The sequence below is a fragment of the Eublepharis macularius genome, chromosome 5 (genome assembly GCF_028583425.1).
Source record: "Eublepharis macularius isolate TG4126 chromosome 5, MPM_Emac_v1.0, whole genome shotgun sequence".
Lineage (NCBI taxonomy): Eukaryota > Metazoa > Chordata > Lepidosauria > Squamata > Eublepharidae > Eublepharis > Eublepharis macularius.
This window is the reverse complement of record NC_072794.1, coordinates 174,382,359-174,450,049: the sequence shown is the minus strand read 5'-3', so window position 1 is coordinate 174,450,049 and position 67,691 is coordinate 174,382,359. Positions and strand designations below refer to the sequence as shown.

At 55.5% G+C, this 67,691-nt stretch overlaps 3 protein-coding genes and 1 long non-coding RNA gene across 7 annotated transcripts in view; 2 read left to right on the top strand and 2 right to left on the bottom strand.

Moving 5' to 3' along the window:
• Positions 1 to 1,607, bottom strand: part of MMP9 (matrix metallopeptidase 9) — a 10,240-nt gene extending 8,633 nt beyond the window's left edge. Inside the window, exon 1 of the mRNA XM_054979429.1 lies at positions 1,363 to 1,607. Within this exon, the coding sequence (XP_054835404.1) occupies positions 1,363 to 1,512 (150 nt within the window). The 5' untranslated portion in view covers positions 1,513 to 1,607. The remainder of the gene's footprint in view (positions 1 to 1,362) is intronic.
• A 28,378-nt stretch (positions 1,608 to 29,985) lies between these two features.
• On the bottom strand, positions 29,986 to 31,654 carry LOC129329791 (uncharacterized). 2 transcript variants are annotated; one of them, XR_008597023.1, is made up of 3 exons: positions 31,136 to 31,654; positions 30,764 to 31,035; positions 29,986 to 30,177 (listed from the first exon to the last, which is right to left on the bottom strand). It is a non-coding gene; the product is annotated as an uncharacterized LOC129329791 (long non-coding RNA). The 2 variants fall into 2 exon arrangements; XR_008597024.1 differs by lacking the exon at positions 30,764 to 31,035.
• A 44-nt stretch (positions 31,655 to 31,698) lies between these two features.
• Positions 31,699 to 55,501, top strand: ZNF335 (zinc finger protein 335). 3 transcript variants are annotated; one of them, XM_054979426.1, is made up of 28 exons: positions 31,699 to 32,037; positions 36,142 to 36,356; positions 36,597 to 36,870; positions 37,048 to 37,125; positions 37,311 to 37,574; positions 38,218 to 38,358; positions 38,975 to 39,133; positions 44,277 to 44,526; positions 44,615 to 44,792; positions 44,873 to 44,985; positions 45,706 to 45,724; positions 45,915 to 46,031; positions 46,128 to 46,204; positions 46,291 to 46,451; positions 46,646 to 46,878; positions 46,971 to 47,064; positions 48,007 to 48,104; positions 49,002 to 49,252; positions 51,134 to 51,239; positions 51,319 to 51,645; positions 51,832 to 51,974; positions 52,095 to 52,240; positions 52,467 to 52,570; positions 53,993 to 54,076; positions 54,177 to 54,260; positions 54,344 to 54,409; positions 54,554 to 54,635; positions 55,059 to 55,501. In XM_054979426.1, exons 1-28 carry the CDS (start codon positions 31,959 to 31,961, stop codon positions 55,154 to 55,156), a joined length of 4,041 nt encoding a protein of 1,346 aa, XP_054835401.1. In that variant the 5' UTR covers positions 31,699 to 31,958; the 3' UTR covers positions 55,157 to 55,501. The 3 variants fall into 3 exon arrangements, with proteins under 3 accessions (XP_054835401.1, XP_054835402.1, XP_054835400.1); XM_054979427.1 differs by having other exon boundaries at positions 46,968 to 47,064; positions 52,470 to 52,570; XM_054979425.1 differs by having other exon boundaries at positions 46,968 to 47,064.
• A 3,165-nt stretch (positions 55,502 to 58,666) lies between these two features.
• Positions 58,667 to 60,384, top strand: LOC129330461 (iroquois-class homeodomain protein IRX-3-like). The gene is made up of 2 exons (XM_054980496.1): positions 58,667 to 58,753; positions 59,563 to 60,384. The coding sequence occupies exons 1-2, from the start codon at positions 58,667 to 58,669 to the stop codon at positions 60,382 to 60,384; spliced, it is 909 nt and encodes a 302-aa protein (XP_054836471.1).
• Positions 60,385 to 67,691: the final 7,307 nt, after the last annotated feature.

The following is a 67,691-nucleotide window of genomic DNA, read 5'->3' as shown; positions in this document are numbered from 1 at the left end:
GGGGTCTGTTCTCATCCTGCGTCCAGTTGCCCTCCGTGTAGAACCCCTCAGACCCATGCCCATCCCTCACTTTTGAGGGTCTTCTGACCCACTGGGTGCAAAGCATTTTTTCTCTCTGCCTGTTCATGTACATTTTTGATGTCTGAGGCGAACCCCATCTGCAACTCTCCTTTTCAGAGGCTTTTTGTTGTTCGGATAAATAGATTTCCTACTATCGCTATCCCCACTCCTAAAAGGTATCACGTGCAAATATTCAGAGGAGTGAGCCGTGTTAGTCTGTAGTTGCAAAATAGTAAAGAGTCCAGTAGCACCTTTAAGACTAACTACCTTTACTGTAGCATAAGCTTTCGAGAGCCACAGCTCTTTTAGTCAGATGCATCATCAGCTTTCGAGAACCACAGCTTTCTTCGTCAGATGCATCTGACAAAGAGAGCTGTGGTTCTCGAAAGCTTATGCTACAATAAAGTTGGTTAGTCTTAGAGGTGCTACTGGACTCTTTGCTAACGTGCAAATATGCAGCCCACAATTGCATGTGACCTGGTGGTGGTGAAAAGGGCCGCCAAGTTGTAGCTGCCTTATGGCAACCCCTGCTGGGGTTTTCAAGGCAAGAGACTAACCGAGGCGATCTGCCTTTGCCTGCCTCTGCATAGCATCGACCCTGGTGGTCTCTCCTGTCCTGTCCAACTACTAACCGAAGCCAAGAGCTCACAAGCTCTGCTGAGACGGGGCTTGCCTGGGCCATCCAGGTCAGGGTTACCCACTGTAAGGCACAGCATCTCATGCTGGTAGAGAGGGGGGTCCTTGACAGCCTGGCCCGCCTGGCCCCCATCACTCTCTCATCAAACACAAAGGAAACTACTCCAAACCGGGCACACAGAGAGCTTGGATGGGGCTGGATTCCACATTTTAACGCCAGCCAACATTTCCCCTGAGCATCAGCAGCCCTCTTGGCATGTCATCGGCATGTGGATGGAACCCAGCCCAAAGAGCCACTGACAGGTGTTTCGTCAGGAACTAAAGAGGACGCTTGCGCACATCAGGTGTGACTTTGAGGAAGCTGCAGAGAAACCTGCCAACTCTGAACTTGGATTCAGTCAGAGCCCCCCACCCGCCCCCGCCCCCCCTGCAACCATCCTGACTGTTTGATGTCCACAAGACACACACCCTGTCCCACCAGCAGTGGTCCATCGATACACACCTGCACGTGGAAATCCCCCTGGTTCCCCCAGAGATGGAGCCCCATTTCCCCCCCCCTCACACAGAGCCCGCCGGATCCAGTGGGGGCTCCAGCTCTCGCATGCCCCCACTTCAAGCAGAGGGGCCTGGGGCTCTGGGCCCCCCCACCCCGGCACAAGAACTTACGTTTGCCAGCTCCACATCCGTCACCTCACTGACCAGCTCCCCAGGGAAGGAGATGACGACTGGCTCGTGGGTCTGGAGCGGGACAGCCCAAGTGGGGCAGCCCAGGGACAGCAGCCCCAGGAGGAAGGGAGCCAGGCAGGCTAGCCCCATGTCTGCGCGGGCGCTGGCAACAGTGCAGTCCTCTGGGCCTGGAGCGGGTGGGTTTTCGGGAGCCGTCTGCTGCTCCCAGCGATCCTGGGACCATTTATAGTCTTGGGAGGGAACGGGTGAGTCACCCCCCACCCCAGGAGTCACTCACTTCTCTCTGGAAAGAGGAGGAAACGCAGAGCTAAGCTCCTGGGGGTTTGCCACTTCCTGTGGCTGTCTCAATACTTTGTTTACTAACCCACCGGATGTGTGAAACCCAGTGTGGGGTGTGTGTGTGTGTGAGTGTGAGTGTGTGTTTTTGTGTGCCTGGCTCATGCTCGTCTTCAGGAAAAGAGGGGAGAAGTGTCCCTCCTCCTTCACCCCAACCATCCCTTACTGAGACTCTGTTTGGACTCTTGTCATTCCTTCTAATCTCTGCATCTCCTGGCCTTCAAGGAGTCTTCTGCTGCAGTTGTGAGGGCTTTAGATGGCATGCATGACTTCCCTTGCAGCACTTGGCCACAGCACCCGCTGGGTTGGTAGTGACCCTAAGCTTCGTTCTGAGATGGGCTCCAAGCCGGGTGTGAGATCATAGAAACATACAGCTGGAAGGTACCCAGGGGACATCTAGTCCAGCCCCTTGCACAGTGCAGGAAATTCACAGCTACCCTCTCCCACTCCCCCAGTGATCTCTCTTCAATGTCCAGAGGAAGGCAAAAAACCCTCCAGGATCCCTGGCCTATCTGACCTGGAGGAAGATCCCTTCCAGGCCCCAAAGGGGCCACCTGCATTGCCTGGGGTGCATAAGACAGGGCCATGAGAGCTGACTGAGCAGTTGCTCGTCCCTGCGTGCCCCCCCCCCCACGATCTGCCCAAGTTCATTCTGATGTTGTACTGTTTGGAATGGCAACCACAATGCCGTTTACTTCAGCATTCATGTCAACAGAAGGTTGCCCCCGAAGTCCAAAACAATCACGTTTAATTTCGAAAGGGGAAATTGCAAAAAAAGAGGGCACTAATTGGGAGGAAGTTAAAAGTGGGAATTAAGATAGTCAGATATATCCAGGAAACTATTTAAAACTGCACTATTTGGGTTCCAGATACACTTTAAGTCAGGAAATGTACTGCCGTGTCTAAAAGGAAGCCTGTGTTGTGAACAACCCAAGTCAAGAAGCCACAAAGGCTTCTTTTAAAAAGTGCGAGGTTTTCAGAACTGGAGAGGATAGAAAGGAGCACAGGTTGTAAGTTGACAATAAGGTGAGCAAAAATAGGATCTGAGGATCAGATGGCCAAAAACATTCAGACAAACAATAAGCATTCCTTCAAATGTATCTGGAACAGGAAACTGGACAGAGAGCCATTTGGTGTCTTTGGATGACCAAGGAATAAAAATCGTTGCTTAAGGAACGGGGGGGAGAAGGCAGAGTTTACCATGCAGGCATCTTTGTGTCCATTTTCATGTAGGAGAAGTGGGCCACATATCTATGCCAGAACGGGAGTCAGGAAGAAGAACTGAATCAAACGGAAGGGGCAAGAGACGAAGTTCTAAGACGACGACGAGGGAAACTGAACACGCATACATCTCCAGGTCCCCTGGGCATCGCCCTCAAGGTTCTTAAGGAACTCCGATATGAAATTGTTGGTCTACTATCCGGCGTATGTAACTGGTCACTAAGATCAGTCTCCATGCTAGAGGACTGGGCTCCCCAATTTTTAAAAAGGGGTCTATCCCAAGCAAGTTAGTAGAAACTGTCATCAAAGACAGAATTATAAGACACAAAGCCTGCGGAGGGAAAATCAGCCTGGCAAAGGGAAGGCCTGCCCCACCAACCTTTTGGAGTTCTTTGAGCAGCTTAACTAGCATGTGGATAAGGGAGGTCTGGTAGAAGACTTTTGGCAAGATACCTCACCCAAGTTGCCTGAGTAAGCTTAAGAAACATGGGATAAGATGACAGGTCATCCCATGAATTAAAAGTTGGTTAATTGGCAGGAAGCAAAGTTTAGGCAGTTCTTGCCAAAGAGGGAAGTGGGCAGTGGAGCCCCTCAAGGGTCGGGATTGGACAGGTGCCATTTTATTTGTTCATAAATGGTTTGAAATTGGGGGTGAGCACTGCAGGGGCCAAGTTTGCTGATGACACAGAATTATTCAGGATGATGAAAACCAAAATGGATTGTGAAGAGGTACAAGAAGATCTATCAAAATTAGGTGAGTGAGCAGCACTGAGCCAAATGAAGTTCAGTGTTGGTAACTGAAATGTGATACCTGTTGGAACAAAAAATCTTGACTTTAAATATAGGCTGATGGCTTTGGAACTGCCTGAGACAAGATTGAAAGAGATCCTGGGCTTATAGTGGATGAAAATCTCGACTCAGTGTGTGGTAGTGGTGAAAGAGAACGACTCCACATTGGGGAGCATTAGGAAAGGGGCTGAGAATCAAAAGGCCAATGTTATAATGCCCTTGTATAGATCTATGATGCGGCCTCAATGTGTGCAGTTCTGGCTGCTGAATCTCAGAAAGGATATGCCAGAGCTGGAAGCAGTGTGGGGGAGAGTAACCAAGAAGATTAGGGGGAGCCCATTTCCTATGAGAAAGGGCAGGAGATTCTAAGACTTTTTCATCTAGGAAAAGGGTGGTTGGGGACAGGGGGGGCATAATAAAAAGTTTATAAAATTATGCATTGGAGGGAGAAAGTAAATAGAAGGAGATTTTCTCCCTTTCCCACCATACTAGATTTTGCAGACACCAATAAAGTTTGTAAGGCCGACAAATAGAAATACTTCTTTAGTTAACAAGTAATTAAAGTACAAGATTCACTGCTGGGTGATGTAGCGATGGCCACAGGCACCGATGGCTTTAAAAGGATGGTAGACAGATGCATGGAGGATGGGTCCATTGGTGGCTGTTATTCATGGTGAGTAAAGGGAGCCTCCATATTCAGAGGCAGTCACCCTCTGAGACTGAGCGCTAGGAGGCGGCAGCAGGGGAAGACCCTCGCCTCCGTGCCTACAGGGCAGCTACTTAGTCACGGTGTGGAACAGGTTGCTGGACCAGACGGACCACTGGTGTGACCTGGCAGGGTCATCTTACGCCAGAGCGGCCTGGCTGGGTCAAGCTGGGGGTCGATCCAGTCCTGCATCTTGTCTTGCACACTGGCCAGCCGCCTGTCCTGGAGGGCCACCCCACAAGGCACAGAGGCCAGCTCCCTCTGATCTCATCTCCTAGCCAGGGGAGTCACCATCTCTAGCAGTCACTGACGGACCTCTTTTCCGTGAATGTGTCCAATCACTCACTTCTCTCTAAAGAGGAGGAAACGCAGAGCCAAGCTCTTGAGGGTTTGCCACTTCCTGTGGCTGTCTCAGCGTTTTGTTCACCAACTCATAGGAAGTGTGAAACTCAGCTAGGACAAGCAAGTGTGTCGGGGGGGGGGCGCTTCCTGGATCATGTGGGAAACAGGGAGGGGGTCTCCACTCCCTCGTCCTTCACCCCAACTCACCTCTTGGCGAGAGGCTGTGGCATCTCTTGCCTCATCGGCTCCTGCTCGGCAATGCCTGAAGCCTTTTTCTCGCCTTGGGAGCCTTCCACGGGCGGCAGACCCCCTCGGCGGAAGAAAGGCCTCCGAGTTTGCTGGGCGGAGTGTCGCACTTCCGTATCCCAAAATCTTTGGATGGGTAATTATACGTGAGAAGCCAAACATTACATTGTTCATTGTGATCCAACAATACTTCACCACCAGATACAGAAGCCACAACAGGTTTCCTAGAACCACCGAATCGTCGAGCTGGAAGGGGCCTTACAGGCCATCCACCTGTGGGGTTTTGCAGGGAGCTGTCCGGTTCCCCTTACTATTTAATCTCTGTGTAATGACCTTAGGAGAAATAATTCATTGCTTTGGAATTGGGTGTCTTCAGAACACTCAAGACATTCAGCTCTACGTCTCTCTGTCCAAATTTCCTGGCGGTGAAGCGGAGGTCTTCAGCCACCACCTGCCTACTGTGGTCAAATGGCTCAGAGTGAACAAACGGAAACCAAATTCTGAGAAGTAAAGCTGGCCGGGACTGCTGAGGTCTTGAAGGACGTTGTGCTTCCCACGTTGAAGTGACAGTGGCAGAGAAATCATGGTGTCAGCAAGGTCACAACCAACTCAGTTGTAGAAGGAATTTCATCACCTGCTGACTCAGGACCTGATGCTTAGTTGCGACACTCCTGCAAAGGTTTTTTGCCAATAAAATCTCTGAACATGTTCTGGAGGCTGGTTATAACATCGTTCACTACACTGCCCGGTCCATTTTGACTCATTTACCTTGATAGATGTTGACAGGATCTTTGAATCAGTGAAAGCCACCATGTGTGTTTGGGATCCTTGTCCATCCTGGTCACTGAAATCTTGTAAGGATAACATCAAAGGGCCCCTGAAATACATCCTAAATCAGTCACTGACGCTTGGCACCTTTCCTCACTCACAGAGGAGGTCGTTATGCAGCCACCATTTTTTTAAAAAATTGCTAGAGAAGAACTTTGTGGCCAATTAATAACAACAACAACATTTGATTTATATACCACCCTTCAGAACAACTTAATGCCCGCTCAGAGCAGTTTACAAAGTATGTCATTATTATCCCCACAACAATCCCCCTGTGAGGTGGATGGGGTTGAGACAGCTCTGGAGATCTGAGACTGACTCAAGGTCACCGAGCAGCCTTCAGACGGAGGAGTGGGGAATCAAACCCGGCTCTCCAGATTAGAGGCCCACGCTCTTAACAACTACATCAAATTGTCATCCCATCTCCAATTTGCCCTTTCTGGGCAAGGTAAGAGAAAAAGTTGCAAAACGCCTCCAGGTATTCCTGGATGGCTAATCTCTAGAACTCTTTCAGCCATGCTTCAAGCCAAGCCAAAGGATGGAGACAGCACTGGAGGTTTTACTCGATTATCTCCATTTGAAGTTAGACAATTTTCCTGGACATTTTTACTGCCCCTTAGGTGCTATTGGACTCTTATTTTGTCTGCTGCCCCAGGTGAATAGAGCTCCCTTCTTGAAACACACAGTTCCACGTAAAGCACAAGAGGGAAGAGGCTGGAAATCTGGACAAGAGGCCAGCCGGAAGCCGTCCTGCCTGAGAGGGGGTCAGGACGTATTCATGGCCCTCGTTGCTCTACGCATCCTTATGCAGCTTCATCACCCCTGTAAGTTACAACAACCAGTTCAGAAAAGTACAGGCCTGCCTCTCAGCCTGGCAGCTTGTTAATGTAGCTGAAGAAATAGCAGATTTTATTGAAAAGGTTAATTTTAGCCTTATAAACTTGCTTTGAGAATTTCATGAGGGTTATCAGGATGCTATAGAACACCTGTTAATTATCTTCATAATCTCTTTAGGGACCAATTGTTTTATTTAAAAGAAAATCACAGATTAAAGTTATAGATCCAGCGGAGTTAGCCATGTTAGTTTGTAGTGGCAAAATAGTAAAGAGTCCAATAGCACCTTTCAGACTTACCAACTTTATTGTAGCATAAGTTTTTGAGAACCACTGCTCTCTTCATCAGATGCATCTGATGGAGAGAGCTGTGGCTCTCGAAAGCTTATGCTACAATAAAGCTGGTTAGTCTTAAAGGTGCTACTGGACTCTTTACTATTTTAGGTTAAAGTTAGAAAGATTGACTTCTGTTCCTAACTATCACCTTCTTTAAAAAGTGTCATGTAAGGGTCTAATCAGGACTTCTGCTGGTGCAGCCTGTTAATGAAGGCTTTATATGGGAGGAGCAGTATTTTCGAAATTTTACATCGCATTCTGCCGATCAGCTTAAAACCCATTTTGCCTGAAATCTTATGTGTTTAGTTAAACCTGAGAGATGTTAGACCTGATTTTTATCCATGTATTTTTCTGTATTTGTATAATTAATTAGCACCTGTTTACACCTATAAATGTCCTACCTAATAAAAGAGTTATGCTTTATTCTAAATAAAATCATTAACTCATAGAGATTCTCTTGGCGTTTTGCTAGCAGAAGATCTGGCCCTGGACACATAATATTTCACAGTGCTGCAAGACAGAAGCCTCTCTAAGAGAGCTTTTTCGGTATGGACCTGATAAGTGGTTTGGCAACCATGTTCTGCTAACAAGGCTAACTTTCCCAGAGCTGAGCTTTGTGCCGATCCCCAGATTAGAAGTGGTTTCGGTTATTTGCCACAAGAGCACACCCCACCGCTATTTCCCATGGAGGGGGCAGGCTGTTGACCTTCAGGGCAGGCCTTCCGGTATCCCTTCTGGGCAGCGCCTTCCCATCTGCCCCCCAGCACAGGCACTCTGTAGCTCCCACTGGCCACCTTCACCCCTAGCAGCCAACCTGCCCTCCGAGCGGTGCCAAGCGTGTCAGCAGGACACCTCTGCCCTGGCACGGCCGGACTTGGCCCACCAAGGGCTTTCTGGGGCAATAAACTGACCGTGCCTAGTCTCTTTCTTTGTGTATTCAAACGCTGGTTCAGGCTCTCCAGCCTAGTTACAAGCGAAGAAAGCCTTTTCCCCTGAGGAAGTGCAGTCAGGACGACAGGGCACGTTCCCAGACAGATAAGAGGGGGGTGGGACTAGCCACAGGCACAGGCCACAGAACGTCCAGGACAGAACAGAGAAGGGAGTTCCGCACTCAGCATTCCACCCCTTTAACGCATGGCACTCCGGGGGTGGGGTGGTTTGCTCCCACATGTGTGGAGATGCCGGCTGTGGGGGCACGGCATCGCAAGGTGGGGGGGCACTAGCTGATTGGTCAGGCAGGTCAGGCCACACTGTGGGCAGGTGGCCTTGAAGATTCTGCCCTCGTTCTAGTTACGTCTTTGCTCCTGGTCACATCCTTCCTGGAGGTCACATCCTTGCTACGGGTCGTGTCCTTACTGGAGGTGGTTGCTGGTCGATGCCTGCAGCCGGTTCACCTTTCTTGCGCCAGTCTGGACTCCTGGGCTTTGGATTTTGAAGCTGAGCCGGGATCGTTGTGCTCCTGCTGAAAGGCAGCATCTGATTGAGGACTGGAAGCCCTTACACTATTCTTAGGATAGTTGTTTAGCTTGTTATTATTTTCTTCTCTTGTTTCACACTCTTCTATAATTGTACTTTTAAACAAAGTTTATTCATCATATTTTTGGGGAGTTATTTGGGTTTCTGTGCTTCAGTCTGAGTCTGACACCGAGATCTACTTGCCACAGCTACCTAAGTAATGGTTTTGTAGACCTCAGTCTGCAAAGTGTCCTACCTTGCAGGGCTGACTTTCTTTTGCAGAACATCCGGCCAGACTCGGGGCTTGACTTGTGATCTCAAACTGAGGGTTAGTCAAAGAGGCCGGTGGTGGCCTGAGGAGCAGCTGCTTCAGCAGTGGGGGCTGCTGCTTGCAGACTCGGGCAGGTTGTGGGCCCAAGGGCTGAGCTCAGGGCCAAGAACCATCCTCTGTGTGTGTGGTGTGTGTGTGTGCATACAGGGGGAAGTTCTGAGAAATCGCTCCTCTTGCTTCACTTTGCAGAGGCCCGGGGACACTCTGTGCGGGGAGGGCGGGGAGGTAAGAGAAGTGAAGAAAGAGGTTTCTCAGCAAGCCACTGGCTTGGTGCCACATGTGCCAAGACCAGAGGGGACCGTGGCATTGCCCCAGCTGACCCAGGGAAAATGGGGCCAGACCTGCTCTTGTGGCTTTAACAGCAACCGTATCAGGGAGCTTTCCAGGCTGAGAAAGGCTGTCCTGTGATGGTGGGAAGCGGGAGTCATGAATGGACGTGAATCAGTTCTGCCTCTTAATCTTGTGATGCCTGAAGGACTCACAGGGAGGTTGTGGCAGGAGCTTTTGTGATGGGCTGCAGCAGCAGCCAGTGGGTCAGAGGCCCTCCTGTGCAGCCAGGACTTTTAGCTCCCTCTTGGGGCAAACCCCAGTGAATTCCCCGGGGGGGGGCCGGGTTGAGTGCAGGTGAACTGTTAGCAGCAGCCCCAATAGCCCATCTCAGATGGATCCCTTCAGAGCTGGGAAGCTAAGCAAGCTTGATCCTGGTGGAACACGAGGGTCGCAGCGCAGGGGAAGGCGAGGGCGATGTGCCGCTGCTCACCTTGCATGTCCTGTGGGGGGGGGGGGTTGCAATGAGTGCGTTGCAACTTGACACCACATTATTCCTTGAATAGTTACCATCAGAAGCATCACGATCGAACCTTTATGAGGAATCCTTTCTGGCCTGGGAAACGGCTTCCCTAAGATCTCCCTGGCCCTTTTAAGCACCTGCTGTGCTCAGTCATACAGAGGATCAGGTGCTCTTTAGGTCCCCAATGGGAGTCTGGGGTGTGCAGAGCCATCTGGCTCATGGGGTGAACTGAGGAGGCTGCCCAGAGACTTGCCTTGACCTGCAGATTGCAGCAAGGGTGCTTTGGAGGTCATCAAGGTGCTGGACCCCAAAGAGCAGCATGCACTTCTCAGGGCTGGCTGAGCATGAAAGCATGTGCATGCATGCACACGTTGGCCTTCAGCCCGTGAGGGTGAGATTCAGGCATCTGTCCCAGCACCTTCCATCTCTGCAGCCAGCAGTGACAAGCGCGCGGGGGTGGGGGGGACTTCCCCCTGGCTTCAGCCCAGACAGAGGGGGTGGGAATCCTGTGTGTCACCGCTTGTTTCCAGAGGTGTCACAGGGAAATCCCAAGGGGGAGGGAGGGAGGTGGGGGCGTGGGAGCAGCAGCCTGGGGCCAGCGGCTGAGATAATGGCACCAGTTAATCTTTGAGAATTGCCACCATGCTGGACTTCAGCTGGGGGGCGGGGGGCAGAGCTCAGCAGAGAGCCCCTTCTCGTCCAGTGTACGTGTGCAAGCAGCCACCCTCAGCCTGGGCCCAGAGGCCATCTTTCCAGCTGCCCTCAGAGGGAGCCTGGCCAGAAAGGGCACACCAGCTGCTCCCAGAAAAGCAGCTGGACTTCTTGAAGGGCTGGCGTGGCAAGGGGCCTTCCTACAGGTGGAAAGAGCCCCCCACTCCCAGCACACACAACAGTGTTTTGTTGCAAACAGTTGGGTTTTTTTCCCTTTTCTTTGCACATATTACAGTTCCCGGAGAATTGAAATGGACCTGCACATTTACATATTTGGGCCATTCTTGTTTGTTTGTTTGATTAAATTTACATTCTGCTCCCCCTGCAAGGGGGCTCAGAGCAGATCACAGTAATATAATAAATACAATAAAAACAAGGTAGCATAAATTATAGCATCAGTCAGTAACACTCCATTAAAAACAGCTGGGCGCATATTGCACAATTCATCAGATAACAGCAAAGCCACGGGGCAGGCTGGCCGGCTACCAGAAGAATTCACATATTTCAGCCCGACCTCGTCATTCCTAACATGAGAGGGACCCTTTTTCATTGCTGAGTGGGCAGTTTCGGGGCACACCGAGATCCCTTTCCTCCCCAGCGAAGGTTTGCCTCCCTTGACTCTCCCTTGCTTCCGGCTGTGGCGTTCTGCTCCTGCCGGGCTCTGGGCTGAGCTCTGTCTTGAGTATCCCGGCCCCTCAAGGTCCTCATGGCAGGATGAATGAGCCCCGCCTTGTTTTTGAGCATCTCCTCCAGTTCTGTGACCCAAACCATTCTCCACCCCCCCCCCGTGATGCCTCCCCCCAGATCCCATCACAGCCTGGCAGATCCTGCTGTGCATTTGCTCTCCTGGAGGCACACCCAGCTCAGGGATTTGGGGTGCCATCAGCCAGGGCGCCCAAGTGTCCCCAACCCACACTGTGGGAAATGGCACCCTTTCTCCCCTCTCCCACAAACAGGCTGCAGCAAGAAGCTACTGCCTGCCCTCCTCTTCCCGCTGGCAGTGGGGTGAGGCCTGGAAGAGGGGCACGGTGGGGCTCCCCCATGGCAGAAAGCCAGTGCCCTGCTCCTTGCCCCCCCCCCCAGGCAGGGAAGGTGCAGCTAAGAAGAAGAGGTCCAGGCCAGGCCCCCCACCCTCGAAGGGAGGGAGGGAGGGAAGGTGCAGGCTCTTCTCTGGGCCCAGGTGTGCTTTCCCGGTCACACCTGGATGCTGCAGCTGGGGGAGGGGACCTTCTGCATGCGAGCCAGATGTTCTACCACTGAGCCACGAAGTTCCGTCCCTGGCATCTCTGAGGACCATGGAAAAGGTGGAGAGAAAGACCTTTCTGTGCCTGACCCCCCCCAGAGACCCACGGCCGGCTTCAGGAGACACGACTGAGCTTGTGGAGCCAGCGGTGTTGCTTAGCAGAAGGCAACTGCATTAAAGGTTCAGAAGCAGAGCCCCACTTCGCGTGCAGAAGGTCTCAAGTCCCGCCCCCCCCCCCTCGCACCTCCTGCTAAAAGAGAGTTTCTGCCGGCCAGAGCAGGCACCACCAGGGCAGGGGAGTGTGGATCAATGGGCTAATTTGGTATAAGATATCTGCATACACAAATCCAGGGGAGTCATCCGTGTTAGTCTGTAGCAGCAAAATAGAAAAGAGTCCAGTAGCACCTTTAAGACTAACCCACTTTACTGTGGCATAAGCTTTCGAGAACCACAGCTCTCCTCGTCAGATGCATTGACAGTAGAAAAGCAGGACAGCCAGAGTCAAAGTGGAGAGGCCAAAGGAGGCGTCGTAGCAAAATAGAAAAGAGTCCAGTAGCACCTTTGAGACTTACCAACTTTATCATCAGATGCCTCTGACGAAGAGAGCTGTGGTTCTCAAAAGCTTATGCTACAGTAAAGTTGGTTAGTCTTAAGGGTGCTACTGGACTCTTTTCTATTTTGCATACATAAGGAAGAGTCTTAATACTAAGTCAGCGGTCTGGGTATAGTTGCCAACTCCAGGTTGTGGAATTCCTGGAGATTTTGTGGTGGAGCCTGGAGAGGGCAAGGTTTGAGGAGGGGGAGAAGCTCAGTGGGGTATATTACCCCAGAGTCCACCCTCCAAAGCAGCCATTTTTTCCCCGGAGGAACTGATCTTTGCTGTCAGGAGATCTCCAAGTACCACCTGGAAGTTGGCAACCCTGGGTCTATCTGTCCCAGCCATGTCTAATCTGAAGCTGCAAGATTCTTCCTTCGTCTGGGGATTTGGCAGCCTTGGGCCCATACGCTGGACCGCTGAGTCCTGCAAGGGGGTGGAGGGGTGGACAGGCCTGCCAGGGCTCTTTGATCACGGGCAGCTGATTCATTCCCCAAACTTACAAGATGAGGCTAAAGTTGGTTCCCAGTTCCTTATTCGCCTTTCCTATTCACAAACCAATATACAAATTGGGGATATTGAAAAGATCTGCACTGCAACCCAAAATACAGTTTGGACCACCACAAGGAAAAGCATGTGGGAAACAGCACCCGTCCCCTTGGAGGGCAGACGCCCCTGAATGTAGGGCATGCCAGAGTCCACACTTCATTGTGGAGCGCAAGGGGCACGTAGCTGTTCTAGTTATTTATTCTAATCTCCTCCCAAATGGGAGGTTCTTGGAGGCCACCAAGTAGCAGCTCTTTGTGCCGGAACCAGTGTTTGAACTGGGCGCATGTGTGTGCCTGATTGTCGGGGGCAGCCTCCAGACTGTGGGGCTGTATAATGTGGGGTGGTCTAAGGGTTGTTTGGGAGTCCCCCCACCCAAGTTTCTGCGTGTGCTTTTTTCCTGGGGGCACCCCATGTTGGAGCTGCTAGCAAGAGAACTGGGCTTTGGACCAGGAAGCGGCATCAGTCCACTTGGAGGACAGACTCCCTGAACGTGCTCCAAACTTGAGCCTGAGCTTGAAGGACCCGCGGGAGCTTCAGACACGGACCTGGCCTGTCCAGCTAGCAAGGCACCAAGTGGCCGATCTTTTAAATTATCCTCAGTATCTGAGGCTGAGTTCACGAATGGGAAATGCAAACAAGGAACTGGGAAGAGGGAACCAACTTCAGCCTCCTCCAGACACGCTCCCCAAGCGCGGCTCTGAGTGTCCCGGTTCCCAGAGGCCAAAAGGGGAAGGGGGGGGCAGGGCCACTCTGAGTCAGCCACTCGCTCCCGGCCTGGCTGACGCATCCAGCCCCCCCCCCCGGGAAAGCCCCCTTCCAGGAAGGCTCCTCTGCACAGGAGAGCACAAGGGCCCGCCAAGAAAGAGGCCCCCGGCCCAGCAATTCAGGCTTGCAAGGAGGCCCAGGAGCTGGAACCCGGGCCGGGGAGAAGGCGCCTGGGCTTGGCCACAGGCTGCCTTCGGGGCTGCCCCACCCTTTCCGCTCGGGCCTTTGCCACAGCTTAAAAGGCCTCTTCAGGTGACTCTTGCGGGGAAATACACAGAGCCAGAGGGAGAAACCAGGTGTGCGCAGGGAATTTGGTTTCTGGAGGCCCCGGACGTGTTGGAAATCCCCTTCTCAGGCACGCCGTCGTCTGCACTCCGAGAGCCGGAGCTTGAAGTTCCCAGCATAGGGAACAAAGGGAGAGGGCTGGCCTTTGCCAGCCTGTTCCTGGGGTTATGGGTGTGGGGCTGCTGGGGGTGGATTTGGGTCTGTGAGGGGCTAATGTGGGGATTTGGGTCTGTGTGTGGCAGCTGGGGGGGAATTGGGTTTGTGTGGGGCTGTAAGGGGTGGACTTTGGGGGCTGAGAGCACCTACTTGGGGAGGCCATGAAATGCCCCCCCAAGTGGGAGCAGGCTGAGCCTTGGAGGGGGGTGGGAGGAAAGGTGGGAGAAGGGCCCCTGAGGGTAGGGGGGCATTTTGCATGCAAAATGCCACCCCTGGCAAGACAAGCCTCCCCCAGCTGTAGTAGAGAAAAGAGCACCTACTTGGGGAGGCCATGAAATGCCCCCCCAAGTGGGAGCAGTCAGAGCCTTGGTGGGGGGTGGGAGGAAAGGTGGGAGAAGGGCCCCTGAGGATAGGGGGGCATTTTGCATGCAAAATGCCACCCCTGGCAAAGGAAGCCTGCCTCTTCATTTTTTCCCCATAGGAAAAAATGAATGAAGATGAGCAGCAGCAACCTAAAGCTATGGCTTTTTTAAGGAGAGGATAGGGGGACCTGGTTTGGGGGGCCATAACATGGCCCCCCAAAGTCCAATCGGTCTGAAACTTGGGGGGTTGTTAGAGGGGAGTTAGAGGAAGGCCCCCACCAAATTTGGGGTGATTCAGTGGGAAAATGCCTCCCCCAGGCTTCAGAGAAGCCTGGGGAGGCTTTTTCCCATTAAAAAAACCCGAATCAACCCGAATCAATCCGAATCGGTAAACCCGAATCGGCTGGGCGATTCGGGTTTCTGCTAAACCCGAATCGGCCTCTCGATTCGGGTTTAGCAGATTCGGAAAACACGAATCAGGGTGCCTTTGCACACCCCTACACAGCACTGCCCTGGCCGGACTCAGTCAAAGGGCAGCTTCAGGTGTTAGTGTGGCTTTGTTTACTTGTTGACTTGATTGATAGCCTGCCCGCCTTCCTCACTGACCCTCAAGGCACTCACAGGTTGTGAAGCAATGCAATTAAATAGCACCTAATAAGCAATGCGACAGGACTAGGATTACGAAATTTAGAGACGACACAAAATATCATACAAGGAGGCAGAAAATGGAATTACAAAAGTGGGAAACAATGCAGGGAAAGCAGAACATTTTAAACAGATAATAAACGCCATTTGCCGTGACATGCACCGTGCTCTGGGCAGAAGTTCCTTCCGGGGCCATTCTGGAATCTTATACCTCATTCAGTTTATAAAAGACGCCCCCCCCCAGACAATTCTGATTTACTCAATCTGAAGGAGGACAGGAATGCGGGAGCCTTCTGGACTTCACAAGCAACCCGTCCAGGAGGGGAGGGCTGTTGCGACAAGGGGGACAGCACCCCAAGAGGCCCCCTGGCTCCACGGAAGACACACTCAGGTGGGGATCAAGAGGCAGAGCCACCAAATCCTCTTGCGACAGGCGGAGAGGAGAGATGCCCCCCCTCCGTTTGCGGAGACAAGGGGGGAGGAGAGGGGTAACTTTCGCCCGCCTGCCCAGGACAGGCAAGGAAGATCACTTCTAATATCCTGAGTTGGGAGGGGGGGCATACAGAACAGCGCCTCTCCCAGCTGGGGGGGGGGAAGAGTTCAAAGGTTGGGCTCGCTTCATCCAAGGCAAATGGAGAGGAACGCAATGAAGCCCCCATGAGCCAGTTTTTCTTAAACCAGCCGCGTGTGGAACTTAACTAGTCTCCGTTTGAATACCGTCCCTAGTTCTTCTCTGCGGCACCTGTTCTGATGTCTCTTCCTGATGCTTTTGTGCCGCTTGTTAACAGAGATGTATGTTAGTCGAATAAAGGTCTTTCCCCTTTTTAAAGATCTCCAACTGTGACCGAAGCCCTTACCCAGGTGCCCGGCCGTGGCAATCCTGCCCAGACCAGGCTCCTGGCCCGGCTAGAGGGGCGGCAGGCAGGGGCGAGAGGAGGGAGAAACCCCCTGTGGGCACACCCAGGCAGCCCACTCGCATGACTCAAACCGCCAAGGGGAGGGCTGAAGGGCAGAGAAGTTTGCTCCCCCCGCCCCCAGCAAGCCCCGGGAAGGCAGGCAGCAGCCCCACTCAGGTCTTCCAGAAACGGGGTGCCTGGGGTGGGGGAGGAGGGAAGCGTTCCAGCAGACCTTATTTGCCCCCCTTTCTCTGCAAAGAGCTTCTGGGGCTGAACAGGGAAGCCCTTGAGAGCACAGCCAGGGGGCCCACAGCAATGCCCAAGGGCTCAGGACCTGTGGGCAGGAGGCCCTTTCCTGGCATGCTGTGGGACCTGCCCAGGGCAGCCTGATTTCTAGGCAGGACTGGACCAGTGCCAAAGCCCAGAGGAGGTCTGCCTCTCTCTCCCGTGATACCAGCTCAGGAACTGCAGGCCTCTGCACACCACATCGGAGCCCACCTGAGCGGGGGGGGGGCAGATGCCAGCTCTGAGGAGAGGGCGGGACAGGGGCCCAAAGCACCCAGCTCATTGCCGCCAAGCTCCTTCCTCCAGCACTCCAAACCCACCGCCTCCTCCTGGCCTCTGAAGTTCTGTGCTCATCCTGTACTCAATACTAGCTGGAAGAGGGCAGGGAAGGGCACCCATCAGACCTCTGCCCTGAATATGGTAAGTCAGTGAATTTATGGCCTGCTGAATGCCTGTGGTCACAGTGAACCTCGTGCCATGGGAGAGGAACTCAGCATCAGCGGCAGCTGTGCTTGGCTTTGAGCTGCGGTAGTCTGGGAACTCGGCTTTCCAAAGGTGAGTTTTCCTCTGACGCCTGAGGGGGTTTGTGGCAAAAATATGCAGTGGCTTAATGGCTAAGGGGCGAAATACAAAACAAGACAGACCACAGAGGGGCATCATCCCTAATTCCGTGACCAGGCATGGCCCAGAAGATACATGTGCACTGGGCACGTCCCCGTGGGAGTGCAGTCCAGGTTCCAGTCAGGAACAGCGCCAGAGGGCAAGGAGGCAGCCGTCCTTCCGGCACCTCAGCCGCTCACTCCCCAGAAGTCTTGGGCTTAAAAGCGCCCTGAAATTCTAGGCAGTGACACACAATAGGGAAGGAATCTTCGGAGTTCTGCTACAAGCTGAGAAAGAACGCCAAGATCCAGACTGGGTGAAACAGCAAACAGATCTGGGCTGGCAAATCAGAAAACCCTTGACGCTGGCTTCACCCTGTGCCAGCTGTGGAGGAGGGGCACAGACATGGGAGGGCCCGGCCTCACATCCCCAGACCAGGCATGGCGTGGCTGGCAAGAAGGAACACGGGCACGGCAGCAGCCAACTTTGTCCAGAGGCAGTTGTCCTTTTGTAGATTAGAAGCCATCTAATCCATATCAATGGGTATATGAGGTGCTGAGGTCCAGCGGCAGAGAGTATCTGAGGATGGCAGGAATGTCCAGGTTCTCAGAAGTTCAAAGATGAGGTGCATTGGTTGAGGGCCAACAGACATGCATATGTATGAGAAATGCACTATTTTTAAATAGAATTGGCTACGATGAAATGCAGCAAGAATGAATTAAGAGTTGGACAGCCCAGTCTAAATGGCCGGCTCTGTGCCTGCGCCCGCACTCTCGCATAGCAGCGACGCTGCTCATTGGCTCCTTAACAACTCCGGCAGGAGAGAGAAGCCGATGGCCGAATCCGGCAAGGCCCAGCTAAGCTGCCGCTGAGAGTGCCCACAGCTCCATTCCTGCACAGCCCATGGGTAGGCCACAATCTCCGCTGCCTGGCAACACTGCCCCCCTTGCCATGGAGTGGGCTTCCGGGGGTCACAAACCCCTGTGGCCGCAGCACCAACATGGGGGTGCCCAGTGGGGGGAGGGCAGCCGGTTGAGCGGCAGGTGGGGTGCGCCCCCCAGGGGACAGAGTGGGAGCTGCAGCCCACCAGGGGCAGGGCTGGCAAGGCACGGCCAGGAGATAATGCCCCCCAGTTGCCCCAGCAATGCCAGCAGAATCTGCCAGTTGGAGAACAGCTGCGGTTGCGAGTGGCAGGGGAAGCCACAGCCAATCCATGGGCTGGGCCACATCCCCCCTCGCCAATTGCCAGGGCTACTCCCCCGCCCTGCAGAGGTGGGTGAACAGGGCAGGGCGATCCCCGCGGTCGGGCATGCTGCGCCCCAACAGTGTGTGTGTGTGGGGGGGTGACACCGACAATGCAGACAGGGGGCCCTCCCCCCTGCTTGCCCAGCTCCCAACAAGGGCCAGGATGGTGGCTGGAGCGCTGCTTATTTGCAGACCCCTCCCTCCCTGCCAGCGCTGCTGCCCCAAGAAACCTGCCCCCCTTCCTCAATCAGTAAGGGCAGAAAGGTGGCGGGACCCAGCAAGGCCCACCGGGTGTGACGGAAGTAACAACGGCACATCGACTAGCAGCAGCTCCTTCGAAACACTCCGCTGCGCCCAACAGAGAATCTGCGAAGAGGAGGCAGCGGACACCTGGTGGACCTCGAGAGTCACAGTCCAGAGCCCGGACCGTGGCCCCTGGAGTGGAATGACGGCCTCATACCAAAGAAACTGCTTGGGGGCCAGTAGCCCATCTCCGGCCCCAGACACCCAAAGTCCACCCCTGCTTCTGCGAAAAGCAAAAGGGAGCCTGGTCTGGCCTCATAGAGCAGGAGCCCCAGAGATCCCAGGATTCGCTCCCCACGCACCCCCCCCCCCAGCAGCAACCCTGCCTCCTGCGCGCAGCAGTCCTCTGGCCGGCTTATCAAATGCTAGCAGCACTTACGGAGAATGAGAGTCCTGTGTGGTGCCCCCCCCTCTGCCAGACACCCACAGGCAGCGCTCCACGTTCCACCCTGCTGCCTGCAGTGAAGTCAAGAGGGGGGAAGAGGGGAGGGAAGCTGGACTGGGTATGAGCCTCCGAGGTGCCACTGGACACCTGCTTCTCTTGGCAGCAGAGCCACGCACAGGCAGCCGCTTGGGGCCACCCTGTCCATACCGGCCCAGGGCCCGAGGCCGTTCGCTGGAATGTGTGTAACAGCAGGACCAACAGGGAAGTGGAGGGACAGCTACTGTTGTGCACAGGTAAGAAAGCAGACAGGGAGGGAGTTATTCAACACCGACTTTATTGAGCAGCCAAAAGAGCGTGCCTCACGGCCCCTGCCCAGGTCGGGAGCTCTGCCTGGTGGAGTGAAAGTCACAGCCAGGAGAGCCGCCCCTCATGCTGCCTTCTACAGAGTGGGGGCAAGTCCCGGGCTGCCTGGGGGTGGGGGTGGGATAGCTCCGTAGGCTGGGATCATATGGTGACTGGGATGGATCTCCAGGGGCTGCTACGGCCATGCCCCTTGGCCCCTTGATGGCTCACCAGCTGCCTGGAAGGGAAACAGACGTGCACGTAGTGAGGGGCAGGGCCTTGCACAAGCTGTGGTGGCCGAGTCTGCCACATCCTGGGAATCTGTCCCTTGTCAGGGGGGGCGGCAGTGGCACCTCCGTCATCACTGGCCCTGCCGGCAAGCAGGTGCTGGATGCCCCTCCAGCAAGGAAGTACACCTTGTCTGCATCAGGGTGTCCCACTGCTGCGTAGCTGCTCGGAGCTCTGATCCTGTGAGGGAGACACACAGAATTGTGCACCCACCATCGCAGGGAAGTTACGAGAGCAAGCACCCAGTGACCACAACCTGCAGCCGCACACTCTCCTCTGCCTGAATGGAGCCTCCAAATCAACTGCTGGGAGCCCCCTCCCCGGAATGGCTGAGTCGAGCACAGCTCCCTGGGCGACAGCCTCCGTGGCAGGCATGGGCCGTGCTGGCTCACAGGCAAGGGCTGCGCCCCTCCCCGCTGGCGAGCTTCACGCACAGAGGCTGCTGTTTGGGGGGCACAGGGGAAGGGAGGGGGTCAGCTGGTGCAAACAAGCAAGCAGGGGCGGCCGCCTCCCCAGCTCCTCGTGACCTGTCAGTGCGCCCCGGCCCCTTCCCAGGGTCATCCAGAACAAGCTCAGCCCCAAGCTTTGTGTCCTTCCAGGGCAGGTCCAAGCATTAGAGGAAGGACAGCCGCTGCCTCCTCCTCCTCCTCCCTGCATGGTTAAGAAGTGTGTGGCTGCCCTTGCATGCCCGGAGTGGGTGGGAGTGGTTGGCCAAGAGGGGAATGGAACAGCCCAAACGCCTCACGATGCATCTCCCAGCCTTCCTCCTTCTACAGGACACATTTCGTTCATTTCACTGTCTTGGTTCACCCACTACTGGTTCAGAGGTGCAGAACTGTTGCTGCCTCCCCCCCCCCCCACACACACAATGACATCCTCGGGGTTGCTTGCCATGAAGACACAGCTCAGTGAAACGGAGTCTGGGTTGCGGCTCTGTCCCTAGACCACAGGCACGGGGCTTCCTTCTAGCCTGTCAAAACAGCAGGAGGGCTGGAATCTCTATTCCGATCCCCAAGGGAGAGGGGTAGGCTTGGCCCCTATTAGATCAAGAGTGCAGGCCGCTGCATTGTTCCAAAGGGGGGAAACCAGATCCAAAGCCAGGTAGTACCTTTATTAGAACCAACTCACCCCCCACCCCCCCAAAAAACAAAAGTGTGCAATGTTTTGAGCTCTCCAGAGCTCTTCATGCAGGCTGGAGACTTTGAAGAAGCAGAGATGGTTCCAGCCCTACTCTTCAGGTCTCTCGCCCTTACCAAGTGTCGCCAGCCAGCCAGCGCTGAATACCTTAGGTGGGGGGCCGACAGTAGTTGTTCTTCTGGCATCCTCAGTGGAAGGAGGGCATCCTCTTAAGTGCAAATAGAAAACCTCATTTTTTATTTGCAGGTTACACTGCTTATAAAGCAGAAGGGCGGCAATACCTGGCCACTGCCCCTCGCACTGCCTGACACCCTCCCACCAGCATGTTCCAGCCCTGAAGCTTTTTCTCTTGGCAGACTGAACTCCTGGACAGCTGGAATGGGCCAGCTGAACCGCCCTGAAGGTGAAGCACAACGCCCTTCAAGCCCTCCACCTTCCCACCCAGCAGGGCCTCTCTCTTTCCAGGGCTCAGTTTCTATTTTAGCCACTTAACCACGGCAGAGGGGCAGCAGTTCAGGACCTCTACTGCAGCACCAGGAGACCTGGATGAAGATAAGTAATGTTGAGTATCATCAGCGTATTGTGGACAGCCAACCGAAACTCTGAATGATTTGTCCTAGTGGCTTGACGTAGTGACTGAAAAGCATGGGGGGCTGCACCCTGTGGAACTCCACAGAACAAGTCCCATGCGGGCGACAGCTGGTCTTCGGCGGTCGTGCTGTGAATCTGGTCCAGGGGGAATTATTCGAACCAGCCCAAAGCAGGTCCGCTGACGCCTACTTCTGTCTCCAAGTGCCCCTGGCAGAGGCAGCCCTGGCAGTGTCTTGCAGCAGGTGGGCAGCTCTGCCCACAGTAGGGATCACTCGGTTCACTCTGCCAGGGCAGCAGCATCCTTGGTGCCCCTTCGTTAGTTCAGGATAGCTGGGAAGTGGCGGCATCGCAAGCCTGCATCAGAGGCTTCTCCAAGCCATTTCCGTCCCAGCATCACTGCCTCCTTACAGCCACAGCAGCTACGGCCTGGCTCAGTGAGCGCCTCTGTGGCAGGCCCAGAAAGGTCGGGGTGAACCGCAGGCCAGAGCGGTCCCTGGGCAGGTTCCTGTCTTGGACCCCCGTGACCCAGCGGCCTCAGCCACCCTGTCGCCAGGCAGCCCTTGTTGTTCATTCCTGCTTTCCCACCAGTGTGCTGATGTCTCCCCTTTGTAAAGGAATCCGAGCCATGAATCAGCAAGTCCAGGGTGGGCTGCCAGCCAGCAACCTCAAGGCTGAACAGGCAGAATCAGGAGGCTCCAGGGAACAGGGCAAGGCCCAGGTCAGGCTGCAGCTCCTGGGCCTGGGCAAGGGGAAGAGGCGCGGTCCTGGGGCCTCTGGAGGCAGGAGCGGTCCGGCAACCTGAGGAGGGGGCAACGGAACTAGCCACCCTCCTTCCCTGCTGTTATCGCTGCCTCTGCCCAGGAGTGGAAGGAGAGAGCCCTCTCCCCACCTCTCTTGCCAAGCGACGTGGGCAAACCAGGCACGCACTTCCTCTAAGGAGGCTGCAAACATCACCTTGGTTGTCCCAGCAACGGGCCAGAGATTAGAGAAGGAGAAGGAGCTTTGAAAGGAGAGAACCGGCCATGGCAGCTGGCCCTGCCTCTTCTGGCTCCCTGGCGGGGACGGAGGCAGCCGGCTGGACAAGGGGGGGCAGGCAGGGCAGGAGGATGCCCCCTTCCAAGAATCACAGCTTCAGTCAGGGGCTGCCCCAGGCCCAGCCCCCGGGAAGGAGAATGCCCTGCCCACGTCACTTGAGGCAGCACCAGACAGACGGAAGGAGGGGGCCTGGGGGAGGAAGCCCAGGCCGGGATCTGGGGGCCACCTGCAAACTGCACAACTCGTAACTGTTTTGACTGGGGGGGGTGGCGGCAATTGGCCTCTCCTTCTCTGCACTCTGAGGAGACTTACTGGCTTCTATTGCACTGTCCCAAAATATTCAAAACATCTGAGGAGCCCAACAAAATTAAGATCGCCAAAACCCATCGAAACACCTGAAACCTGGGATACCTGAGCAATGAAGGAATGTTGCCTGCAGCCATAAATAACCCTCGAAAGCACAGCCCTTTGAGGTCGCAACGGCCCTTTGAGGTCCCGTAGCCAGCTTCATGGCAAAGTGGGGATTCGAACCCAGGTCTCTCCACCCCAGGCCATCCTGCCAGTCATGACCCTCCACTGGTTTCCAGCGTCGCCTGCCCAGAATCCCCCAACTGGGACGTCAAGCAGTTCAGAGACAGACACAGCCCCTCCGCGTGCCTGTCCCAACATCCCCATTCGGTAGTAGAGGGGCCAAGGCGGCTGGGGAGCTCTAACTTGGGTTTCGTGCTCCTAGTGCTTACTCCAAGTCACTGCCCCACCCAGGGAGCCTGCAGGGGGCGCCATCCGGGCCTCCCACAGCCTCTCTGGAGCAGCTCCGCCACGGAGCAGAAGGGCAGCAGCTCTGGTGAGGTTGGTGGCTTGTGGGCAGTGCTTGGCAGTCTTCCAGCGGTCAGGGGACTGAGACTGGAGCCTTGTGAGGGGGCAGGGGAAGGGGAGAGCAGAGGCTCAAAGAGGCCGATGCAGGATCGGTCTGCCTTTCTCCGCTTCCCAGTACTGCAGCTGCCCCTGATCTCTGGCCAGGAGAAACGGGCACACCAGCTCAACACCGTCTTCACCGAGTCGCATCCCGAGAGCTGAGGAGGCAGCCCAGGGCTGAACAGAATCTGGGACGGCCAGGCAGCGAGGGAGCCCGGACGGATGCCCTGATTCAAGCCATTCGCAGAGAGGAAGAGGCCAGGCAAAATGTGAAGCAACCGGAATGAAGTAAAGCCCATTTCTGGCAGCAGCGGCAGCAGCAGCGCCTTTCTCAACCTCCGTTCAGACTGCCGATGGCGCAACGACTCAGGTGGAAGTGGACGAGGCCTGTTTGCAGAGCAGCCGGGCGTGCGCCCCGCAGCTCCTAATAAGGGCCTTGCCGGCGTCTCCAGGAAGAACCCTCCCCAGCGCCCGGGGGAGGGGCAAGGACAAGAGGAGCCGGGCCAGGGCAGGCAGCCGGCCGGGGGACCGGGGCGACTGCCGCTTTCACAGCCAGGACCTCCCTGGTCTCAAAGCACTGGAGGAAATGGGCAGACAGCTGCAGGGGGCGGGGGCTCGTGCCCGTCTCCCCCCACCCCCCACCCCCGCTCAAAAAAGGCCCTTCTGGGCAGCCCCAGCATCCATAGGAGAGCTCAGGAAGAGCGGGGGGGGGCAGATCCTATGAAATGCCAAGGGGGCGAACCACTGGGAGCTTCGGGGCTCAGCAGAAGCCAAGTTAAAATTGGGGAGAGGCTGCAGGGGGAATTTGCCTCCTCCCGAGAGGGCAGACCCTTGCAGCATCCTCGACATCGCTTAGGAAGCAGGAAGCTGAGAGAGAAAGCAAAATATTTTCATTTGCTGTGTGGGATTAATACTGTTTTGAATCTTTGCACATTTGTATTTATAGACCCCATTGCATTGTTTATTGACAAGTATGCAAAACGGACTGTGGCTCTCCATGAGAAAGGCAAACGATAAATATAAAAATAATGACCATTTTTTAAAAAAACACAGGGAACTCACTGCCATAAGATAAAACTGCAGCGGGTCCAAAATGCAGCTGCTGCGACCTGACAGGAATTTCTTTCAGGGCACATGTGACTCCAACTCTGCAGCAGCTGCACTGGCTCCCCGTGGAATTCCGGATCAGGTTCAAGGTTCTGGTTCTGACCTATAAAGCCCTAAACGGACTGGGACCAGCATACCAGAGGGACCGCGTCTCCCCATATGTACCTGGAGAGCTCTTAGATTGGCAAGTAAACACCTACTGGTGGTCCCTGGCCCCGGGGAGGCTCGGCTGGCCTCGACCAGGGCCAGGGCCTTTTCGGTCCAGGCCCAAACCTGGTGGAACTCTCTGTCAGAAGACACTCAGGCCCGCCAAGATCTTGTCTCTTTTTGGCGGGCCTATAAGACAGAGATGTTCCGCCAGGCATACGGTTGAGGCCAGCACTGGATCCACCTAATTAGCCTCCCTGCCGGTCTCCTGCCAGTGAAGGGGGGGGGGAGCATATGGTCCATCTGCCCCCCCCCCCATGCCTGAGGAGTTAGAGGATCACCAACCCACACCTCCGCCCTTTTCTTCCCTTGTGTATGGTGGGCAGGGAAAGGGGGAAGGGTGTCCCATTTGGAATGCGAATATCCATGAGATGTTATTTTATTGGTTTTACTTCTTGTATCTTATTTATGATTGTGACCCACCCTGAGCCTGCTTGTGGGGAGGGCGTGCTAAAAATCCAATAAATAAATAAATAAATATAAAATTCTGTGATGGCCACTACTGTAAATATCTGTAAAAGATGAGATAAATACACGAATGCAGAGGAGTTAGCCGTGTTAGTCTGTAGTAGCAAAATCAAAAAGAGTCCAGTAGCACCTTTAAGACTAACCAATTTTATTGTAGCATAAGCTTTCGAGAATCAAGTTCTCGTATCAGGCATCTGACGAAGAGAACTTGATTCTCGAAAGCTTATGCTACAATAAAATTGGTTAGTCTTAAAGGTGCTACTGGACTCTTTTTGATTTTGATAAATACACGAAGGCAGCCTTTCAGTGACTACGAACCCCAGCAGACAAAAGCCTCCTTGCCCTGTTTCTGGTATGGCTGTGGGTGCAACAGGCCAAGGCTGGCTGCCAGTGTCACCTGCCCCACCTGACAGCCTGGAGGCCCCTGGCTGAGGGGGGGACAACGACACACTACAGGCTGGGTGGCCGACTCATCTCAGCTGCGAGACCCTCAAGGATGGTATTCTCTTTGTGGGGAGGTGGTGCTCTGTTGTCTTGGTGCTGGAAGGAAGGCAGTGGGAGGGCTTCTGGTGTCCTGGCCTCACTGACAGTCCTTTAGATGGCACTGGATTTCTAGCCACTGTGTGTGACAGCAACATTCTGTTGGACTGGATGGGCCACTGGCCTGATCCAACATGGCTTTGCTTATGTTCTTATGCTTATGCTTATGTTCTTAAGGGTGTTTTTCACACGAGGAGGCAGTTAGAGGTGCTTTCCCTCTAACTGTCGAGGCGGTTGATAAAGTATAGCTGCAACGGGGCTTCCACAGCGCAGGTTTCCCGGCCCCAGTCACCCAGCAGCGGCACCCCGTCCCCATGGGCCATTTTCTTTTTTTAAAAATCAGTAACTGAAAACTGTTACAACCGTACAGGCAACAGGTTCTCTGAATTCCTAGCTTTCATTTTTTAAAGAAAAGTAAGTCACTAGCCCCATCAGTTGTAGAGATATGCCTTTCCCCTTATATCTCTGCAATGAAAGGGGCTAAAGGCTTTTTAAAAAAATGAAAGCTGGAATTCATGGAATCCCTTACACTTATTGTTATGGTGTTATATTGATATGATAGTCAACTTCTGATTTGTTTTAAAAAACACCCTTAAGACCCCCCCCCCCCGACAATGGGAAGAAAGGGCCGCCAGTGAATGGCAGGACAAACTACAGCCACGTCTGTGAGTAAAATCCACCTTTCCCCACCTACTTGTCAACCATCCAGGCTCTACTGCCATCATTCCCCCGATTTCAAAGCAAAGCCGGTCTGAGAAAGACGGCAGAACCGCTGCGGAAGCCCCGCGTGTCGCACGGCGCGGGGGGAAGCGAAGCGGGCTCTTCCGGCAGCGGTTCAGGCGCGGCGTCCCCGGCCCAGCAGCCGGCGCTCGGCCGCACGGACAGCAGCAGCAGCGCCTCGACGGCCGCGACGCCGCCCCCGGCCCGGCCCGGCCCGCGAGCGCGTCGCCTTCGCCACGCCGACAGGCGCAGCTCCGAGCCCCGACGGCTCAACGGACGCGCCCGGCTCGGAGGCCCTCGCACCTCTGCTCGGGAGGCCCCTCGCCGGCGCCCGCAGTCCGACGAGCCCCCTCCGGCAAGCGAGCCGGGGGGCGCCGAGACAGGCCGCGGCGGCGCTTCCGCGGTCCCAGGCGCAGCCAGGCGCTTCGGCCGGAGCGTCCCGCGGGCTCGGCGCCTCGGCCGCGCCCCTCCAGGCCGGCAGGGGCGGCGGCAGCCCGGCCCGCCCTCTCGCCTCGGTTCCGCTTCCCGGGCGGAGACCACGGAGGCGCCCTGGTGCCTTCCGCGGCTGCCGGCCAAGGGCGCCGCGGTGCTCGGGACTGCTCTGCGGGAGGGCCGGGCCGGGGGCGTCTCGGCGGCCCCGCGGCCAGAGGGCTGCGAGAGCGGGAAGGGCGCCGCTCTTTAGCGCAGGCGAAGCCGCCCTCCGCGGCGCGGCGCGGCGCGGCGCGCTTCAGGACCAGGCGGGGCGGCTCGGGAGTTCCGCGGAGCACAGCGGGACCGAGACGGCTCCTTGGGGCGGCTTGCTGAAGGGCAGAGGGCGCCTGGCCTGCCTCCCAGCGCCGAGGCAGCCGGCAGCAGTTGCGGGGAAGAGCCTAAACCCGCCGCGCAGCGAACGTGCCCCAGGCCCCGAGTTGGCTTCCCGGCCGGCCAGCGAGAGACGCCGGGCGGGCTCATGGCGCGCCTTGGCTCCGGGCTGCCCCTCAGTGACTGCGAGGGGTTCAGGGTGCGGGCTGCGACTTCACGGCCTCGCCACCCGTGTCCCACCACAGCGACTTGGGTCATCTGAGCAGGGCCTGCTGCAGCGGCTACCCTGCAAAGGGACAACACCCGCAACTGCCTGCGCTGCTGCTTGCCATGGAGTGGCCCCGACCGTGCGGGATGGCCGCGTCCTGAGGTCAGGAAGGCTCCCTCGCTTCTGGCATCTTGAAAACCGGGCAGAAGAGATTGTCCAGCAGGGGTTTTTTTGGTCCAGCAAATAGGGCTACATGACAACAGCCTGGCCCAGGAAAGTGCACCGTGTTTCTAGTGATGAAATACCATATGCTACAGAGTTTGTCATGTCATGTTTATTACTTTATTTGGACAATAGCTCTGTTTCAAATTTCTGAATTCCTAGTCTTATTACATTGCTTATGAGATGTATTACCCCATTGACTGCCTTGATTTACATTGTGTGATCCACCTGGAGTCTCAGTGAGAAAGGCTGACTATAAATAATGTAAATAAATATAATCAGGCCCAACTTGAGCCTGAATTTATTTCTTTACATTAAGCCTATTTATAGAATCACGGGGAGGGGGGAGATCACTGTGAATTTCCTGCATTGCGCAGGGGGCTGGACTAGATGACCCTTGGGGGACCTTCCAGCTCTGTTTCTAATCATAGATTTGGAAGGGGCCTTACAGACCATCTAGGGCAACCCCCTGCCCGATGCAGAAACAGCCTAAAGTATCCCCAACAAGCATTTATCCACTGAAGACGGCCAATGAGGGGGAGCCCACCACATCCCAAGGCAGCCGATTCCATGGCTGGATTGCTCTTAATGTGAAGAATTTTCCCCTAATGTCCATCTGGGACCTTCCCTCCTGTAGTTTAAACCCATTGTTTCGAGACCTACCCTCTGCTGGCAACAGGAACAGCTCCCTTCTGCCCCCTAAGTGACAGCCTTTTAAATACTTGAAGAGACAAAGTCCCAGGTCCCTCCGTCTTTCCTGGTCTCCAGGCCCCTGATCACCCTGGTTGCTTTCCTCTGCACCTGTTCCAATTTGTCCACATCCTTTTCGAAGCGAGGCTTCCATTTGGGGCGTGTAAGGCCAAAGCCAATTTCCTAGGGCCCCCAAATAGGCTGGAAGCCAGGGCACTTGGCAAGCCACTGGGCTTCGATCCGATGGACCCTGGCCACTGTCTTTTGCAGCAGCTGGTGTTTCCAGAGCCTTCATGGGTGAGAGCCAGCCTGGCACAGCATCCGACGAGGCTCTGGGAGACCTGGGTTCAGCTCCCCTCTCTGCAACAGACTTTTGCTGGGTCACCTTGGGATAGTCACGCTCTCTCGGTAACCAAGGGGGTGGTGGTGGTGGTTCTAAGCCACTTTGGGACCCCACTGGAGACAAGTGGTGGTGGTGATATAAATGAAGTAAACAGACTCTCTTTTAATTTCCCATGCACTATATAAGCCCAACATGGAGGTTTATTGAAACACGTTAGCTCCATCCCAGCCTGCTTCCTGCAGGAACGGCTACAGCTACTGAACTACTGAAGCCACAAGCACTCCCGGCCACTTCCTCAGCCAGTTTCTCCAAAGACGGTGACGGGGCCAGAAGCATCCCCCGTCTGCAAGGTTGTTCTTTCAAGAGGAACACAACCCTATCCAGACTCGGTTCTATTCCCCATCCAGAGCACTTCCCTCTCCTCTTAAGGGCCAGGTCATCCTACCCGGCCCTCATACTGATTCCAGGAACTGGGTCAGATGGAAAGGAGTGTAGAGCTGGGCATCATCATCAGTACACTAATGGCATTTCCCTCTTGCAGAAGTTTAATACATTTGATAAACAGCACTGGGGACAAGATGGCATTCCGTGGCATCCTCTGTGCCGATGGCTGTGGGGCTAAACAGCAGTCTCCCCGATCTATCCTCCAGGACAGGTCGGAGCCATCGTAAGATGCATCCTCCCAGATCCACCCCCCAGCTAGACGGTCCAGGGTACCACAGTCCGTAGTATTAGAAGAGTTCGAACCAGCAGGAACACGCCCCCCCCCCCCACAGTCAGTAGTGGATCAGTGCACACCATGTATCTGGTTGGCCAAGGCAGCTTCTGTCCACACCCAGGCCACAAACCAGACGGAACAGGAGATGCATCCACCTTTACTTCATTTACCATCCCATCTTCTGCACTGAGACCCAATTTAATAAAGACCAGCAAATAAACAACGATGTAATACAACTGGATGAAAATTAGACAACGGAGAAATAAAGCAAAATATATCCAATAAATTAAATCATGGGATTAGAGAACAATGAAACACCATCTCTATTTCATTGTTCTTTTAATCATGTAATCTAGTTTATGCATCCAGTTAATGATGTAAATTGGGAGGGGGGGAGGGATGCCTCCAGTTTTCAAAGTCAATTAAAACTACCACCTTATTCCCTTTATAAAAAATGTCCTCCTGCACAGTTTTGTTCTACCATGCCACTATACAAAGGACATCCCGAGTTATTCTATTTTACGCGTTCTGTGGAATGACAGGCGTGCGGGAACCTTCCTGACTTCCTCAGGCAAGCCATTCCATCAGGTGGGAGCCACAACGGACAATGCGCCTATACTGGCAGCTCTTGATTTTACCCACCTGCAGGGTGCCACACGCAGGATGCTTTTTGTTCAGATAAGTGAAGCTGTCTCTGCCCAGCCTATTGAGAAAGATAGTCCGGTGGATAAATGGGTCCAAGGCTATGAAAGGCTTTGGATCTGTGAAGGCCACCACGTGCATTATGGATTTTGTTTCGAACGGCAGGTACATGCAAGCGCCACATTAGTGAGTCCTTGTCGTCCACCGTTATCAGTCGCTGACTCAGGGTACCTTTCCTTGGGCACTCAGAGGCAGTCACTCATCCATGTACAAGACGACAAAGAGAGCAGTTGCAGAACACCTCTAGGTCTTCCTGGGAGATTCATCTGCTCTGGACCCTTTTTAGTCTGGTTTCAGGCTGGCAGCTTTAGTTAATTGCCTGAATGTTGACTCTTACTGGATTTATCAGCACAACCTTCTGAAAGTGCCACGCTGCAACGGGCAAGATCCGCAACTCTGTAGTGTCTCCCACCTTGCGGAATGGCCTGCCTGAGAAGACCAGGAAGGCTCCCATTCTTCCAGCATTCTGCAATGATGTAGAACAGAATTGTTCAGGAGGGCATTTTCCAAAAGGGAATCAGGCTGCAAGATAAAGGAATAGTTCAGGAGCATGCTTCTTTATAAAAGAAACGGAACTGTAGTCTATTCCAGTGTTTTATCTGGCGCTTACTGCATTGCCATATTTTTGTAATTCTGGTTCCTGCATTGTTTATGATGTGTATGTGCCATCCTCGCTTCCAACTTACGTCGACCCTATGAATGAAAGACCTCCAAAACGTCCTCTCATTAACGGCCTTGTTTAGGTCTTGGAACCGGGAAGTCTTGGCTTCCTTTATTGAGTCGAGCCATCACATTTGGGGGCCTTCCTCTCTTCCTACTGCCTTCCATGTTTCCTAGCATGTTTATGGTACATGATGCCTTTTCCTTTTTGCATTCTTTTTCTAACTTCTGCTTGTCCTAGTCCTTTTGTATTGTTTACTGTCTTATGCTGTCTGATTACATTGTTCTTATTGTGTGATACACCTTGAGTCTCAATGAGCAAAGCTGGCTACACACAGCTAGCTAAATAAATGTGTAGGTAAGAACTAGCGCCTTGAACTGAACTTGGCAACTAATTAGTAACCAATTGAACAACAGTGAAAAGATGTAATGTCCATATTCTGCCTACCTCCTGATAGTAAATGAGCGGCAGTGTTTTGTGCCAGCTGGAGTTTCAGATTCGCCTTCCAAGTCAGATCAATGCAGAGCGCACTGCACTAGTCTAGTTTTGAGGAAACACCTGGAGTTGGGAATTCACCACTCTTCCAAGTACTTTTCCTAGGACTGGTTAAATCTTATGCATTGCAAGATGTCTTTTCAGTAGAGTTGCCAGATCTCCAGTTGGTCACTGGAGATCTCCCAGAATTACAACTTATCTTCAGGCCTCAGACATTAGTTCCCCTAGAGAAAATGGCTGTTTTGGAGGGTGAACTGTGTGGCATGATATCCCACCATATCCAGGCTCTGCCCGCCCCCCCCAAATCTCCAGAAATTTACCAACCTGGAGCTGGCACCCCTGCTTTTCAGTAATGTCCCAAACTAGTCCCTTTCAAGTCTTAAGCAGTTTTAAGAAGGCACCAATAAAATGCACCAATCATTGGCCAGCAGATTCGGGCAGCCAGCACAGGCAATGGCCGGGGGGGGGGGGGCAGGCGTCACACCCCTGAACATTCAGTCCACGTCCCCCGGTCCTGCTGCCTGAAAGCTTCCTAGGCGGGCAAGCAGAGCCCTCAGCCACGGTAGCCGGACTGTGAGGAATACCAACCCCAAGGCAAACGGGGCTGAGTCGATGCACAAAGCGCTTTGCCAGGACCGGCCTTCCCCTCTCGGGCAGGGGCGCAAAAAGCCTCCTGCCCGGGGCGGTCCCGAGCCGCTGCAACAGCGGCAGCGTTGGGGTAGCCAGCTCCAGGGCGGGAAATTCCGGGAGGTTCGGGGGATGGAGACCGGGGTTGCGGGAGGGGCCGCTGAGAGGCGCAAGGCCCTGCAGTCCCGCCGAGCGGGAGAGGGACCCGCCACGGCGCGTGCGCACGCACTGATCACGTGGCTCGGACTCCGTACCTCTACGCAACTCGCTACGTTCAAGGCCTCCGCGGGGTGCTCGATAAAATAGTCCCACGGGTTCCTAGCTGCTCGCGGAGGCCCTCAGCACCTCGGAAGGCCGCAGAGGCCGCGCTTTCCGTGCCGTAACGGCGGGGCGGGGCTTCCGCAGCCGCCCTCCGCCTCAAAGCGGGACGCCCTCGGCAAAAGTAGGCCCGGGAGAAGGGCTGACGCGAGGGCCGCGGGGTCCCACCAGAGGAATCCCTCCGCCGAAGAGGGAAGCGGCGATGGCGGCTTCGCGGGTGCCGGACCGGGGGGAGCGCCGAGCCGGGGAGCGAGAGGCCGCCGCCGGGGAGGCGGTTTACGGTGAGGAGGGTGCGGAGGGGCAGCGTGGAGCGCCGCCGTCTCCGTCCTGCTCGGCGGCGGCGCTCCGCCGGCTGGCCCGCAGTGCGTGGACCCTTCGCAAGATGGCGGCCGCGGCCGAGCGGGGGCTCAGGCAGCGCCAAGGGCAGCCCGCCTCGGCCAGGGCCCCGCGGGAGGGGGCGAAGGAGGGGGAGGCGCGCGCAGGGCCCGGCTGGGCCAATGAGAAGGGGCGGCGAGGGAGGGGGGCTGCCGTGGTGCATGGTGGGAGAATCCCCGCATCCCTGCCGGGCGCAGCAGCCGCATGGCGGTGCGCCCACCGGGCAGTGCCAGGGTTGCCAGCCTCCAGGCGCGGCCTAGAGATCTCCCGGAATTGCAGCTGATCTCCTAGCCACAGAGATCAGCTCCCCTGCAAGAAACGGCCGCCTTGGGGGGGGGGCACATCCCCTGGCATTCTGCTTCCCCCAAGCTCCACCTGCGAAACCTCCAGTAATTTCCCAACCCGGAGTTGGCAGCCCCAGCAGTGCCACCTTTCTTAGTTATCGGTAAAGATGCCCACAATGGCGCCTTGAGTGGTAAAACAGCCCCGCTCTTATGAAGCTGTGGTCCACCCGTTCGGACTGCGTCAAGCTCCCTGTCGTCCTTTCCGGCTAGTAGCTGCCCCTTGAGTTCTTGCCCAGCGCCTGCTCTCTGATAGTCCTGCTCGTGGAGGCACCGGGCACTGGACTTCCGTGTGCAAAGCAGGTTCTGTATCGCTGGCCTGCAGCAGGCAGAGCCCAGCTGAAATCCCTCACAAACACCGGAGGGTGAGCTGCCTCGCCCTTGGAGTATGTGCCTCTGTGCCACACTTCATTTATTCAACCATTCACTATTCTTTTGCGCTCTCTTTCCCTCCAAAAGCTCAGGGTGATGCTTGTGGCTCTGTCCAAACAGCCCCAGGGGTAAATTAGGCTGACCGTAGTTGGTTGGTGGGCGTTAGGTTGCCCAGTGAGTTCTGTGGCTGAGTGGGAGCTTGATCTGGGTCTTCTCAGTCATCCAGCACTCCCACCACTTCACACTGTAGTCGAGTTTTCCCCTCCTTGGAGAACTGTTCCTATGCACTCCTGCCCAGGGCACAAACCTCGTAAGAACTTTATTCCAGATAGTTTCAGGTAGGTAGCCATGTTGGTCTGCAGTAGAACAGCAGAATTTGAGCCCTCCTGTATCTGAAGAAGGGAGCTTTGACTCTTGCAAGCGTATACCGTGTTGGTCTCTAAGGTGCCACAGGACTCAAATCCTGTTATTCCAAATACATGTCCCAAGATGACAGGTTGTGTCATACAGGTTCAGTCACAACTCACCCACTCTGAAGGGAGCAGATCCAGTAAGCAAGCAAATCTGGACAGCATATAGGACATGATTACACACCTATCTAGCAACGGGAGCAACTTCCTCTGCAGCCTCTGCCAGGCGTTCGTAGCCGTGACAGAAAGCATTCTCAGTAGTATAACTGCAGTGACTCGTGCTTTGCCCAGGCCTGCTCTAGGGACACCAGACTTTGCAAGCTGACATTATTTTTTAAAATAAGTCTGTGTAAGATGTTCCTTGGGACTGTTTTGCAATTCAGTCTACACTTACCTTCCTAATTTAGGGTATGCTAGTGCAGAGACAGTGTCTGAAGTTTGGACATGACTGTTGTTAAAATTCAGATCAAAATTGCTTCTTGGATCATACAAGACAGCTCTCTGTCAGAATATACATGAAGCATGTAAGTAAATTATTTGTCAGACACAGGCAACATTCTAAAAATGAGAGGGAGTGGTGCCTGTGAATCTCAATTATTTTTATAGGATAACGAAGTGCCAGCCTTCAGCGGGTGGGTAAAGTGAATAGATGACAGGTTAAAGCTTGTATTGTCGAAGGCTTTCACGGCCGGAGAACGATGATTGTTGTGGGTTTTCCGGGCTGTATTGCAGACCACGGCAATACAGCCCGGAAAACCCCCAACAACCAGGTTAAAGCTTTCTTGCTGCATGGCCCAGTGAGATGTATTGTTTGGTTTCCTGTCTGAACTAAGAGGCTGGAGATTGGTATGTTCTTATCTGTATTTGGTGGGATTTGACCAATCACACAACATTATCTTTGGGAGCTTACTGTTTCTTCCCCACTCTCTCCTCATTTTTGGCTAGTATGAAAACTCCTGAATGCTGGTCATTTTCTGGCCTCCCTCAGACACAAGAGCAGCAATTGCACCTTACTGTTACTGAAGCTTGGATGTCATTGTTCAGGTGTGTTGCAGATGACAAACTCCATGCCGAAATGGGGAAAGACAATTCCCCACATGTAGTTTCCAGGGTTGTTTTGTGCCTGGTAGAGCACAAAGATGGTGCTGTTGCACACACAACAAGCACACCATATTGCCATAAATTCTGTGGAATTCAGTCCCTTAATTCTTGTGAAAATGTGGCTCACCAGTTTCTAATCCAACAGCAGGTGGAAATGTATTGATTGATTTAGTTGTGTTACACAAAGCAACCTAACTATCCATTAAGCAGTTGTTTTACTTTAATATTATTTTTTTTAATCACATTTCTAGACCACCCTCCCCGTCAGACGGGCTCGGGGTGGTTTGACAACAGTTTAAAACAGTTAAAACATTATAAAAACATTATATCAAAACAATTAAAATTGGCGGGTATAAAATATTAAAATGCAGATTGTCCTGCATGGGTGGTGGAAGGTCTTCAGTGGTATGGCCGGCGAGAGGACAGCCTAGCCCCCACCAAATGCCTGGCGGAACATCTCCGTCTTGCAGGCCCGGCAGAAAGGTAACAAATCCCGCTGGGCCCTAGTTTCCTCAGACAGAGAGTTCTACCAGGTTGGAGCCAGGACCAAAAAGGCCCTGGCTCTGGTAGAGGCCAGGCGGACCTCCCTGGGGCCAGGGATCATCAGCAAGTGCTTCGTGGCTGACCGAAGCGACCTCCGGGGAACATATGGGGAGAGGCGGTCCCAAAGGTATGCTGGGCCCAGTCCGCATAGGGCTTTATAGGTCAACACCAAAACCTTGAACTGGGCCCAGTACTCAACCGGTAACCAGTGCAGCTGACAGAGGATAGGTGTTATATGAGCCATGATTGGTGCTCTGGCAACCACCCATGCAGCTGCATTCTGAACCAGCTACAATTTCCGGATCAAGCCCAAAGGAAGCCCTGCATAGAGTGAGTTGCAGTAGTCTAATCTGGAGTAGTCTATTAGTGAAGTGAACTATTCCGTGCAATCACCAGAACTGTTCAATAGCCCTGAACTGGTCCGGTTAGTTAATTCTTTCGGGGCAAGGGAAGTTGACACAGGTAGTGGCTGCTCCGTGGTCTTTGGGATCCATAACAGTGCAATTCTAAACAGAATTATACCCTTCTAGGTCAATAGAAGCCAGTGGGCTTAGAAGGGTGTGGCTGTGTTTAGGATTCCATAGAAAATCTTCTGAAGACCCTCTAGCTAATAAATGTGCTTGTATCACCGTCCCGCGCACCTCTCAGCTGTTGCCCAGGATTAGATGCCATCCACCTGCATAAAGTGCGCATGAGGCTGTTCCTCTGAGGAGGAGAATTGCCAGGTGCTTCGTGGCAGGACAGCTGAGTCCTCTTCCCTGTGTGTGAATCCCCATTCTGGGCTCTTTGGCCAAGTGAAGGCAGGAGTGTTGCCCTCACCTCTGGCCTCCGACTGACAGGAGCCAAATGGATCCTCTCTACACTAATGCTGTAAAATGGACCTCACTGTCCTTCTGCTTCCTTTGCTTTTTGTTTCTTTTCATTCTGTCCCGGGAAGTGTTCTGACGCAGGGCTGTGGGATTGGACTGACGCCTCAGTAACATTCCGGGGGTTTGGGCTGAGCAGTATTCTGCTGGGAGAAGGGGGGGACTATGGAGGTCCCGCCCAGCCGTAGAATGAGACAGCAACTGCCTGCTCCATGTGTAGCAAGCTGGGGAGGGCCCCTCTTCTATGGGCAGCAGAATCTCCCTCTCTGTAGTTGGGGGGTTGCTATCTGTGATTCTCCCTTTGTCGGGGGTGGGGGGGGTTGATCTGAGCCATGTCCCAGTAGAGAAGAGTGCAGGTTGTTTCCTTCCTTCCCCAGATTTGGTCATGGAAGCTGAGAATGAAGTGGAGAGCAGCAGCGATGCAGCCCCTCGACTGGAGCGGCCAGAGGAACCTTCCGAGAGCGGCCTTGGTATGGAGATGTCGGAGGCTGTGTCCGCAGACAGTAGCGATGCTGCCCAGGTGCCCGTCACGCCCTCCGAAGCAGATGAATCAGGAGTTGGCCAGAGTTCTGACAGCAGAGGAGTCTCTTTGGTACGGGCCAAGGGGCTTCTGGGCCAGTTTTAGGTGGGAGCAGCGGCTGCCTCCAATTTTGGGGGGAGGCGACTGGGCCCCTGTGGGGTGTGCCTGGGGTTGAGATGGAAGTCGGACAGAAGTGCCAGAAGCCAGCCCCAAGGCATCTCCTGCCTGTCCTCCCCCCCCCCCCGCACCCTTTTGCGCCAAGGAACTCCCTTCCCTGAGCAGAAATGCAGTTTTGTGCTCTCTGCTTGGCAGGCCGAGGTGTCAGAGAGCCATTCCAGCAGAGATGGTCTGCCCAGGGCCTACTTGCCCGACTCCTCCTCTGTTGCACCGTCGACTCTGATCTCCAGCCTCTCCGCTGCGAGCCAGTCCCTCCTGGGCTCCCAGTCCCCCCAGGGCCTCGTCCACTCCAGCGTGCTGGCCGAAGGGGCTGCTGTGGTGTCGGATTCCACAGCCTCCACCTCCTCTGACCTGGGCTCCACCATCGACAAGATCATCGAGTCCACCATTGGGCCGGACATCATCCAGAGTAAGCGGCAACAGGGTCAGGCGATGGGGAGGGGCAGCAGCCGTCGGGCGAGGGGCTTGGCACAGTGCCTGCCTGAGGAGGCTGGTTTGGCTTGCCTGCAGCTCTGAGCAGGCTGTGCCCCCTGCCTTGGGGAGAGCAGCTGATTCCTCCGTGTGTGTGTGTGTGTTCCTTGTGCAGGGTGCATTGCTGTGACCAGTGAAGAGGACGGTGGGGCACAAACCACCCAGTACCTCATCCTGCAGGGGCCAGATGACGGTACGCAGGGGATCCCGGGCCACCTCCTCCTCCCTCTGGACTTGCTGTCCTGTTGCTTCCAGAGGTTTTGCAGTTGCAGCCAGGGAGGCCTTCAAGCCTCCTTTTCAGCCAGCCCGTGGGCGCTCATCGTGGGGCTCTTGGCTGCTGCTCAGCAGGACGCTGGAGCCTCCCTTCTTTCTTGGCAGGTGCCCACTTGGCCACCTCCACCTTGGCTCCTGGCATAGCCGTGGAGTCTCTGGCGGATGGCCCCACCTCCACGTGTGTGGAGCCCCCGGCCCCCTTGGAGCAGCCGGCCCAGCTGGCCCAGTCCGGGGAGCCTGACTTGGAGAGCCTGGAGGAGCTGATGGAGGTGGTTGTGGTGCAGCAGTTCAAGTGCAAGATGTGCCACTACAAGAGCAGTGCCAAGCAGACCCTCATCCGGCACATGCGGGAACTGCACTTCCAGCCAGGCGAGTGGATGGGCAGGCACGGGGTGCGAATGGCGCGCTTCGTGTGCAGGAGGTAGAGGGAGGCTCTTGGTGCAATGGGACGCTTTGCTGCAGGAGCCTGCCCGTTTCTGTGCCAAGAGGACTTGCTTTCTGCCGCCCGAGAACATCGGGACACTTAGACCACCTTTTCAGCAGATGGTCAGTTGGCAGCGGGGGGGGGGGGGCCTGTTGGCTGGCAGAGCAGTGCCCCTCGTGCCCCTTCTCCTGGAAGGCTGTTCAGGTCCTCTCCGTTCTGGGTCCGGAGGCTTCCCAGGGCAGCCCCCACGGCCCTCTGCCCACAGAGGCGCACGTTGGCAAGCGAGCGTTTGTCTAAGCAGCCAGAGGAGATGGGTTGGGGCGCTGCGTTCCTTGCTATGTGGTGATTTCAGTACTCACACAACGCAGCTGTGGACCTGCAAAAGAAATGAGTGTCCCTGCAAGGAACCCAAGAGGAGGCAGGGCACTGCTGTGCCCCGCATGTTGGCCAGGCCAGGTCAGGGTGCTGAACGGCCCATCGTGTGTGTGTGTGTGTTTGGGGGGGGGGGTGCCGTTTCTGGGATCGGGTGTGGGGGTTCTTCCTGCTGGGCAACAGTCTGTAATTGTTTTATCCTTTTAATTACTCCAGCCTCAGCCCTTGGCTTGAAAAAGGGGCGCCCACGTAAGGGGGTTCCTATGCCAAAGTCCCCTGAGAGGGCAAAGCCCGAAGTTGACGAGGAAGAGGAGGAGGACGACATTGTGGATGCGGGCGCTCTCGATGACCCGGAAGGTACTGTGCAGCAGCCCCTGGGGTTGCGTCAGGCTACGGAGGACAGCAGACAGCCGACAGGTCTCTGGACCATTTGCAGCAAGACACCAGTTCTTGGTCAAATGGCTTTTATTCAGAAATCAGATCATTTCCATATACAGGTCCATAGGACTACTTAGAAGTAAGGCAGACACCTAAGCAGCAAGAGCAAAAGTTGACAGGAATGACATCATGTGAGAGAAACTTCTCTTTTACCATTCTAGTTTACTCCTTTCTCCCCCCTCCCAATTGTAAACAATACTTTGGCGCTCTCTTGGTGTGAGAACGTTTCACATATTTGTGATATCACGTTGAGTTACTAGGAAGCAAGACACAGCACTGTCTCGGAATGAGCACGAGGTCATAAACACTGGAAGCCGTTACAGTCCAACAGATAAACACCTGTGAAAGCCTGAGAAAAGAATAGTTATGACACTAGCAAAGTGATATTGAGCTACAGCCAGATACACTGTGTTCAGCGGAACAGAATCAAAATTGGCATGGACGGGGCTCAGACGTGACAGGTTGTGCCTGGCCTGCCGCCGCCTCTGGGCACTGCCCGGGGTCCGTGCAGCTGATTTTGCCCCTCCTGCTGCAGGTGACAGCGACTACAACCCAGCCGAGGACGAGCCTCCTCGTGGGCGAGTGCCCAAGCTCAGCCGCCCTCTGCCCTCCTCCAGCGAAGAAGAGCGGCGGCGGCGGCGCCCAGGAAGGCCCCGCAAGCTCCCACGCCTGGAAGTTGTGCCTCAGGTGGAAGGTACGGGGGGGAGGGGGGAGATGGCACAGGAGAAAAAGCAGGAGCAGCTGCGCTTGAACAGCCTCCGCCAGGAGCATTTTGTTTTTAGCAGAGACCAGGAGAAGCTGTACTTGCCTATTTAAAAGAGTCAAGTCAGCTTACAAAATAAAAAATGAAAATGCTGATTTCAAAAAGGACAGAAGGATCTGCACGTGCCAGTTTTAAAACAAAGGTATAAGTAACGTCAGCATTAGAAAAGCAAGAGGCAGCAAAGCCGGTGCCTGGCTTCATGCTGGAGCCTTTGCTGGGGACACAGAAGGTCCCATGTTCAACCCCCAGCTTTTGTAGTTGAAAACTTCAAGCGGTAAGGGATGCGATGTTAGGGAATAAAACTGGAGCAAAGATAATTTTAGAAACAAAGACCTGTAGGTTGTTGTGGATTTTCCGGGCTGTATAGCCGTGGTCTTGGCATTGTAGTTCCTGACGTTTTGCCAGCAGCTGTGGCTGGCATCTTCAGAGGTGTAGCACCAAAAGACAGAGATCTCTCAGTGTCACAGTGTGGAGAAGATGTTGGCAGGTAATTTATATCTACTCAGGAAGGTGGGTTTGGGCTGAGTCATCCTGTAAGAGTTTCCCAGGGTGTGGAATGCTAATGGGGGGAAGCTTCACTGTATCCTGAGGAGGTTCTTTTGCATATGGATTGGTGCTTGATATGCTAATCTTCTCTGCAGGGCTATTGGAAGATGTAGAGTGTTTTGTTAGCCCGGTGTCTTTCAGGACTGGAAACCATGCTCTATTTATTCTTAAAGTCTCTTCTTTCCTGTTGAAATTGAGCTTATGCTTATGAATTTCAATGGCTTCCCTGTGCAAACTGACGAAGTAGTTGGAAGTGTTGTCCAGTATTTTAGTGTCCTGGAATAGGATACTGTTTGAGTTAGGCTATGTTCAGCCACTGCTGATTTTTCCGGATGACCAAGTCTGCAGTGTCTTTCATGTTCTTTTATTCTTGTCTGGATGCTACGCTGTGTGGTCCCTATGTAAACTTGTCCACAGCTGCAGGGTATACGGTATACTCCTGCAGAGGTGAGGGGGTCTCTACTGTCTTTTGCTGATCATAGCATCTGTTGTAATTTTCTGGTGGGTCTGAATACTGTTTGTAGGCTGTGCTTTTTCATAAGCTTTCCCATCTGATCAGTGATTCCTTTGATATATGGCAAAAACACTTTTCCTGTGGGAGACTGTTTTTCCTTAGTTGTTTGATTTGTCCTTGGTTTATTCGCTCTTCTGATTTCATTTCTGGAGTAGCCATTTGCTTGAAGTGCGTGGTTTAGATGATTAATTTCCTCGTTGAGAAAGTGTGGTTCACATATCCGTCTTGCATGGTCTACTAATGTTTTTATTATGCGTCTTTTCTGTCAAGGGTGGTGATTGGAGTTTTTGTGTAAGTTGGTGAGTTGGTTTCCTGTAGACCTTGTGACCTAACTGAAAGTTTGCTTTGCGGATGACCAAGGTATCCAGAAATGGGAGTTTCCCCTCGATTTCTTTCTCCATTGTGAGTTGTATGTTCAGGTGGATGTTGTTGAGATGATTTAAAAACCCCATCAATTCTTCCTCCCCATGGCTCCAAATGATAAATGTATCATCCACAAACCGGAACCATACACTAGGTTTGTGGGGTGCTGATTCTAGAGCTGTTTTTTCAAAATGTTCCATGTAGAAGTTTGCTATAACTGGGCTGAGAGGGCTTCCCATGGCCATCCCATCCATCTGTTTATAGAATTCGTTATCCCATTGGAAGTAACTGGTTGTCAGACAATGGTGGAATAAGGCTGTTAAATCCTCTGGAAAAATCTGGTAAGTGCAATTGTGTCTTTTACCAGAACCTTGATAAACAGGGATACATCAAAACTGACGAGTATGTCCTGTGGATTGAGTTTCAGAGAACTGATTTTGTTGATGAAATGTGTTGAATCTGAAAGACCTGTAGATCAAGATGCATAGCTGTGTTAGTCTGTCTGTAGCAGTGGGAAAGAGGAAGAGTCCAGTAGCACCTAGAAGACTGACAACCTTTGTGGTAGGTATCTGAAGAAGTGAGCTGTGGCTCATGAAAGCTCCTACCCTGTCACTAATTTTGTTAGTCTTATAGGTGCTACTGGACTCTTTCTCTTTTCCATTGCTAGACTTGTAGGTTTATTTGTTTAGTAAACCGTACCCCGTTGTGAAGGTGGGCTCCTGAGCCAAGTTCTAACAAAGTTTTTACAGATAGCAGCAAACACCTGTGTGTGAGAGAATACAAGGGAATCGTTTTAGCTCATACTGAAGCTTCTGTAACTAGACTGAAAATGAAAGCCACTGTCCGCTGATGCACAGTGAGGCAAAGATGCGGACGCTGCTCTCAGATAAGTGAAATAGTCTACGGGACTATTTCACTTAAGCCTTATGACAGACATGGCTCCCAGAATTCTTTTCAGTGAAAGACCTCCACCCGAGACCCTGGAGAGCCGCGGGCAGTCTGGGTAGACAATTCTGACCTGGATGGACCAGCGATTTGATTCAGCGGAAGGCAGTTTTAGGTGTTCATAGATTCCAAGAATCATAGGGTTGGAAGGTGCCTCCAGGGTCATCTAGTCCAACCCCCTGCACAATGCAGGAAATTCACAACTACCTCCCCTTCCCCCCCCATACACCCAGTGACCCTTGCTCCATGCCCAGTAAAAGTTTGTTCCATTTTTCAGACTCTTCCCTTATTTAGTTATTTCAGTATTTTAATCCCCCTCTTCTCCCTAGTGGGAACCCAAAGTAGCTTACAAAAGAAGAGAAAACAGCTTTAAAAGATACAACACCAAGAAATAAATTCAGAAGGAAACCCTGTCACAGACAGACTCAGGCAGGGAGCTGCGGGCCAAGAACCCTCTGGCCATGCTCAGGAGATCTCTCTTCTTGGGGGACATCCCTGCAGCCTCTGCCAGCCACCATGGAAGTCTCGTCCATTGTGACAGACAGCCAAGGGAGGGGCGTGTGTGGGGGTGGAGGAGCTCTCTTCCATCCAGCAGCTGATGGGCAGCCCAAGACTGGCTCTTTGCACAGGCCAGGCTCTTGCAGCTGGTGGCCTCAGGAAGCCTGTTTTCCAAGTACAATGCGGTTTTGTACTGAGTTAGATCGTTGGTCCAACCAGGCCAACATTGTCTGCTCTCTGAGGTCTCGGCTGAAGGCCTTTGCCCTGGAGCCCGAGACCCTCTGCATGTAGAACAGGAGCTCTGCCCCTGAGTTACAGCCATTCTTGATCCAGTATTGCTCCCAACATTGAAACACGGATGCGTAGGGGACGAATAGTGACCTGCACAACCTGTGTCCTTCCAGGCCTCCAGGCAAGCCCCCCAGCCTCCGCATCTCCTCATTCGCACTTTTCGGCTGCTTTCCCCGCCCGGCACCAACGCGGTCCCGGCCGTTTCAGCCTCGATCCGGGCCCAAAATGCCCCTTGTCGGCCATTTTGGGCCGTTTCAGCCTGGATCGGGTCCGAAACGGCCTGGATCCGGTTGGTGCCAGGCAGGGGAAGCAGCCGAAAAGTGTCCAAAACAGCCATTTGGGGCCCATTTGAGCCTGAATTGGGGCCTAAAAGGCTGGGACTGGGTCGGTGCTTGGTGGGGGAAGCTTCCCCCGCCCGCCACCAACGCGGTCCCAGCCGTTTCGACCCCAGTCTGGACCAAAACAGGCCCCAAACGGCCATTATCTGCCATCGGTGCCCAGCACAGACCCAGTCCCGGCTTTTTAGGCCCCGATTCGGGCTCAAATGGGCCCCAAATGGCTGTTATCAGCACTTTTGGGTCCGGATCTGGGCCGAAACAGCCTGGACTGGGTCACTGCTGGGCAGGGGAGGGTTTCCCTGCTCGGCTCTGACCAGATCCAGTCCTTTTCAGCCCCGGTCCTGGCCCCAAAGGCCCCAAATGGCCACTTTCGGCCACTTGGGCCATTTTCTGCTGGGATCGGGGCCGGAACTTCCAGGATCTGGTCAGTGCCAGGTGGGGGACCCCTCCCCTGCCCAGCACAGGTCTGGTCCAGGCTGTTTTGGCCGTGATCCGGGCCCAAACAGGGCCCAAATGGCCATTTTGGGCCATTTGGAACCCTTTTCGGCTGGGATCAGGACCAAAACTGCCAGGATAGGGTTGGTGCCTGGTGGGGGACCCCTCCCCTCTCTGGCACTGACCCAATCCACGCCATTTTGAGCCATTTTGGGCCTGGATTGGGGGCAAAATGGCCCTGATCGGGCCACTGCCAGGTGGGGGGACACTCCCCCGTCTGACAGTCCCCCGAATCCTGGCCATTTTGGCCCAATCAAGGGGTGTGGCATATGCTAATGAGTTATGCTAATGAGTTCCTGCAGTCCTTTTTCTACGAAATGAGCCCTGTCCTGAAGGACAAATCCCAACCAGGCCAGGCGAGGCCCCCTTGTCAATTACTCTCTGGGCTCCCAGGCCGAGAAGGGGGACTCCTGTCCTTTTCAGACTGATTAACGGACTGATTGAAGGACGAGCTTTTGCAGGCGAGTCCACTTTGTCCAATCTGTTAGCAAAAATCAGGCAATCTTTCAAGTAAGCCAAAATTTTGTATTTGGCCAACAGATCCCAGTTATTTTTTCTTTGAAGATCTGTAATGTGCGCCAGGGCATTTCTTATGAAGTGCCAGCTCAGCTTTGTGGAGGCAGCCTCTCCTACCCAGTTGCTTTACTGAGCATGTGAATCAGACCCAAGCTATTCCGTATGCCGTGTCTGTGCAGCTGAGGGAGGTCTTCTTAGGCAGTAAACAAGCTGTCCGCTAGCAGGGGTTTCCCTGTGTGGTACTGATGAAACTGGGATTTCGGGGGTTCCAGTGCCTGCTGCAGTGCTGCCCTCTTACAAGTGTGTTTGAGGGTAAGGGAAAGGCCCCGACTCCCATTTCACAATGGGGAACTCAGGCTGCGGAGCCTTGGGGTCCAGAATCGTGGCTACTTCCGTAGTAGCCAGGCCAGGCCGCTCTGTGGAGGCCTCCTGCTTATTGCTTGCTTCATCCCCTTTTTAAAAAGGACGCTTGTGTGTTGTTGGTATCCAGAGAGCTCTCCCTGCCTCCCGACTTCCCCTGGTGGTCCCCTGCCCTTCCCAAACTGAGCAGCCTGTTTCCCTCGGGCAGGTGACGACATGGATCCTGTGGTCTCATCACAGTGCGCCTCTCGAGGAGACCCGCAGGGCGCTGAGGCCGCCAGCTCCTCAGACCCGCCGCCCCTCGCTGGAGAGCACTTTGCAGAGCCCCCCGTCAGCCAGTCTGACTCGGAGAACAAGGACCCTTCCCCTCGCGAGGAACCGGAACAGGTGACCCGTCGGCGAGGCCGGCCCTCCCACCGCTTCCTGGGCAAGAAATTCTGCAAGTACATGGGCCGCAGGTGAGAGCCTGGGCGCTGCTCCTGCGAGCGGGGCTGGCAGGCCTGATCTGGGCCGGCGAGTCCTGAGCGCCTCTGGGATCTGCTGCAGGTACTGCTACAAGTCCACCAAGCCCCTGATGCGCCCCTTCCTCTGCCGGATCTGCGGTTCCCGTTTTCTCACACACGATGACCTGCGCTTTCATGTCAACTCGCACGAGGCCGGCGATCCCCAGCTTTTCCGCTGCCTGCAGTGCAGCTACCGTTCCCGGCGCTGGTCGTCTCTGAAGGTGGGCTCCCGGCAGCAATCCGAGGCCTGCAGATAGCCCCTCGGCTCCTGGCCCTCAAGCCTCCTCTCCGCTCTTTGCAGGAACACATGTTCAATCACGTGGGCAGCAAACCGTACAAATGCGAGGAGTGCGACTACACCAGTGTCTACAAGAAAGACGTCATCCGACACTCCGCTGTGCACAACCGGGACAAGTGAGTGTCTGTCCTGTGGCGGCTCAAGGCTTTCCTTTCCTCCAAGGCAGCAGCTGCATGCAGAGGGACTCCGTTGTGTGGTGTGCCCCAGGCGCTTCCATGCATGCTGTGCGGAGGCTTTTAAAAAATTTATAACTTGTTTTTCTCCTTAATTGGGACCACATCATTCTCCCCTCCTTGAAACAGCCCCTACCTGGTGAGGTGGGTTTGGCTGTGAGACTAGGTGGGCATAATAGTAAAGAGTCCAGTAGCACCTTTAAGACTAACAAACTTTATTGTAGCATAAGCTTTCGAGAGCCACAGCTCTCTTCATCAGATGCATCGTCAGCTTTCAAGAACCACAACTCTCTTTGTCAGATGCATCATCACCTTTTGAGAACCACAGCTCTCTTCGTCAGATGCATTGTCAGATGCATCTGACAAAGAGAGCTGTGGTTCTCGAAAGCTTATGCTACAATAAAATTGGTTAGTCTTAAAGGTGCTACTGGACTCTTTACTATTTCGCCACTACAGACTAACACGGCCGACTCCTCTGGGTCTAGATGGGCACAGGGTCCGCCGCTGAGCTTATGCAGCAGAGGAGAAATGTAAACCATTTTCCCAGGCCCTCATCTGAGCCACGCCGGCTCTCAGTGGCAGGAGCGTGGCAGGATGTGGCCCTCCGTTCCTTAGCCTGCTCATTTTCCAACAACCTGATGGACTTCCTTCTCTCTCTTTCAGGAAGAAGCGAGCTGACCCGGTGAGTGGCTCCCGCCCTCAGCCCACACCTCCATCCCCAAGACACCTTTGCCCTCGCAGCAGCCCCCTAAGTTGACCCGGGGGCCAGGGAACAGGAGGCAGGCTGCAGGAAGAACGGAGACCCCGCCCTGGGGGGGCTTTTCCAGGGGGAGCCCAGCCGCCCCGCTTACGTGTGGCCTCTCTCATTGCAGCCCCCCAAGCAGAGCACCTTCCCTTGCCCTGTCTGCAGCCGCGTCTATCCAATGCAGAAGCGGCTTACGCAGCACATGAAGACGCACAGCGCCGACAAGCCCCACATGTGTGACAAGGTGCGCGTGGAAGGGAAGGGTCCCCCGCCGTGGCAGTGGGGGAGTCCGCCTGGCGGCTGTGCCTGACCGGGACGGGTCCCTTCTCTTCTCTTGCAGTGTGGGAAGTCCTTCAAGAAGCGCTACACCTTCAAGATGCACCTGCTGACCCACATTCAGGCCGTTGCAACCCGCCGGTAGCGCACAATGTTGCCTGGGGGGGAGGGGCGTGGCAGGGGCGTGGCACAGGGGCCCGTTCTGACTGCTGCCTCCTCCTGGGCAGGTTCAAGTGTGAGTTCTGTGATCACATCTGTGAAGACAAGAAGCTGCTCCTCAACCACCAACTCCTGCATATCAACGACAAGCCCTTCCGCTGCAGCCTCTGCTCCTATGCCACGGTGCGCGAGGACTTCCTGCTCTCCCACATGGCAGTCAAGCACACCGGTGAGCGAGGCCCGTGCACACATGTGGGGGCCTTGAGACTGGCAGGGGGCACCGGTTGGAGGCGGCTGGGAGGGCTGGCTGGCTGGCTGGCTGGCTCCTCCTCACCAGGGCTGGCCCCGGGAAGGGGGCTGGGGCAGGGGGAGGGGGACAGAGGCGGGAGCCAGCCCTGAACGCCTCGGCCCGCCTGCCTGCAGGGGGCAAGCCCTTCGCCTGCGAGTTCTGCCACTTCACCACCAAGCACAAGAAGAACTTGCGGCTCCACGTCCAGTGTCGCCACGTGGAGAACTTCGAGGAGTGGGGGCAGCGGCACCCGGAGGAGCCTCCTTGCCGCCGCCGCCCCTTCTTCACTCTCCAGCAGATTGAGGAGCTGAAGCAGCAGCACAGACAGGGCCAGGCGGCCACGGAGACAGCCCTGCCCGGCCCACCGGTAAGCCCCCCGGAGCCCCCCTTGCACCCTCCCCCTCCTCTCCCCACCCCTACCCCACCAAATTGCTCTCAGCTCTTTATCATCTCCAGCAGGCCACCTCCCAACCTGAGCCAGCACCCCCTCTGCCAGAGCCCCCCATCCTCACTCCGGAGCCACTGGAGGGGGCCACCGTCATCTACGAGGCAGGTGGGTGCTCACGCCGGAGAGGGAAGAGAAAGCAGACCGGATGGATGCTGGGGCGTGCTGAGCTACCCAAGGCCAGCCCAGTCCCCACGTAACTGGTTATTGACTGTTACTGCGGACCCTTCTACCCCTCCGGCTAAGTCGGCTCATCAGCCACCTCAGGGGCCTGAAAAGGCAGGTCGATCACAGTAAGATCAGAAGCCACAAAACTCCACCGGCTTGGAGGCACAACAGAAAGCATGCCACGAAAAGCCTGGGCAAACCTAACAGGTGCTGAAAGGTCAGCCACGTGGATTCCTGGCTGGTGGGCTTGAGAGGCCTTCCCCTCTCCTAGTGCCATGGCCAGAGTGGTCCCAGCTGTGGCATCCCACACATCTCCCAAGTTGAGCCTCGTGGGTGATCGCAAAAGTGGGCACAGCCCTGTGCCTGTGCCTGCCCTCACAATGTCCTCGGCCGTGGAGGCCTCTGAGCCCCTGAAGGCCTTTGGAGCAGCGCTGGGGCTTTGGTCTTCCTGCCTGAGTGGAGGGCTTTTGGGGACCAGGGAGCGATTACCCCTCTGGGTCATCGGGTTGCCACAGCCCCGGAAACATTCCTTTGGGGTGGTCAGGTGGATCTGGGCTTCCTTCAGGTTGCTGGTCAGATGGATCTCAAGAGCCTTCCTTCAGGCCGATGAGCCTGGCCCCAGGCGTCCCTCTGCATGCCCCGTTTCCCCACGTCCCTGGCTCTCGGCTCATGCTCTGCTCTCCTCGGGATTGTTGGGAGCGGGGCTGGGGCTGGATGCCCCCCCCTTGGGCCCCCCTGAGTTTTGGGAGGGGGCAGGCCGCTGGGGACTGCGTGCAGAGCTGCACATGCCCAGGAGCAATCCTTCCTGCCTCCTGGTTGCTTCATAGGGGCCAAGGGGGAGGGAACGCAGGCAGGTGACCAGCTCTCTTCCCCCCATGCCAGGCGTAGAAGGTTCAGCCGAGCTGGCCACCCAGACGGCGCTGGATCTCTTGTTGAACATGAGTAGCCAGCGAGAACTGCCTGGCAGCGCTGCCCTAGAGGTGAGACTGGCCAGTCGGCTGTCTTGGCTCAGCCCTTGGCATGGCCGTGCTTTGGGGGACGGGCGGTCATTAAAGTTGCCAGGAAAAACCCCAGTGGGCCGCTGCCCTGCGGGGCAGCCTCTCCCTGAGCACCCCTCCCTCCTTCCCTTTGAGGGTGCTTGCAAGAGCCCATCTGTGGGTGACGCTGCCCCTGCTGCAGCTGGCCCTCACCGCTGGGATCAGCAGCAGCAGCAGCAGCCCTCTCTCTGGCTGGCCCGTCACGGCCTGGCCCCAGCAGGCCCTGGTGGCTTCAGCCACACTCTGCTGCCCGGGGAGGATGAGCCGAGACAGCGAGAACTGCACCGCCGGGGCGGCCAAAGCAGGAACCACAGGGCTTCACAGCACTGCTTTTTCCTGCCTGGGTCCGTCGGGGCATGGCGGGGGCGGGGGCGGGGGCGGGGGGTGTGCAGCTGCCTGGTTCCAGAGTACAGTGCAGAGCCCCTCCCGGCAGAGCTCATGCCACAAGACCTCCCTGCATTAAAATAGCCGGGGAGCTGGCTGGAGGCCCCCCACCCTGGGCCATTCAGGCCAGAGAGGCACCAGGTCCCCCAAGCAGTTGTGGGGGCGAAGGGTTGCTGGGGACAAGGGGACGCTGGGGTGGAAGCCCTTGGGCCGGGCACCTCCAAGGCAGCAGCCCCCTTCCCCTCCAGTCGGCTCTTTGCCTGCAGGTGCCGGGGGGGGGGGGGCTTGGTCTCCCCGGGTGCTCAGGAGCACCTCCTCCCTCGTCTCTCAGCAGCCCTCTGTGGGGTGGGGAGGGGCACTCTGCTACCCTGGCCAGAGCCCCCTCGGCTTCCCCGCCCACCCCTGGGGGGCTCTATAGGTGCCATCGTTCCTGATGCCAGGGGAACGGTCTCCCAGCAGGTGGCCGTGGTGAAGGCAGACGGCTTTTCGAAGGCCTCCGAACCCCAGGCACCGCCAGAAGGGGAGGAACCCCATACCAAGGTGCTGACCTTGCATGTCACAGAGCACAGCGAGGCCTTGGTGCAGGAGGCGTACGAGGAGACGGTGCTGGGCGGCTCTGAGCTCCAGCAGGTCACCATCCCCTTCAGCGGCACAACTGAATACAGCATCATCACCCCAAGTGGGGACGCCAGCAGTACTCTGTACGGGTGAGAACTGAGAGGCGGGTTGCAGCCTGTGATTTATGGGCATCCCCCCAGGCTTGGTAGGGTCTGCACGACAGCTAGGCCAGAGAGAGAGAGCCAGCCCCGTCTTTTTCCTTGGGCTCTCTTTCCTCAGCAAAGCCCAACGAACTTGCCCTGCCTTCTTCAGGCAGCGGTGGGGATGGGGGGCGGGGGGGTACCAACATTGCCAGGATGCGTCCGTATTCCTTTGGAATCTTGGGATCGAGAAACTTAACTCTCGAAATTAGGCTCTGGTTGCCAGACGGTCTGATCACAGCCACATAAGCGAATGCTGCACAGGCGCTGGGCTAGCTATGACTGCAGCTGCACTTTCCTTTGTAGATTTGCACTCAATTCCCCCCCGCCGGCCCCCTGGCCGGGGGCAAAAACCCTTCCCCCGGGACAGCACAAGCCATCTCCAGAGCTGAGCCAGGTCTGCCCCTCGGGCTTCTGTGCGCACCCCCCGCCTGGCCCCGCTGCCCCCCTGGAGCACCCACCGCCTTGCTGCACTGAGAGCAGAGAGCCTGCCTAGATGCCCCTTTTCAACTTGCCCCCAGGACTGGACAAATAGGAGGGGGGGGAGGGGGTAGGAAGAGCCCTTCCCATGCCTCTTTCATTGGCCTCTTTTTTAAAAAAAAATACTTTATTTAGAAATGGTTGTAACAGATTTTTTTAACATATATCAAAGAACATCAGTAGTTGAACAACAGTAACTGGTGTTGACTTACCAAACAACTTTTGGCATTAAAATAATATCGTTTAAAGATAGAAAAAAGGAGGGGGGAATTGAGTGCAAAAGGGAGAAGAAAAACATAACTATAAATAATTTTGAGATAAACTTTGAGATAAGGTTGTACCTCACCCTGAGCCCGCTTGCGGGGAGGGTAGGCTAAAAATATAATAAATAAATAAATAAACTATTTCACATTTATTTATTTATTTGTTTATATTTTTGTATATCATTTATAGTCTGCCTTTCTCACTGAGACTCAAGGCGGATTCAGTAGTGTGAGATTAGTACAGTCAGTATCAAGGACATTTCCATAAACAATGTCAATATACAAAGACATTGTATTAGCAAGGATCCAATACAGCGTTGAAGAAATGCTGAAACAACATAATTCTAGGACTGACATTAGACAACATGAAGCACAGGTAGTAGGTAGGAGCACATATGCAAAGCAGCAAATAACAGGCAAGGCGACAGAGTGATGAAGTCCAAGGTCCCTAACTCATTAGCGCAGGATCTGAGGCCCCCTCCCTACAATAATTCCCTCCTATCTGAGTAGAAAGCCTCTTTGAATAATTTGGTTTTGTATCATTTCTGGAAAGCCAGGAGATTGGGGGCTCTCCTGACCTCCTCAGGCAGGCTGTTCCACAGGGCAGGGGCCACCACAGAGAGAGCCCGTGTGTGGGCTGCTGTTGATTTCGCCCATGTGCAGGCTGGCACCTGCAAGAGACCCTGTTCAGTTGAGTGCAGCTGCCGTGGAGGGACCTTATCATTTACAGTGAGGTAATCTACCACTGGAAGCCATTATTCCACCAAAAAAAAGATTTGTAATCAGGGCGTTCTATCTGTGCCAACTGATCCGAGAGTTTCTCCCCTGCAAAACAATCTCATACCCGAGTGAGCCAGTGAGAGATCTGAGGAGCGTTTTTTTCTTTCCATAAGGAAGCTATAGCCGATTTGGCCACTGATAATAATGTAGTTATCAAATTTATGCGAGAGGCTGGGATTGTTTTGCCGTGCCAAGTGTTTCAACGGAACAGTGTAGTTTATCATTTACCTAATTTTTTGGTTACTTCAGTCCAAAATGTTTGAACTTCTTCACACTCGCACCAGTAAATCGGCTACTTTCTTGGCAGGGAGGATGAGTCTCCCCGTGAAGCTGTTCGAGCCGTGATAAGAGACAGCCTGAAGGACCTCATGGCCCCCGGCAGCATCCCCGGGAGCCAGCAGCATCCTGCAGAGGTGAGTGGAGAGGGCTGGCCGGGTGGGGAGACGAGGCGGGGCTCAGGGAGTCCCTTGACGCTGGTCTGGTCCCAAACAGGTGAGCGGGGAGCAGCTTGAGGCTCCCTCCAGCGTCCGGTGGCCCCTGGTGCAGTGCATGACATGGACCGCCTCGAAGGCTCTTGCGGTGGCCCCAGAGGCCCAGGAAGCGTCCCCCCAGCAGGCCGGCATGCCCAAGAAGCCCCTTGCCTCCCCTAAGAAGCTGCCCAGCCAGGGCTCCTCAGCCAAGAAGTTCTCGTGCAAGATTTGTACTGCAGCCTTCGCGGGCCGGGCCGAGATGGAGAGCCACAAGCGGGCACACGTCGGACCCAGCACCTTCAAGTGTCCGGACTGCCCTTTCACAGCTGCTGCATGGCCAGATGTCCGGGTTGGTGCTGGAGCGTGGGGGGGGGGGCGGGGGGAGCAGGCATGTCAAATGTGCCCCCAGGGAGGGTGTGGTGGTGGAGGAGGAGTGGGGGTGTCTCTGGCCCCCTCCCAACCCTCTGGTCCGGCCCAGGAGCAGTGAGCAGGGCTTGGATGCTGAGGCACTGCCCTTCCTCCCACTTCCCTCCAGAGACACATGGAGCAGCACGCCAGCCTCCGGCCCCACAAGTGCCAGCACTGCAGCTTTGCCTCCAAGAACAAGAAGGACCTGCGGCGGCACACCCTGACGCACACCAACGAGAAGCCCTTCTCTTGCCACGTCTGTGGGCAGAGGTGGGCGAGAGGCCGGAGGGGGGAGGGAGGCCAGCACCTTGCTCTGATCCAGCTGCCAGCCAGAGGTGCTTTTTCAGCTGGCTCCGTGGCCACAGTGTGCCTTCGCCATTTCCTCTGCAGGTTCAACCGTAACGGGCACCTCAAATTCCACATGCAACGGCTGCACAGCTCAGAAGGGAAGCCGCCGCCATCAGCCGAGCCAGCTCCCAGCACCCCTCAGACCATCATCCTGAACAGCGACGAGGAGACACTGGCCACCCTGCAGAGTGAGCGGGGGCAAGGGAGGAACCCCCCCCCCCCAGTCCCCACTGGGCAAGCAGCAGGGCTGAGCCCGGGCTCCTCTTCTGGGCAAGCCCCAGGGACAGAGGCGAAGTGGGCCCGTGTGCTTTCCGAGCACCACAGGGCAGCTGCCCCAGCACCTGGCATCCAGGGGAGGGGGGGTGGGGTTTGTGTCACCGAGAGCCCAGCAGCCTCTCTCTCCCCTTCCCACAGCAGCTCTGCAGTCCAGCCAAGCCCTCCTGGCTCCAGAGAGGCTCCATCAGGCTCTGGGGCAGGAGCACATCATCATGACCCAAGAGCAGAGCGTCCCCAACCAGGTGAGCCGCAGGAGCAGTGCCCGGACACACACACACACACACACCCCCCCCGCAGAAGAGCTTGGCGCACCAGAGCTGTCACACTGGGCAGGCCAGCCCTTTCGTTACGGCAGCTGCTCCCTTCCACATGTATCCTTAGACACACGTGGACACTCTGACCTGGGTCTGGGACACTCAGCCAGAACCAAAACCAATTTGGGGGAGTTAAGCTCAATGTGGGGGGAAACCTCTTCCCGCTTCCACAGCCTGCCTGGCCTGGAAAACTGACACTTGCCAGTTAGGAGGAGCAGAACATGCGATTTATGGCTCTTTCACCTGGACACGGGCAAGCGGGCTCAAAGCGCCTCTGGCAGTAACCACAAAACGTCCAGTTCTTTTCTAAAGCAAGGTTTAGCACGTATTGAAATGGTAAAGGTACTCAAGCACACAAACCGTGCAATTGTTGTGTTCAGGGGGACGAGCATATGTGTGTGTGTGGGGGGGGGGCTACATGGGAGAACAAGGTAGAAGAAAACCAAACCTCTGGCTGAGTGGAAGTTCTGCCCCTGGGGTTGGCCACAAGAAGGGGGGGGTATGTAAAGAAGGGGAAAGGAGGGTTTTGAGAGGAAGGGGGTGAACAGACGTGTTTACTGATCCAGAGCCTGCTGAGCTGTGCAGAGTACAACGTCTGCTTTGGGGGCCCAAAGACTGAGGTGGAGGGCCTCAGGCGGGGCTTCTGAAGGGCCGGGGGAAAGGAGGGCCTGGTTCCAGAGCAGAGGGCTGTGGGCAGCCTCGGAGCCAGCAGAAGGAGTTAGACTGCCTGCTTTTCACTGGTAGAGCAGCAATAGTTGTAGGAGCCGGCACAAAAGAACACTGAAGCAGTAACTGTGATGTCCAGGAATCCAGCGTGAGGACGTGTGGGTTTTCTGACTTCGAGTGAGTTAGGAAGGGGGCTTCCCCAAAGGGTAGTAAGTGACTGCATGAGGGAAGCTGGCAGGCTTCACTCACGCTTGTGCCAGGTTGGTAGGAGACAGTAAAAGGAACCAAGCCCACCTGGCTGCTTGATGGTCATTAGATTTTGTGCTCAGGAAGACTTGTCCTTAGCAATGAGATGATGTTGATAGACCTAGAGGTGCCTCATCTCTGCTCTTGCCTTCTGCTAATGCCATTCATTGCTAGTCTCTATTACAGCATCCTGCAGCCGGGAGTCCCACTGGTATTCTGCTTTGCAGAATTACGACTTGTTTCCTCCCTCTGTCCGCAGGCCCCTGCATTTCAAGAGGGGCTGGCAGTTGTTTGCCCTGTGCTACTTTTGGCTTTAGCAACTCCCTCCTTATAATGCGTGAATACACCAGGAATTACCATTGCTACTCGTGTCCTGGCAACGGGAGGAGGATTGGGGCCAGCCAGGGCAGAGTCTTGAGGCTTGGCGTTCCTTTACAGGAGGAGGCTGCCTATATCCAGGAGATCATGACGACGACGGCTGATGGGCAGATGGTGCAGCACCTGGTGGCCGCAGAGAACCAGGTGGGCATCCGGCAGGGCACTGGGACCACAGGAGCTGGTTGGGGGAGGGCAGGGAAGCAGGAGCCACGGGCAGAACACCCATGCCTTCCCCCTTCCCCAGGTCCAGTACATCATCACCCAGGATGGCGTCCAGCACCTGCTGCCCCACGAGTATGTCGTTCTGCCTGAGGGGCATCACATCCAGGTGAGGTGGGGGCTCCCGGGCCGCTGGCTTCTGCGCTCGCTCCCCCCCCCCCCCGCGTCTCACGGCCCCTCTTGCCTTCCCAGGTTCAGGATGGGCAGATCACTCACATCCAGTACGAGCATGGCAGCCAGTTTGTGCAGGAGCCCCAGGTAGGAAGGGGCAGGGGGGCGGGAGATGGCTCTCCCCTCTTGGAGCCGGATGGGGGAAGGGGGGTAGAACGTGGCAGAACTCCCTGCTGGGGGGGGGGGGCGGGTTCCATCAAGGCTGCCCCTCCCCTCTTGCTGTCCCTCCAGGTCCAGTATGTCCCAGTGTCACCCGGGCAGCAGCTTCTCACCCAGGCTCAGCTGGAGGCGGCGGCCCACTCCGCAGTGACAGGTGCGTGTTTGTGCCCCTGTGGGGAGGAGGGGGCGACCCCTGCCAGTTGGGGTCCGAAGGGCCACTCTTCCGCTCTCAGGAGGCAGCAGGTGATGGGCTGGTCTCTGCTCCCAGGCTGCCTCTGCAGGGGAGCGGTGGCCAAGGGGCCCGATCCCTCCTCCCCTGCAGTTCTTCGCCCTGATCCCCTCCTGGCACGTTAAGTGGCACACCGAGACAGAGCCAAGGGCTCCAGCTGCCACGTGCTGGCCACGATGCCCGGGCATCCTGGAGGCACGACTCCGCCCACCCCTTGGCAGGTCTTTGTCCTCGGCCAGGGGAGCGGGGCCTCCGCTTGGCGGGGCGGTTCACAGCACAGGGCCACGCGCCTTTCCTCCGCAGGGGCCCTCCCAGCATGGCTCAGCGGGCTCTCCTTTCTCTTTGCAGCGGTGGCCGAGGCCGCGATGGGCACGGACAGCGCTACGGAGCAGCTCCACCAGCTGCAGGCCGGTGTCCATTACGACATCATCACCCTGGCAGAGTAGCGGGGCAGCGCCTCCTTCCCGAAGGCTCACCTGCTTCTGCAGAGCAAGAGGCGCCCGCCCGTGGGTGACGGGACCACTGATGCACCCGGATTGTACCTTCTGTAGTGCCCGGGCCTTGGCTGGCGGTTTGCCTCTTGGAAACAACTGCCGCCTGTGCTGGGGCGGCGCCAGCCTAGCCTGTCTGGGGCTGGCCGGCAAGGGCCCGCGGAGATGTTAGACTCTAAATGGGAGAGGAGACGGTGAAAGGAAAGGTGCTCCCCTCCTGGGCAGCAGAGCCCCTGCGAAGGGCTGGGTGTGCACGGACTGGGTGTTGAACATGCTTCCAATAAAAGACACGGGACTGTCTGTGCGCCTGGTCTCCCCACCCCCGCCCCCTTTCCCCCACTGGCTCTGGTGACCTTGACTGGCGGAGGGACGAGCGGCGCCCCTCCTGTACTGCTGGCGTTAATCTGCTGGTGAACAGGCCAAATTCCATGTAACGCTCCCTCAAGTACAGCCGCTGCTTCCCTGAGCCGATTGCTTGGCAGTGTTTACATGGAATTATAGCAGCTAAGCAGGGAGTTTAGCCAGGGCCCTTTGCTTTACACTGATTATCTTCAAGGGGACAAAGAGCCTCACCCGCCCAATCCTCCTCCCTGCAGCTGTGTGGCCTGGGGGGGGGCGGAGAGGGCTGGGCAGGCCGGGGACTTCTGGAGGCGGGGGGGGGGCGGGGGGCGGGCTGGTTCTGCCTGGGCGGCTGGAGGCAAAGGCTGGCAGGGCTCCCCCACCCCACCCCCGGGCCAGCCCTGCTCAGGGGCCGACCTGCGCCAGCTGTGCTCCAGCCTGCATCGGGCCGGCCCAAGCTGTGGAGGGCAAAGATTAACGGCCATTACCTAATGAAGCGGAAGCAGCGGCGCTCGGGCTGGGTAGGGACAAGGTTACGCCAGCCCCGTGGAGGGCGCCGGGGCAGCGCCCAGCGGGCAGAGCGGCCCCGAGGGGGAGCGAGTCGCCCGGCGGCGGGGCTGGCAGCGGGACGCCCGCGGGAGCCTCGGCGCGCTCGGAGCCCCGGGGCGGGGGGAGCCTGGCCGCCCCACGAGCGGCGGCGGGGGGGGGGGGGGGCGGGCGGGGCTCCTTCGTGCGCTTCGCCTGCTCCGCTACGGAGTTTTGGGAAAGAGCGCGGCAAAGCGGGGGCGGCGGCGGCGAGGGAGGAAGTGCGGGTTTTCCTGCCCCCAAGCTGGGTTGGCCCCGGTTAGGGCAAACCGCCTCCGAAGGCCTCTCGCCTTGAAAAACCACCCCGAGCGTCCCCTAGTTCGGCCTCGGGCTCCTTTCGCTACCCCCCCCCCGCGCCCCTTTGGCTATGACAGTATAACAATTTCTTTTAATTCAAACGTCGTCACGCTCCACGCAGCTTGATTACAAACCTTGCAACAAGTTTTTGAAATAGGCGGTATCAGAACAAGTAAACCAAAGGAACGCTCCAGCCAGACACAGGAAGGGGCGGGCGGGGGGGGCAGTGTGGGACCCGAATGAAACAGCACAACCGCCTGTTGGTGGAAGACCAAAACTCTCCCTGGGGAGGGAATTCCATAATTTTGGTGCCACAACTGAGAAGGCCCTTTCAGGGGTTGCCACCCATCTAGCCTCGGTGAGGGCACCCAAAGAAGAAACAACCGTTTGTGTATCCGTTACTTTGAAATCTCAGCTTTCGCTTCCAATGAGTAAGTCTGTAGCCGCTTCTGTTGCAGAAAGATAAGAAAAATGTACCTCTGCAATGAAAGAGGCCCCGGGTGGCCATTAAGATGTCCTGAAGGGAGGTAAACAAATCAAATATTATTATTGGAGGGACCTTAGCATGACCTTGGCTGGGCCCTTGTGATCCTCTGGCCTGAGCGGCTAGTCAAGGGAACCGTTTGCAAATATAAGCTATTCTTTGGGCCCACTTCCTACAGCTGTGCACGTGAACTCGCTTGGCAGACTGCTTGTTAAGGGGGCCTTCGACTTGCCCTTTATGCTGCTTTGTGGGCATAATTTTTGGAGGAGGCATGAACGTAACCCTAAACCAGGCCTGCCTCCTGATCTGCTCCATCTCAGACTTTGCGTAGCTGTCTCCTCTGCTGGGGCCGAGTCTGCCTGCGCTGCTGTCTCAATGACAGTCATTTTGAAAAGAGTCCAGTAGCACCTTTAAGACTAACCAATTTTATTATAGCATAAGCTTTCGAGAATCAAGTTCTCTTCTCGAAAGCTTATGCTATAATAAAATTGGTTAGTCTTAAAGGTGCTACTGGACTCTTTTTGATTTTGCTACTACAGACTAACACGGCTAACTCCTCAGGATCTTGAAAAGAGGAAGTGGAATTAAACTTGTGCCACGATGCCTAACTTTGAACGAGGGGCGTATGTAGCGAGACAATTGGTTTCCACAAGTAGCTACAGAAGCCTAAAATGCTGCCTAAAGGTCTTTCTTTTTGAAGGATTTTAAGTGCCCCCCTTACCCCCCCTCCACGATACTGCACCCGGTGGCAGTGAATGCTGCCTGCTGCATATTCTCTGAGTGAAGAAGTGCTTCCCTTTGTCTGTCCTGAATCCATTGCCTATTAACTTCATTGGCTGCCCTTGCGTTTAAAGAAGACCTGTGCTGGTGTGGGAATGAAGCCCCTCTTCTGTCAAGGCTACAGGTATTACTGCAGTACAAGAAATGATTTTGAAAATGCAAAATTAAAATTTCAAAGGAAAAAAAGGACTTAAAATAATAAACAGCTGCAATAACTGGCAGTTAAACATGGAAAAGGCGGGTCTGTGGAGTTTGCTGTCCAAGGCTTTGGATGACCACGGCTGGAGGCCTGCAGGAGTAGGAGGCTGTTGGCAGGCAAATGTTGAGAAGGGGCTTCCCCAGACATGACACTCCCCCCCCCCCGCAGCCCCAGGCCTAACAGATGGCCAGGGTCACCCTGGAGGTGGTGAGCTGTCAGCTGCACCCCTCCACTAAGCCCAGGGGACCGAGAGCATTTCCCAAAGAAGAACTGGTGGCAATACAGAATGTTTAAAATGCGCGCAACCGAAAGGCCGGTGGCATAATGCTGCTGTTGCATCCTCTCTCGGGGGCTGTCTTTAAGAGGATGTGGGGACTGCAGGTGGTCTGGGCTGTGGCTGCCAAACTGCCAGGAGGTGCCAGCTGCCCAGAGCAACTGTTCCCTCTGGTTGCTAGTGAGTTCGGGGCCCAGGGAGCCCTCGCGGCCCTCGCAGGAACCTGTTTTCCAGGGAAGGGGGAGCTGCTCATTCGGCCAGATCTCTGTCCAGACTGCCTGTCCCCCTTCTCTGCACCCATAAATCCTTTTGAGTCGGTTTGGGCCTGGGAACTTCTGCCTCATGGACCAGCCTAGACACTGAGATCATCACCAGCCATTCTTCTGACCGAGCGTGGGCAGTCACAGGAGGACGGGTCACCAGTGGGACAATGCTGGTAGGGGATCCTCTGAGCCCCCCCCTGTGAAGACCCCCTCCCCAATGCTCTCCCCACAGGCCAGATCGGCCATGGCAAAGAAAACAGTTTGCTCTGCGGGGTTAGAACTTTTGCCAGAAGTGCGGGGGCAGGAGGAGGGCCTGGGAGCAGAGCACCCGGTGGGTGGATGTGCATGCGCAGGGCTGGAGGGGTGACCTCTTGGCAGGGGACTGCTGCAGAAGCGGAGCTCTGCTGTGGAATCTGGCACAGCCCCTTTAAAGGAAGCGGTGCTCGGCTAATGCCCCCTAAGCAGCTGTCAATCAGCCCCTGACTGGCCCTATAAAGCTCCCCTGGACCCCCCTGTCAGCCACCTCTGCAGCATGGCCTCAGGACCTCCGTGGTGGGGGCTGTCTACCGGCCAGGGGGGCCTGGAGGATTTTTGGCGGGCTTGGGGGAACCAATTCCCACCCCTGCCCCACTTCCGCTGCGTCTACCCTGCCCTCCCTTGCTGTGGCCTGCTGCCCTCGCCCCACCTCAGCCTCCTTGCCCAGCCGGTAAGTCAGCCCAGTGGCAGGTGAGGGCCGGGAGAGTTCTTTTCGGGGGGGGGGGGGGTCCCAGCCAGAGCCCCGATGAGCTCTGCATTCTGGGGCCTGGCGTGGAAGCAGGGCTGGGAGACGCGCGGCGTGCTGGCCGCCCTGAAATGCCCACAGAGCGCGTCTCCGAGGTCTGCTCATTGCCAGGGGCTCCCAGAGGGCAGCTGCATCCAGACTGAGGCTTTGCGGTCCTTTTCGAGCCCGCTGTGCCCGCATCACTGGGCATGGCTCGGTCAGTCATTCCCAGCCGGGTTATCTTTTGAGTGGAGAACCTGGGCTCGTGAGCGTCGCTTGCAACATCTGGGAGCGCAACAACTGCCACCAGCCTCCAGCGGCAGTGCGTCCGTCGCGGGCCAGAGTTGTCCTTTCGGTTGTTTTTCCGGGGTGGTTGAAAGCACAGCTCCGCTGGCTGCCCCTGGAGATCTGCCGCCCTGTTTGACCCGGAGGAGGAGGCTGCCCGCCTCCGCTGCCAGCTTCAGCGAAGCATCCGACAAGCCCCGGCGGGCTCGGGTCCTCCTCTTCTGGCAGCGCGGCCGCGGCAGGACGGAGCCAGCGAAGGGCAGCCAGGCGCTGCGGGTGCACAGGTGGGGGGGGGGGGCGGCCCCAGCGGAGCTCCGGCTGGGAACTGCGGGGGGCCGGGCGGGGGCGGCAGGGCAAGCGCCAGGCACAGCCCCGAACTTGGGGCCGGGATCCCGCGAGGGAGCGCCCTGGAAGCCGGCAGAAGCCTCGGGGGGGGGGCGGCCCTTTTCCTTGCGCAGGCGAGAGCGGAAAGGCGGCGCCCGGCCCGGCCCGCGCTGACGGCCGCTCTTTGTGCCCCGCAGGTCTCGGCGCCCGGCCCGCCGCTGCGCCCCTTGGCCCGGCCCGGCGGCCCCGAGGACGACCCGTGGCGGGCCAGGGCGGCGGCCCCGCGGGAGAGCGCGGCGGCGCTGAAGGCCTGGCTGGGCCGCCACCGGACGAACCCCTACCCGAGCAAGGGCGAGAAGCTGCTGCTGGGCCTGGCCAGCGGCATGAGCCCGGCCCAGGTCTCCACCTGGTTCGCCAACGCCCGACGCCGCCTCAAGAAGGAGCCCCGCGCCGGCCCCGCCGCGCCCCAGGCCCGGGCCCAGCCCCAGGCCCCGCCCCAGGCCCCGCCGACGGCCCGCGAGGCCGAGATCTGGCGCCCGGCTGAGCTGCCCGCCGGCGCCCGGGAGCAGGGCGGCACGGCGCTCCCGCCCTAGGCGCCCGCAGGAGCCCCGGGAGCCTGGCAGGCCTTCCTCGGGCCGGAGGGAGCGGCCACGCCGGGCGCCCTTGCCTGCCTGCCTGCCGCCGAGCAGCCGGAGCCGGGGCTGCCCCCGCCGCCTCCGTGGCCGCCCTCTCCGGGCTGGAGCCCGCGCCCTTTCAGCTCTGCCAAGCGACGGGCAGGCCGGCAGTGGCAGCCCCAGAGGAGGGTCTGGCAGCCCCCCACCCTCGGCCTCAGCTGCCCCCAGACTGGAAAGGGCTGTTGAGCTCCTCTCCACTACAGCTGCAAGGCCAGGATGCCTCCATTTCCCATCAAAACTTGAGGGAGGCTGACAAGTGTCCAACCTGGGTCAGGCGTCACTTGCAGCGTAGCTGTTAGATAGGAGAACCCCCCTCCCCCCCCCCACACACACCTGGGACGCTCTTGGAGCACGCGGCCCCCTGCGGAAATGGTGCCCCTCAGGCCCTCCGCCACAGAGACCCCCCCCCCCATCTTGGCACAGACCACGGAGTTGCTTGTCTCCCATCCCCTCAGCTCAGCAGGCCCCTCCAAGCCAGAGACACCCAAGCCAGGCTGGGCTCCTAGGATGGGCTCCGGAGGGGCAGCCCAGGGCAGGCTCCCTGCCACTCATGCCAGGAGCAGCCAAGAGCCTGAATCCGTGGCAGCCACTGATGGCTGTGCTGGTGGCGACCCCTCAGTGTTTGGGGAGGCCACTGGAAGAGAGGAAATGTCCGCTCTCATGTTCTTGTTCTGTCCTCTGGGGGTTATTTGGGATTTTTGCTGACAAACACGAGGTGGGAATCCCAACCCCCCAATCTGCAAACTGTTTTGCCTGCGGCAGCTGCTGGTGGCTCTTTCTCTGTGGCCGGAGCCCAGCTGCTGCGCTCTTGGTAGACTCCTTCCCCTTGGGATCGTCTCCTGCCAATTCCTCCTCCTTCCGTTAAGGAAGAGCACAGATTGTGTGCCATCCGTGCCACCCGGCCTCACCAAGCCAGATCCTCTGCACATCAGGTGCCCCCCCCCCGCACACGCCAGAGGGGTTACATGTGCCATGAACCTCCCTGTGTCCCAGCTGAGGAATGGAGACTTAGAAAAGGGGCATCGGGTGGCATTCGGGCCTTGAACCTGCGGGACAAAGGCATTCCTTGTGCCGAGGCCTGAGGAGGTCAGGAAGGTCCCTGCACGTCTGTCATTCCACAGAGCATGTAAAACGGCGGTTCAGGAGGGCATTTCTATGAAGGCCATATTATAAGAGATGATTTTAAGAACTGGACCAGTGCGGACAGTATTCTACTGTTCTCATGGCATTGTTTCTACCGATGTAGTATCCTTCTCTGTATTGTTTAGCATGCCAGATTGCTGTAATCCTAGTCCTATTTGGGTCTCATCCTATGGATTGCAGTGATCTACCCAGAGGACTGGAAATAAAGCTAGTAGACAATTCCTTCCCCTGTTAACTGGTGTTTGTGGGGTAGTTGTGGCTTCCTGGTGGAAAATAAAAGGTATTTGGTGCTCACTCAGACACCGTTCGCTCCTTGTTACCATATGCCATGCCTTGGCACTGAAACCCACTCTGGGGCTGAGCTCTACCACTGTGGGGTACCTATGCAAAGAGCTCAGGGCTTCCCCGCCCCCACCCTGGGCTGGCATTGTTGAAATCAGCCACTCTCGATATTTATCCTGACCAGGGTAGCCTAGGCAAGTCTGTCCAGATCTCAGAAGCTAAGCAGGGTCAGCCGTAGTTACTAATTGGATGGAAGATTTCCAGAGAAGACCAGGGTTGCAGAGGCAGGCGACGGCAAACCACCTCTGTTAGTTTCTTGCCCTGAAAGCCCCAGCAGGAGTCGCCATAAGTCGGCTATGACTTGACGGCACTTTCCACCTCCCCTACTCAAAACTTGGTTGCATTGTGAAGTTTCTGGAGACCACGTTGGGAGAGATCGGACTGGGTAAGATTCAACGGCATGATTAACAGGCAGAGAGAGATTGGTGACCCTTGGAATGGCTGGTTTTAATAATAATATTTGATTTATACACCACCCTTCAGGACAACTTAACGTGCACTCAGAGCAGTTTACAAGCGAGTTATTATTACCTCCACAACAATCACCCTGTGAAGTGGGTGGAGCTGAGAGAGCTCTGAGAGAGCTGTGACTGACCCAAGGTCACCCAGATGGCTTCAGGTGGAGGAGCGGGGAGTCAAACCCGGCTCTCCAGATTAGAGTCCTGCTGCTCTGGATTTTGTTTGTCATTTATAGTCCGCCTTTCTCACTGAGACTCGAGGTGGAGTACACAGTGTGAGATTAGTACAATTTCAAAGACATTTCCATAACCACTACACCAACTGGCTCTCAGTTTTATTTATTTACTTCATTTATACCCCACCTTTCACCCCCACAGGGGACCCAAGGTGGCTTCCATGGTTCTCCTCCATTTTATCCTCACAACCACCCCGTGAGGTAGTTTAGGTTGAGTGCGTGTGAGAGCCCAAGGTCACCAACTGAGCTTCTCTGGCAGAGCAGGGACCAGAGCCTTGTTCTCCCAGAGCCTAGCCTGACACTTTGCCCAGTACGCCACATGGGTTCATTGATGCGGTCCATGGGAGCCGATGCCAAGCCCAGTTTCTGTCAGGCCCGTTGTTTTGCTGGGACAATTTTTGGGATGCCACAAGTCCCCTACTTGTTCCGACAGCTGCAGTCAAACGCGACAACCCCTTGAGAATTAGATGTATTTTTATTTATTTATTTTTTAATTGTATTTTATTCAACATTTTCAATAATTTTTTTATAACAGCAAGAACCAGTTAACAACATAGTATATGACATACAACAATCAGAAAAGGACACCTCCTGTTACATGGTTCAGTACTTAATATTCAGTTATTTTTTATGATGTACTCCAAGAGATGGTGTATGTGGAGAGTCTAACTAGTTTATTGTTCATTTTGAATTGGGCCCCATGTGTTCTTTCTGCTGGTTAAACTGGAAGGAAAGGCACCTTTTAGATGACTGAACCCGCTGTGCTGGGGCTCTGGGTCCTGCGTGGAAAAAAGCCACGCGTGGGGAGGGGCTTCACCGAAGAGGAGCATCTGGGAAGCTTGAGCAAAAAATCTGGTGTGAGCTGATCCTTCACATTTAAGGGGCACAGCCTCCGTTTTGATTATTTTTGTTAACTCTGCATCCATATTCTACAGATGGGTAGCCGCCATGTTAGTCTGCCGGTAGCAGTGGAAAAGAGCAAGCGTCCAGTGGCACCTATAAGGCTCACAAAATGAGCGGTAGGGCAGGCGCTTTCGTGAGCCACAGCTGAAGAAGGGAGCTGTGGCTCACGACAGCTCCTACCCTACTGCTAATTTTGTGCGTCTTATAGGTGCTACTGGACTCTCAGTATTTTCCATGCATTGTTTACTCTAGCCCCTGGCCTCACGCAGCTGAGGGAGAGGAGGGTCAGAATGCCTTACACTGAGCATCTTGTGAGTGGGTGCTCGGAAGACCTCTCCGTAAGAAATCCAGCTCCTCCTGCACTCCTGTGTGCCTGTCCCATGTCCTCTCCAGCCATGGCAGCCAAGGGAGGAGGCGGGGCTTGCTTCCTGGGGGCGGTTGCTGGGCTTGAACTTGCCGTATACAAGACCCACCACCCCCTTGCCTGCTGGGCTGCTCCACCACAGTCGTTCAGCAGGCACGAGTGCCCTTTGCCTTGGCTGTTGTGTTCTAGGGCCTTGTGCACACACAAGGGGGACAGGCTGAGAATCCCTGGCACGCACCAGCAGCATCGTGAAGCAGGGAAGCTGCTCTCCACCCACCCCACCCCTCCCCACAGGACACAGCAACACCAGAGGGCACCACGAGGCAGGTTTTTATGTCACCCAAAAAGACAAGGTTGCAAACAACAATAGCATTTTTGGTTTTTGAATGAAAATAAAGGAGACAAACGGACCCACAAAAATACAGCTCCAAGCAAGTCCAGAGCCTGGCCCCCTGCCCGTGGGCTACCCTGTGTGCCAAGGGTTGTCCCTGGCCTCTGCTTATTGCTGAACTAGGCTGCACAGAACATGCTGGAGGGATCCAGTTTCTGGCGTTGGAGGTGTAGAGGTGAGAGTGCCCCCCACCCACCAACTGCCTCTGCCCCAACGTGCTTGTAGGGAACCTGCCTAGAAACACTGGCTGTAGAGCGTGTGCCTCCAGGCAGAAGGGGAGGTGAGAGGCAGGGAAGAGGCCCGGCAGGATTGTGGCCCATGAGGCAAAACCGGCCCTGGGGCTGTGTCATGGCCACTGCGGTCCTGAGCTGATCCCTTCCCCTGCTGCGTCTGTCATGTATGCGAGTTCCTGAGGCCTCCTGGCACCCCCGGGCAGCAGCCACCACAGCAGAGCTCTGCCCCTTGCCCTGGCTGCATCCCCAGGCCCCGCCCTGTCCCCTGCTTGCCCTCACGCCCGTTTCACCCCCTCCATGTCCTTCTCTGCCTCCAACTTTACCCTGAATGCAAACAGGGCCGGTTCAGCGCATGCGGTTCCCCCAAGCCCATGCCTGGCCTGTGCCAAAGCAGAGAAGAAAAACGATGGTGCAGCGGGGAAAATACAGTATGCTATTCCGCACAAAGATCCCTAGACATTTCACACGCTGCTTACTTAAAATATACATTACAAAGAGATGTATTAAAAAAAAATTAAATTACAATAAATGAAGTCTAAAGCCAGTGCATAGCCATTTCAGTGTGAAATGAGCCTGTAAAAAGTATTTTCCAGGAACTATATAATGTTCTGACCCATAGTAGAGGCTTTTCCACACAACAGGCCCAGATACAGACGAAACTGTTTACAACATATTTAATAACTTTCCAAATGACATGGGAAGTTCCCTAAAGAATACAGAATGTGACCGACCTTTAAAGAAACGTCCTCTAAAGATGTTTCCACCATAATGATAAATCCAGAGGAGTTAGCAGTGTTAGTCTGTAGTTGCGAAATAGTAAAGAGTCCAGTAGCACCTTTAAGTTGGTTAGTCTTAAAGGTACTACTAGACTCTTTACTATTTTTCCGCCAGGAGCTTGTGAAACAATCGGCCAGTGTGCAGCGCGACATCTAATCGCGTACACACACATGTGCTGTCAGTTGGAATGAACTTATGGCAACCTCAGCGAGGGGCTTCCAAGGCAAGTAAGAAGCAGCGATGATTTGCCCGTGCCCTCCTCTGCAGAGTGCTCCAACCCACCTGAATCCAAGTGAGAAAGGTGGGGTAGAAATAACAAAAACACACAAACACCCTGCCTGGCGTCTATCTGACAGGACTGGGCTATGCTGGGCCACCTTTGCTCCCATTTATAATCCCACAGTTGCAAAAAAAGTGTTGGCTCTCGTTTAACCTCCACGGGGCTGTTCCACTTCCTTCTTCAGTAATAGCTCAACGTGATGACGCTGCACGTTCTAAATGCGGGGGGTCAGTGGGGGCATGGCTGTTTTCAAGGAAGCGTTGACCCCCAAGCAGCACCTGTTTCCTTAGGGAACTATGGCTTTTGTGTTCAGCAATGCGTGAGTTAAGATTTCTGGACGTTTTCCCTGCATGCAGCAAAATCTTTTGAGTACGTGTGGTTTCCCATTCCAGACCAACGGGTGTTTATTCCTTAACAATACCTGTGAACTTGGAGATGGGAGACTTGGAAAGGCAGTCAATGAAGACTGTAGAATAGTGTTGCTGGTAACCAAGATCAAGATAATTCACACCACGGTATCCCCCATTACTATGTATGGATGTGAAAGTTGGACAATGAAGATCAAGAGCTGGGGAAGCTGACAAGAAGAAAACTGATTCATTTGAAACATGGTTTTGGAGGAGACTTTTATGCATACCATGGGTGGCCAAAGAAGATAAATTAAGTGGGTTCTAGATCAAATTAAGCCCAAATTCTCCCTAGAAGCTAAAATGACGAAATGTACTTAGATCACATAATAAGGAAACAAACTCACTGGAAAAGGCAATGCTAGGAAAAGTGGAAGGAATGCCTCAAACGCAACTTTCCCCAGGCCGGTTCCTCTAGGGATCCCGATGGTGTTTTGCCACCTTCTGGGCATGGGGCAGGGGTCACTGGGAGTGTGAGGGGGAGGTAGTTGTGAAGTCAGATAAACCTGGAAGTCCCTCCCAACCCCATTGGTTCTATGAAATGAGACGGCTGGACTCAATAAAGAAGGCCGCCGCAGTCTCCAGTCTGCAAGACTGGAGCAGGGCTGTCAATGACAGGACAGTCTGGAGGCCGGTCATTCATGCGGCCACCTTAAGCAAGAAGCAACGCAAGGGCACCTCACAGACACACATCTGAACCTGCGGTATGTGCAGTTCCTACACGGAGGCGGTCCCTTAGTTAAACCAGTTCCTGGTAAAACCGTTTGGACTGATGGCAAATCTGCAGTTTCAGGTAAGGCTTTAGAATACGCTGGCTGTGATATGGATGTAGGACAGGCTCCAGCAGTCAGATTTCATTCCAAAACTGGGGCCTCTTTTTGAGTGTTTTGTATTATAGGGCAATTCCTCCTTATTTTAAGGAATGGGTAAAATTTTAAGAGCACATTCCTGGGGGGAGGGGCGAAAGCACCCTGGAACCAACTAGGAGTTACGCTGGCATATCCCGGACTCATGCCGGCTTAACCTCACCATACAACAGCCCAGCGCTGCTCTGCCCGGGACCCCCATCGGCACCTAGCCAAGGAGGCTCGGCATGGGCATAACCGGGGCAGAAGTCCCCAGGGGGCAGGGCACAAGTCATTCCAGGCACGGAAATGGCCCCGGCAGCAGTGGAAAGTTACACCAAGAAAAATGGTGTAGCCCACAGGTGCTCATTGCACAGGAAAAGTCAGCGTCTCCCCTGAACTCAGGCCCACCCACGTGGCTCGGTGGAGCACAGGATGCCCACTCCCACAGGGACCAATTCGCTCGCACCCCTGCAGCAGCCAAGCCCCCTCGACTGCACCCGATCAGCTCCCCGAACACCCTTCATAACCTCCAGCCAGGCTCCCATGACCACAGGTAAGGGCGGAGGCAGCTGGAGGCTCTTCCCGACAGCCCCCTGCCATGGGGACGTAGAGTGTGAGGCAGGAGAGGGTGCTTGCAGTAGTGGGGCAAGAGCACACAGGGAGAACTTAGCAAAACTTGGAGTGCACCTTGCATTCACGTGTGGGAGGAATGCCACGTCCAGAATCCCTGACAGCTACCATCTGAGTTCCCTTGCAGGTTACCTGTCTCCTGACTCCTGACTCCAGGAGGGGTGAGGGCACACTGACAGGTAAGAGAGACCTTGGCTGCCCTGGCTTGCCCATT

Coding starts and splice junctions, on each gene's coding strand:
- LOC129330461 (XM_054980496.1), top strand. CDS start 58,667: ATGGCAAAGAAAACAGTTTGCTCTGCGGGGTTAGAACTTTTGCCAGAA. Junction 58,754..59,562: donor GCCTGGGAGCAGAGCACCCG/GTGGGTGGATGT, acceptor GGTGGTTGAAAG/CACAGCTCCGCTGGCTGCCC.
- ZNF335 (XM_054979425.1), top strand. CDS start 31,959: ATGGCGGCTTCGCGGGTGCCGGACCGGGGGGAGCGCCGAGCCGGGGAG. Junction 46,205..46,290: donor CAGGCCGTTGCAACCCGCCG/GTAGCGCACAAT, acceptor CCTCCTGGGCAG/GTTCAAGTGTGAGTTCTGTG. Junction 47,065..48,006: donor CACCGTCATCTACGAGGCAG/GTGGGTGCTCAC, acceptor CCCCCATGCCAG/GCGTAGAAGGTTCAGCCGAG.